The sequence below is a fragment of the Trachypithecus francoisi genome, unplaced genomic scaffold (genome assembly GCF_009764315.1).
Source record: "Trachypithecus francoisi isolate TF-2019V2 unplaced genomic scaffold, Tfra_2.0 Lachesis_group11, whole genome shotgun sequence".
Lineage (NCBI taxonomy): Eukaryota > Metazoa > Chordata > Mammalia > Primates > Cercopithecidae > Trachypithecus > Trachypithecus francoisi.
The window spans coordinates 31,350,193-31,422,056 of NW_022681456.1; the positions used below are offsets into that span (position 1 = coordinate 31,350,193).

The window sequence follows — 71,864 nt, forward strand, 5'->3', positions numbered from 1 at the left end:
TTGCTGGATTTCTGATTCCCTTTTCTCCTTCTTGTTGGATTTCTGATCTCTTCATCTCTGAATCTTGACTGACATAAACTTCTGATGCTAACGTTTGAGAATCTACGAAGATGAACCAATCGTGCCCACGTGGAAAACTACATGAATTAAGAAAGCATAAAGTTTAAATCGTAAGCATACTTTTATGAAGTCCAAATGGATCTGTAATCCCAGCACTTTGGGAGGCCAAGGCGGGCGATCATGAGATCAAGAGATCGAGACCATCCTGGCTAACACGGTGAAACCCCGTCTCTACTAAAATACAAAAAATTAGCCGGGCGTGGTGGCAGACGCCTGTAGTCCCAGCTACTCGAGAGGCTGAGGCAAGAGAATGGCGTGAATCCGGGAGGCGGAGGTTGCAGTGAGCCTAGATTGCACCACTGCACTCCAACCTGGGCAACAGGACGAGCCTCAAAAAAAAAAAAAAAAAATTAAAATAAAGAAATATTTCATTTCATTTAACTCTTTCAGCCATGAGGTCCAAGGAAATGCAAGTTCATGGAAATTAGAAATAATACCAAAATGTGAATAAGACCAGGTTTAGAGGTTGCATGGAATCTGCTGAATATGGTTGTCTGGAGTGATTTTTTGGCCTTCTCAGTTTGCCAAGACAGGTGTACATTTGGTCTAGCTCATGTAGCAATGTCTGTGGTAACTGTCCAGGTTGAAGATAGTTGTCATAGAATGGGGATGTCCAAACAACTGAAATGTTTACAGTACACAAAGAAAAACAGTCCACATTACCAGGCAATGCAGACTATTTGTTTATTAAGAAAGTAACTAGTAAAGCAGAGTAAATCCCATTCTATATTATAGCACTACAAACATCCTTAGTCATTCCTTCATTCCTTCATTCCTTCATTCATTCATTCATGCATTCAGTGAGTATTTCTTAAGCACCTACAGTGTACCAGGAGGCACTGTGTTCATTGTGGCATTACAAAGATAAAGATCAAGGCACATACTCTGCCCTCACGGAGCTCCCAATCTAATTGTGCAGAGAGATGTGAAAATGAAGCCTGAAAATCCATCGTGAGGAGTACTGAGAACAAAAGTCTGCTCGAAGTGAGGCAGAACCATGGATTCATTCCACCACAGGTCCCATGGGAAAGGTATGTGGCATTTCTCCTCCTCTTCAGAATAATGAATGCTTGACATGGCATTCATCACTGTCTTTCAGTTCCAGTGTTACAAAGGGGATCCCCAGCATTACAACGAGTCACAGTGAACCCAGAAATGATTAGCATGCTATTTATTTATTTATTTATTTGAGACAAGGTCTTGCTCTGTTGCCCAGACTGGAGTGCACTGACATGGCTCACTGCAGCCTCAACCTCCTGGGCTCAGGTGATTCTCCCACCTCAGCCTCCCAAGTAACTGGGACTCCAGGCACATGCCACCACACCTGGCCAATTTTTGTATTTTTGTTGCAGGGATTTTGCCATGTTTCCCAGTCTGGAATCAAAGTCCCAGGCTCAAGCGATCCTCCTGCCTGGGCCTCCCAAAGTGCTGGGATTACAGGTGTGAGCCACCACACCCAGCCAGCATTCTTAATGTTTGCTTACAAAGGTGTTTCTCTGTCAAACTCTTCCATTCACTTAAAGAAAACCATTTATGGTGCATCTTAAAGAAAGCATGCTTACGTTTGCCTTTTATTGCCAGATTTCTCTACTCAACCTTATGTAAGGGCCTACATGGCAGTGGTAGGGGTGTGGGACGTGTTCTAATAACATATGCGAACCACATAGAGGGGAGACAGCTTGCCATTGCAGAGGCACCTGACTGCCACTGAGCCTCACCCCATACTCACCCAACAAATCGTCAATGAGGAGCTACCCCCAACTCCTACACCCCCATGCCCTCTGAAGCTGTCTACATGGGCTGCTCTGCCCTTGGCATGTGCCCTTGAGGGCTGAACCCACTTGGCCACACATGGGTTTATGCTCTAGGGTCTTTGAAAGACAGAATTCCTGCTCTTCACCTTTCAGGCCTGAGCCGTAACATTTCAAGGGCTGCTTCCTCCTCTGGAATAATTTGCTTTTTATTGGTCATTCATGATTTGGGTGAAAAGATAGAGTCTGTAGTTCTTGCTTAATACAACAGGCTTGACTCATATTTCCTAGTGTTGAGGGACATCCAGTCACAGGCATGAAAGGGAGGAGCATACAAATAGCACCCTGCACCCAGAAGTTCTTCTTGGCTGCCCCTTTCTCCTTTCTCCTTTCTCCTTGTCTCGCTCTTGGGCCTTTATTCTCTTTGCCACATTTACTGGCATGAAATCAATTTGAGATGTGAATTTCAGTTCTGAGTCAGACTATATATCAAGTTGTGCCAAAAACAATACAGGGTGGCTTTCACCTGACTTACTAAAACCGTTCCACCTGTAATTACACCCACTATGAATGGCCAGTTAGCAGCAAGAGCAAAAGGTGCGGCCTCATGAGCAGGGAGAAACAAGGTGGGTGGCAGAATTTCAAAACCAAGGTCTTCATATTCACTTAGAGTTACTGTACATGGTGGTATAAAGGCCTCTCAGTTGAAGCACTTTGCTTAGTTCGGCTAAAAATCAGTATCTTAGTGTTAATGTATTAACTAAATTTTTATGATTTGGGTATATGATCTTTATAAATTGAATTTTATAAATGCTCTTATGATAAAAAATAGTATACAGTTCGTTCATTAAGAATAAAATTTACAAATGAATATCCCAATTTTACTTTATAACAAACGTACTGAACCTAAATTACTCATTTAATGTATTTCCATAAATTGCACACAAATAAAAAAAAGACAGAATCTGTACAAAAATAAGAGCTCTCCATTTTTTGTAACACCTTATTTTTTCTGTATATGAATTTGTTAATATAAAAAAACTACTTAGAAAATTATAAAAACATCACTACAGTGTCATAAGGCTGTACATTCTCTAGCAAACACATCTTTAGAAATAGTACAACTATTAGGAACTCTTAGCGAAATTCAAGTCCTGGATGTGCTGCAGACGCATCCCAATCATCAGGGCGGCCTCAAAACCCTGTCTGTCCTCTGTAGCACTTCTAGAAATGTCCTGCAACATTCACTGAGTGAGCTCAAATTCTTCTTTCTTCAAATATCACCATTGATTTCTGTGGATATCCTTAGGGTGACACTCTATTTTAAAAAATGAAAGAAAAAGGTTTAAAAGAAGTTAAACAATCGCAGCGTTGACGATGGCATTTCCAACAGCTTTGCACCACCTGAGGGATGATCTCACTATGGTTTGTGCTATTCTTGAGTCAGGTCCTAAACGATTTTCTTGGCTTTCTATATCCTTTGAGCTAATCATTCACTTGTCTCAAAATGTAAGATTTTTCCTGTGGACAAATCGGATGTAGTCCCATCTTCTATCTGCTTTGGGAATATTTTTTGAACAACTCACTTTTATTTTTTATTTATTCATTTATTTATTTATTTATTTTGAGACAGAGTCTCGCTCTTGTTGCCCAGGCTGGAGTACAATGGTATGATCTCGGCTCACCGCAACCTCCGCCTCCCGGGTTCAGGCAATTCTCCTGCCTCAGCCTCCTGAGTAGCTGGGATTACAGGCATGTGCCACCACTCCCAGCTAATTTTGTATTTTTAGTAGAGATGGGGTTTCTCCATGTTGGTCGGGCTGCTCTCGAACTCCTGACCTCAGGTGATCCGCCTGCCTAAGCCTCCCAAAGTGCTGGGATTACAGACATGAACCACCACATCTGGCATACTTTTATTTTTAAAAAAGATATTCTATTATTTGGAACTAGTAAGTGAGACCTCCTAAAAGAAAACAAGCAGGATACATGACTATTAACATCAAACAGCAGAGGACATATGAAAATCTCATTGGTGGGAGAGCTATTAAAGATGCCTCCCATTGGGAAGAAGCTAATACATGAAGTTGCACAATCCTTACATATTTTTGTCAAACACATTAAAGATAAAAAGAAAGTGCTCTTTTTAAAAATACAAAATGTCTTCTGCAAATGTTTACGAAGCCTAATTGTCAGCAATTTAAAACATTTGAATTGATAAAACACTTACCTGGAAATCTTGGATGAAAGTTAGGAAGTAGAAAATAAAACCAAAGGCCACTGTCCATTCACAGATCGCACTCACTACGTGATATATATAATCCTAATGCCAATAAAAAAGAAACAGAATTTAGCCTAAAAGACTCCCTTTAATGTACATACTGAAATACAATGAGGAGGTTCAACCAAAGGAAAAAGCTGTCCAGTGAGCATAAGTCAGAACTTTGAGGATATAAGGTAAGCACAACCACGTTACTAAGTGTCAGGGCACCTGCCCACTGAGAATGCGAAGGCAGATATTCCAAAGTTCTTTCTGGCTCCCACAAACTCTCGTTTTTTTTGTTTTTTTTTTTTTTTTTTTGAGACGGAGTCTCACTCTGTCGCCCGGGCTGGAGTGCAGTGGCCGGATCTCAGCTCACTGCAAGCTCCGCCTCCCAGGTTTACGCCATTCTCCTGCCTCAGCCTCCCGAGTAGCTGGGACTACAGGCGCCCGCCACCTCGCCCGGCTAGTTTTTTTTTTGTATTTTTAGTAGAGACGGGGTTTCACTGTATTAGCCAGGATGGTCTCGATCTCTTGACCTCATGATCCACCCGTCTCGGCCTCCCAAAGTGCTGGGATTACAGGCTTGAGCCACCGCGCCCGGCCTAAACTCTCGTTTTAAGATTAGTTTGTCATTTCAAAAGGCAGACTAAGGACTACAAAATGGCTGAGACTGGGAAGCAAATTTGGACTCAACAGAAGAAAGAACTTTCCATACAAGGCATGACTTGGTCTCCCTCCGCTGAGAATCCCTAAATGTAAGGGCCATGCTTGACAAGCACTCTCGCGGTTGCTCCAGAGAATGTGTGTACACATCTAGGTGAACCTGGCCAACTAGTCCCCTAGGTTTCGTGTTTCCCTGTTTATATAGAAATGATCATTCAGAAAATAGTTCTGCTTAACATCCTAAGGTAAATACAGCTACAAAGAAACTGCTAATAATGGACATCCACATGTTAACTGCATATCTTCTTGGAGTCAAGAATGAGAGAATGGAAGCCAAGGAGAATGGCTTCAATCAGATGGTCCAAACTCAGTTGCCTATGGAGGCCAGAAAATTAGCAATAATAAATAAAACTGGTGGTTGTGAAAAGAGAGGGAAGTTAGGGAGCCCACGCCTCATCAGCTCAATTCCATGGGAAAATAATACACTAGTGCTGCTTTCAAAGAGGTTTAAAAAAAAAACAAAACACTGTGTGTGTGTCTGTGTGTGATATCTCCTGATTTTTCAGTGCTGGAAACTAATTTTGAAACTCTGTTGCAGTGGCTCACACCTGTAATGTCAGGACTTGGGAAGACTGAGGCAGGAGGATCACTTGAGCCCAGGAGTTTGAAAACAGCCTGGGCAACATAACAAGACAAAAAATAATTAGCTGGGCGTGGTGGCCTATGCCTGCAGTCCCAGCTACTCGGGAGGCTGAACTGGGAGGATCACTTGAGCCTGGGGTATAGATGTTGCAGTGAACCATGATTGTGTCACTCTACTCCAACCTGGGTGACAGAGCGAGACTCTATCTCAAAAAAATAATAACAACAAAATAAAAATAAATAAAATGTTAAGTCAAAAATGCACGTCTGCATTCTGATGTTAGCTCACATGCCAGATGAGGCCTGGGGACTGTCAGTGTGCCCTCTCTGATTTCCTACATCGCTTTCTGCTCTGCTGAAATGAGGAGCTACCCCTAACTCCCTACACCCCCATGCCCTCCGAAGCTGTCTACATGGGCTGCTCTGCCCTTGGCACGTGCCCTTGAGGGCTGATCCCACTGCTGCTCTACCCCAAACTGCTGTAGGCTACAAGGGTGAGTAACGTGCTGGATCACAGGGCAGTTCCATGGTTGACAGTTGTTTTCTTTGATCCTGTTTTCATCCAGACAGATCTAGTGGAGGCAACACCAAGCCCTCCAAGCATCACTCTTCACTCTCCTTGTCATGGTCACATCCACCCACTGTTCTCATGCTAGGTCACAGCGAGGAGAACCTGACCAGCCTACAGTAGGAGGTAGAGAACAGAGGCTTCCTCCTTTTGGTACCAGTACCAGGGGACCTGCCCCATCCCGTATCATTCCTGAACAAGGAAGATGGCTTCTAAAAATAAAGGCAGAACTTTGGGGGGAATTTCTTAAGTGTGATATTAATGAAAGTACATGGAACCAAGAGTCCTGAATGCAGGCAAAGCCCTAATATCCTTGCTATGTGAAATGAGACAGTGATATTATAATTATCACCCCCCACCACCACCACCAAGTAAGTCACTGCACATAAATGCGCTGTGAAAGTTGTAAAGCACTACACAGAAGTCTGGGGCAGTACCTAAATGATTATTCAGTGAATTAATGTAAAGGGATTTTTTTTTTATTAGGAACAGAAGGGAATGCAAGAGTGGCACAGTCATTTATGGAGTGAATAGAAAACCATGTACTTTTCACATTCTTAAGATAGGAAGTGGAATATAACAGATTTTTAACTGCCTGGAAATAAACTTCGATAAGCCCTGCCCAGCAGCGGGTTTGTGGTAGAAGGTCTCCCCCGAGTGGCTGAAAAGTAAAGTACACCTGAGCTGCTCCGCTATGCGATCTCACTTTCGGAAAGAGGTTCTCACCAACGGAAAGAGGAACTGAACCCCCTTCGCATGATGGGGCTACATCATTCCCCACATATAAGAAAAAAACAAAAAACAAAAAAAAACCTGCCTTTTTCTAGGTCTAACCTATTGGCTAATTTGACCATTTTAAGGTTACATTTTAAAGAAGCTCTTTTTAAATCTTTTTCTTTTCTTTTCTTTTTTTTTTTTTTTCTTGAGATGGAGTCTCACTCTTGTTGCTCAGGCTGGAGAGCATTAGCATGATCTTGGCTCACTGCAACCTCCAACTCTCCAGCTCCTGGGCACAAGCGATTCTCCTGCCTCAGCCTCCCAAGTAGCTGGGACTACAGATGTGTGCCACCACAAATGTCTAATTTTTTTTTTTCTTTTTTTTTTAGTAGAGACAGGGTTTCACCATATTGGCCAGGCTAGTCTTGAACTCTGACCTCAAGTGATCCACCTGCTTCGGCCTCCCAAAGTGCTGGGATTACAGGCATAAGCCACCGTGACCAGCCAAGAAGCACTATTTGATCTCTTGTCTGGATCATTCTCTTCCTCACCATCTTCTGTCTCTCTCTTGTCTTGGCAGGCTTCCATCACCTGCCAGAGTTCTCCTTCTTTGGAAATCCTGCTGTCTCCTCTAGTCACCCTGGTGTTTCTCCTTTACCTCTTACCTCCAGTCCACAACAGGACTCAATAAACATTTGGTTGACAGCTGAATGAATGAACCATCCCTCTCACTATTTAACTTCTTGCCATTGGCTTCTAACCTTGGCGTTTTACTGAAACTAGTTTCTGACAAACATCACTGACTCCCTTATTGCCCAAATTGAGGGACTTCATTCCTAAAGGCTGTTCAGCTGCATATGTCACGGTTAGCCACTTCCTTTGCCTTTGAAAAATGTCCTTCCCGGCCGGGCGCGGTGGCTCAAGCCTGTAATCCCAGCACTTTGGGAGGCCGAGACGGGCGGATCACGAGGTCAGGAGATCGAGACCCTCCTGGCTAATACAGTGAAACCCCGTCTCTACTAAAAATACAAAAACTAGCCGGGCGAGGTGGCGGGCGCCTGTAGTCCCAGCTACTCGGGAGGCTGAGGCAGGAGAATGGCGTAAACCCGGGAGGCGGAGCTTGCAGTGAGCTGAGATCCGGCCACTGCACTCCAGCCTGGGCGACAGAGCGAGACTCCGCCTCAAAAAAAAAAAAAAAAAAAAAAAGAAAAATGTCCTTCCCTTAGTCTCTGGGATAGTATGTCCTCTCATTCCATCACTAGGATTAATTGCTATAAAAGCTTCTGCATTTCCACATTGTGCTGTCTGAAGTCCAGTTCAGCATTTTTTTATTCTTCAAAGTATTACATTTAGCCACTGACAACTGGCTGTTTGCCCCTCTGAACTATAAAATCCCTCAGGATCCTCTATCCCGTGGCCACCCTGCAATCTATAATCTTTCAGTCTTGTGTGTGGTAGGGACTCATCAATGAGGTCTACCATACAACACAAGTCTAGTTCTTCTCGCTGGTCCATGATCCTTTTACTTCTCCTTTGCTGGAGGTATTCTTCCGCCTGATCCTTGAGAGAAAGAATCTTCTGTTGGTCTCTCACTAACTCTCTTCTTTCCTGGGGCATCTTTGATTCTCCTATAAGGCATCTAGATGAACCCATACTATAGGTATCTAATAGAATGAGTTGATCTCAATGTCATACTTTTGGTTCCATGTGTTATGATGCTTGGTCCAAAAAGTCCTGGTCTACCCCACACTCTAACAACTCTACCCTACACTCTGACTACTCCCAGTCCCACCAGAAGTCTAGGACCACCTGGGCGTAAGCGATCCTTCCACCTCAGCTTCCCAAGTAGCTGGGACTACAGACGCCTGCCACAACGCCTGGCTAATTTTTATAGAGACAGGGTCTTACTGTGTTACCCTGACTGGTCTTGATCTCCTGGACTCAAGCAATCCTCCTGCCTCAGCCTCCCAAAGTGCTGGAATTACAGGCATGAACCACAGCGCCTGGCCTAGGCCCATGTTTCTAACCTTGATATCTCATGATATCCTCAGAGTCATCAATTCTAACCAAACTCATCCACTTCCACCTACTAAATTATTTATCCCTGTTAGAGGCCTTATCTCTGGTCAAGGGAATAAATTCTTTGGTTCACCTAAGATAAAAAATTAGAAGTCACCTTTGATTCATCATGCCACTTCATTCTTGCGTTGGTCATTTGCCAACACCCATCAGATTTCCCCTATTTGAAATGTGAACTAGTAGAACTGTCTTCTCCTTGCCTTCCTAATGCCAAGCTCTCCAAGCCATCCCAGGCCTTGCTTCTGTCTCACGCTCATCTGACAATACTCTTTCTATTTGCTTTACTGTTCAAAAGACTACAGGTCGGGTGTGGTGACTCACGCCTGTAATCCCAGCACTTTGGGAGACCAAGGCGGGGGGATCACGAGGGCAGAGATCGAGACCATCCTGGTTAACACATTTCATGAAACCTGGTCTCTACTAAAAATACAAAAACTAGCTGGGCCTGGTGGCGCGTGCCTGTAATCCCAGCTACTTGGGAGGCAAAGACAGGAGAACTGCTTGAACCCGAGAGGCAGAGGTTGCAGTGAGCCAAGATTACGCCATTGCACTCCAGCCTGGGCCACAAGGGTGAAACTCCGTCTCACAAAAAAAAAGTCTTCAAAATCTTACTCTGGTCACCTATGTCAAGTACAAGCCTCTCTGCCTGCCTCTTACAGCCACTACACCCTTACACAGTTATCCCTGGCTACAGCGATTTCTCACTCTATCCTGAAATGAACTATACACCACATGGGAGCTGGTATCGTCCTCTCTACTTAACATTTCACACTCCCTTTGGTCACCACACACCTTCATTCACACTGTCCCTCTACCCTCTTTTACTAAGGATAGATAATTGAAGTGTTTAAGAAAGAAATTAGAGGCCGGGCACGGTGGCTCAAGCCTGTAATCCCAGCACTTTGGGAGGCTGAGGCAGGCGGATCCCGGGGTCAGGAGATCGAGACCATCCTGGCTAACATGGTGAAACCCTGTCCCTACTAAAAATACAAAAAATTAGCTGGGGGTGGTGGCAGGCGCCTGTAGTCCCAGCTACTCGGGAGGCTTAGGCAGGAGAATGGTGTGAACCCGGGAGGCAAAGCTTGCAGTGAGCCGAGATTGTGCCACTGCACTCCAGCCTGGGTGGCAGAGCGAGAATCTGTCTCAAAAAAAAATAAAAAGAAAAAGAAAGAAAAGAAAGAAATTAGAGGGCTGGGTGCGGTGGGTCATGCCTATAATCCCAGCACTTTGGGAGGTCGAGGTGGGAGGATCACTTGAGGCCAGGAGCTCCAAACCAGCCTGGCCAACATGGGAAAAACCCTGTCTCTACTAAAAATACAAAAATTAGCCAGGCATAGTGGCACACGCCCGTGGTCCCAGCCCACCAGGAGGCTGAGGCACAAGAATCGCTTGAACCCAGGAGGCAAAGGTTGCAGTGAGATGAGATCACACCACTTCACTCCAGCCTGGGTGTCAGAGCTGTCTCAGAAAAAAACAAAACCAAAAATTAGCTGGGCCTGGTGGCGGGCGCCTGTAGTCCCACCTACTTGGGAGACTGAGGCAGGAGAATCGCTTGAGCCTGGGAGGCAGAGGTTGCAGTGAGCCAAGATTGCACCACTGCACTCCAGCCTGGGCAACACAGCAAGACTCTGTCTCAAAAAAAAAAAAAAAAAGAAGAAGAAGAAGAAAGAAATCAGGAACCCAAAATTTTGAATATAATTCCAGAAAGCATTTGGAATTACCCTGATAGCTAATTACTACATACTGCCAAATGATTGGACAGTAAATTGATTACATACCATGTTTACTTCACATTTTGCAACTTGTTCTAAAAAATGGCAGTGATTTCCCCTAGATCTAGCCTGGCCACAACCTCACACAACCACATCCAACAGCCACATTCACAACAACTTAAATGTTACCTTTTCTCTTGGATTCCACTCCAGCTTGGTTATGGAAATTAGTGAAGCACAGACAATCACTGAAAAAGGAAAGCAGTTAAGGAAACTACAGCACACAACAGTTCCTTTAATGTTAAGACTAGATTATTCTCCCAATAATATAATCATTATACAGTGTTAAAATGTTAATACCAACATTTCTATCATCAATTAAAATGTTAATACCAACATTTCTACCATCAAACCAGTTATATTAGCTTCTTATAAACTCAAACTTTAAATTCAATGATGAGAGTTAAATCACAACATGGAAATACCTTCGCAATAGTTTTCCAGTGTGTATAGTAAAATTTATTAAAATTTGAGGCTACATTTTGCACCACCCTGCATGTTTCTGGATCTTCCCACTTAAACTAGCTGTTTAAATTTGGTCAAAATGACTGACGCAGCAGTCCAAGATGGTTCTTTTTGAGTACTTCCCACTGAATAAAAATACTTTTTCCCTAAAATACTATTTTCCTTTTTTTTTTTTTTTTTTTTTGAGATGGAGTCTCACTCTGTCACCCAGGCTGGAGTACAATGGCGCAATCTCGGCTCACTGCAACCTTCGCCTCCCGGGTTCAAGCATTCTCCTGCCTCAGCCTCCTGAATTGTTAGGATTACAGGCACCCACTACCATGCCTGGCTAATTTTTTTGTATTTTTATTAGAGACGGTGTTTCACCATGTTGGTCGGGCTGGTCTTGAACTCCTGACCTCACGTGATCCGCCCGCCTCGGCCTCCCAAAGTGCTGGGATTACAGGCATGAGCCACTGTGCCCGGCCTAAAATAGTACTCCCAAGGTAACAGCTTTAAGGAAAATTTTAAATTCCAAAGTGCCAAGGCTCATATACAAAAATAAGGTACAGAAATTCAATTATCTTTAAAAAACAGACTTCCGTTGGTTAATTGAGTATAAGGTGAGCCCTTCCTTCCTGGCCCAAAGATCTGGCAAATCAAAGAGATTCGCCCATATCAGACCTCAGGGATGACTGACACACACCTATGGTCCAGCCTAATAATGCCAGGGGCTAAGGCTCCTATCCTCCACGGGCAATACTTTCTGCACAAAGGCAGTGATAACCATTTTGATTGAACTTAGAATGCAAAAGAGAAAGCTAGAGGGAAAGGGGATGCTCTAAAAAGTCTACAAAATATTAGAAATTCAAAGGGTTGAGCCAAGCAAAGTTTAGAGCCTCCTCTGAATTCAGAGTCAGCGTCATCTCTCTTAACTCCCACGCCGCGCAAATTGTGCAGAGTTTAACGCTTCTGATTCTCAAAATAAAAGAAGTAGAGAGCACAAAAGATTCTCTATCATTTCTTTATCTCACGTCTGTTTGTAATAATTTAAAAGCCTCTTAATTCTTTCGTTTATTTATTCTTAGTTCCATCTTCAGTGCACCAGGTACCATTCTGGTCTGGGGGTGGGAGGAGGGAAAACTTGGTCTTAGCTCTCAGAAACATCACAACTTTGTTGGAACAGACCCAGGGAATGTGCCAAGCTAGAGAGAAAAGAACTGGGTACAGCAATGACTCTAAGGGAAAATTATTAATTCAGAATGGAATGGGAGAAAGCCTTATTCAGTGAAACTTAATGTCAGTTATGAAGTTTAAGGAGCTCTCTAGAGCAGCACCATCCCACAGAAATATGTGTAATTTTAAATTTTCTAATATCCTTATTTATTTATTTATTTTTGAGATGGAGTCTCACTCTGTCGCTCAGGCTGGAGTACAGTGGCGTAATCTCAGCTCACCTGCAACCTCCACCTCCTGGGTTCAAGTGATTCTCCTGCCTCAGCCTCCCAAGTAGCTGGGATTACAGGTGCCTGCCACCATGCCTGGCTAGTTTCTCTATTTTTAGTAGAGATGGGGTTTCACTATGTTGGCCAGGCTGGTCTCGAACTCCTGACCTCAAATGATGCACACACCTCGGCCTCCCAAAATGCTGGGATTACAGGCATGAGCCACCATGCCTGGCCCCTAACTTAATTTTAATAATATATCTCATCTAACACAACATATAAAAGTATTGTCAATATAAGGTATACATAATATGTAAAACACATATATTGATAAGCAACATACATCTTATTTAACTCAATATATCAAATAATATCACTGATGATATCATTTCAATGTGTAATAATATAAAGAATTATTGAGATATTTTACTTTTTTTTCTTAGCAAATCCTTGAAATCAGGTATATGTTTTACACTTAGGACACATCTCAATCGGGATTAGCCACATTTCAAGTATGCAAAAGCCACACGTGGGTACCATGTTGAACCAACAGCTTTAGCAAGACAAAGTGGAGGAGGATAATCCAGCCAAGAAGAGACTGGGTAAGAACAGAGGACAAGAAACAGCCAAGCCTGAGGGAAAAGCCGTAAAAACAAGGATGAAGAAATAGGAGGTCTCAGATCATGGGTCTCATGCAGAGGAACCTGGACTTTATGCTGTTGGTGACTTCTGTGAAGGCTTTCAGAAGCTTTAGAAGCCAGGGGCAAGACAGATCATTCATCACGAAAGGTTTAGAAGCAGGATTCTAATGTCTGCCTCACTCGGTGCCTCGGTTTCTTCGGTAGTCAAATGAGGCTATTACACAGAAATACTGCAGTAAGAAGAAACCAGGACATTTTAAAGATGCTTTCAATTTTTTTTTTTTTTTTTTGGAGATGGAGTCTCACTCTGTCACCTGGACTGGAGTGCAGTGGTGCAATCTTGGCTCACTGTAACCTCCCACTCCCGGTTCAAGCAATTCTCCTTCCTCAGCCTCCCAAGTAGCTGGGACTACAGGCACATGCCACCATGCCTGGCTAATTTTTCTATCTTTCGTAGAGATGAAGTTTCACCATGTTGGCCAGGTTGGTCTCGAACTCCTGACCTCAAGTGATCCACCCACCTCGGCCTCCCAAAGTGCTGGGATGACAGGTGTGAGCCACCGTGCCCAACCTATTTAAAGATGCTGTAAATTCTTTGTAAGGAAATATAAATACCACGCTAATGTTTAAGACAGAAGATCTTTTTGTATGGATGAAGTCATTCAAGTTCATCTGAAATAGGGTCATAACCTGTCTCTGTGTGGGGCTGCTTCCTGTTGGCATGACTCATAATAAGAACTTCCTAGAGGCCAGGCGAAGTGGCTCACACCTGTAATCCCAGTACTTTGGGAGGCTGGGGCAGGTAGATCGCCTGAGCTCACGAGTTTGAGACCAGCCTGGCCAACATGGTGAAACCCCCGTCTCTACCAAAAATAGGAAAAGTAGCTGGGTGTGGTGGCAGGCACCTGTAATCCCAGCTACTAGGGAGACTGAGGCAGGAGAATAGCTTGAACCCGGGAGGTGGAGGTTGCAGTGCGCCAAGATTACAGTTGAGCCTGGGTGACAGAGCGAGACTGTCTCAGAAAAAAAAAAAAAAAAGAACTTCCTAGAAATGAGAATTATTAGTAAGTGAAACTCTGAGGCCTGAAATGCTTATTTTGCTAAAACTCTCTGACTTTGATATCTAGGGATCTGTTTCCAAAGTTGGAAACAAAGGAGGTTTTCCTGCATCAAGAAGCTTTGCTTCTAACACTACAACCACTATTATGAATTTTACAACTAACATAAGATAAAAAGTTGAAGGAGATATATTCAAAGAAAAAGTGTTCCTTTAATCTATAAGCAAGACAAGGAATTTGAGAAGAAACTATCTTAGGAACAAGGGTACATATTTTGTTGGTAAATTTCTCGGTACTAGGATTCGGCTACTCTGTGCTTAGAAATTTTGGAATTAAAAATGTCTTTCCTCAAGATGGAAAAAGCCCAAAATCATGCTTAGACTTCACATTTTGTAGTTTCTATTTTAGAAAAGAAACACAAAGCTTAATATTTAGAAGCAAGTGATGTGTTTTCACTCCATCTTGCCCACTTTATACCGTAACTCAACCCAGACTAACAAAATCCCCGCCGATAACATATTTCCGATTTTCCTACAATCTGACATTAGTCATCATCGTTCAATGACCCTGAAGCTTGCTCTGATATGACTACAGATGGTATTTCGAAAGATGGGGAATTCTGCAACTCTTTAAGACCATGGCTTTTTTTCTTTGTTAAGTACTTCATTAAAGAAAAGAAGGCCGGGCGCGGTGGCTCAAGCCTGTAATCCCAGCACTTTGGGAGGCCGAGACGGGCGGATCACGAGGTCAGGAGATCGAGACCATCCTGGCTAACACGGTGAAACCCCATCTCTACTAAAAATACAAAAACTAGCCGGCGAAGTGGCAGGCGCCTGTAGTCCCAGCTACTCGGGAGGCTGAGGCAGGAGAATGGCGTGAACCGGGAGGCGGAGCTTGCAGTGAGCTGAGATCCGGCCACTGCACTCCAGTCCGGGCGACAGAGCGAGACTCCGCCTCAAAAAAAAAAAAAAAAAAAAAAAAGAAAAGAAAAGAAAAAGGGAAAGAAAGAAAAAGCTTTCATTTCCTCTAAATCAGAATCTACAAGCATGCTAAATTTATATTTTAATTTCCTTTCAAATTGCTGAGTTAGAAAATAAAGTGGATTTCATTTTGAAAATGAAATTAGTGACTATAAAAAGTCTAAACATTTTAATTTACTCAGTAATAAGTGATCTAGAGGTTTTTAAAAATCTCTTCACATGAATGAGTAAATCAAACTGTCTTGCCACCTACATGCAGGGAGGGGGAAGAGTTTAGCCTTGAGGGACTTTGTGGGGCTATTACTTTGAGTACAATATCAATATTTGGTGTCTTTAGCCAAGCACTACAAAGAAAAATAAATATTTTCATATGGCTCATGAAACTGGCCCTGTGAGAAGGAAAGTAAACAGAAACTGAAGTGTTCCTACATTTTCCACCCTTCTTTCACACCATTCTTCCCCCCAAAGAGACTTTTGATCTAACTAGACAATGTTGAGACATTTTCTTAATGATCTGCACTTTTTTTTTTTTTTTTTTTGAGACAGAGTTTCGCTCCTGTTGCCCAGGCTGGAGTGCAATGGCGTGATCTCGGCTCACCTCAACCTCCGCCTCCCAGGTTCAAGGGATTCTCCTGCCTCTGCCTCCCAAGTAGCTGGGATTACAGGCATGCGCCACCATACCTGGCTAATTTTGTATTTTTAGTAGAGACAAGGTTTCTCCATGTTGGTCAGGCTGGTCTTGAACTCTCAACCTCAGGTGATCCACCCACCTCAGCTTCCCAAAGTGCTGAGATTACAGGCGTGAGCCACCGCACCCAGCTTGATCTATACTTTTATCCCAATTGTTTTTCTGAAAAATGTGGAAACTTGGTTGCTACCCTTTGCTTTTTTTTTTTTTTTTTTTTTTTGGTTGTGGGGAAGGGAAGTGTCAAACTTTGCTAAGACATTGTGACAAAGATCCTTTGCTTGGCCGAACTTCAGTCAAGCTCCTGAAACTTCTCCTAGGTAGGTCCATCTGTGCACTTCCTTGTAAGATCCAGTTTTAGCAAAGAACCCCTGGCTAAGTCAGTTTAGCAAGGAACCCCCACCCTGATATCTGATCACATTCAATATCTGATTAGGTTCTTCCTCCTCCACCCTTCCCAGGTGATGTCTGATCACATGGCCAGTACTCAACAAGAATCCTGTTAGGTTGGTTTAACCAGAATCCCCCTCATCTTGAGGTTTCCTTTTAGTACTTTTCCATCCACTGACCTCATCCTCCTCCTTGGCTATAAATTCGCACTTGCCAATGATGTATTCAGAGTCGAGCCCCATCTCTTTACCTCTCTGTCAGACCCCATTGCAGTGGTCCCTACAAAGTCTTCATCACCCTTCTTCAACAAGTGTCATTGAATGTTTTATTCCTTTAACAAGGCACAAATGTGAAAAAGGATACTGGGGACGACAGCTGCGCAAGAAACGGCAGAGATGGCCATCCGTATGTGGCATGTCGAGAGACTGTTCCACTGGGGACACGATTTGTAAGAGATGATGGACTGTAGGAGCGTGTACACGACACCACAGACAAAGGCCAAAAGGGCGCCCCCGTCATGAACCACTGGCACAGCTAACTCCTGGAGAAAAAGTCACAAATGTGCGTTACTCTGGGTGGGTTTGTCAACATCGAGCCGCGAGCACTCTCACTCTGGGCTGCTTTGAGCCGTTGGTCATCACAGATGCACCACTCCTTGGAAAATGTGGCTGTCTGACTACCAAAAGAAAAGCCTTCCAGGTCCTGAAATGAATGCCAAAAAGTTGGTTGTTCCACAGCGAGCCTGGGCTCATGGGACAAGGAAAGGAGGTCTGCCTTAAAGGTGGGAGGGTTGAATATGGTGGGCTTCGGGGTCTGGTACACCTGGATTAAAAGTCCTGACTCCACCATGAGGCTCTGTGACCTTACTGCAAAGCCTCGATTTCTGTAACTAAAAACAGGCATAATCATCTCCGTCTTGCGTGTTAGTAGTGAATATTATAGGATACATATCAGATACAATTTTCTTTGGTTGTTGTTGTTTTTTGTTTTGTTTTGTTTCTGAGACAGAGTTTCACTCTAGGTGCCCAGACTGGAACGCAGTGACACAAACTCGGCTCACTGCAACCTCTGCCACCCAGGTTCAAGTGATTCTCCTGCCTCAGCCTCCCAAGTAGCTAGGATTATAGGCACATGCCACCACACCCAGCTAATTTTTGTATTTTTAGTAGAGATGGGGTTTCGCCACGTTGGCCAGGCTGGTCTCAAACTCCTGACCTCATGATCCGCCCACCTCGGCCTCCCAAAGTGCTGGGATTACAGGTGTGAGCCACCGCACTCAGCTCTGCCTTTTTCGTTACAGAGATTTTTGTTTGATATAATCAGTAAACTTTGGTATGATATGATTGAAAAAAAAAATACATGACTCGTTCCATGATGGTACCAAGGGTGGTTTGTGGTTTTTAGGCTCCCTGCTTCCGATAATCTCTACTCATCCCTCCCAAGGCACCTCAAATGAACACACCATCTAAGTAAAACCGCTGCTTTCGTTATGCAGAGGCAGTTCTTTTTCTTCTTCTTTTTTTTCTTTTTCTGTTGAGACAGGGTCTCACTCTATTGCCTAGGCAGGAGTGCAGTGGCCTGATCATAACTCACTGCATCTGTGAATTCCTGAGCTTTAGGGATACTCCCACCTCAGCCTCGCAAGTAGCTGGGACTACAGGCACATGCCACCACGCCCAGTTCCAGCTAATTTTTTTTCCAAAGGCAGCTTCTAAACAAGTTCCGTGTCCCCACCATCCTGTAACCAGCCATTTCAACCAGAAGGCAGCCCCTATGCCAGTCTAGGCAGAAAGTCGGTGCAGACCCTGTACACACTCAGAATGCGCCTCACCTTCAGCTCCTTTCTCTCTTTTTTTTTTTTTTTTTTAAGACAGAGTCTTTCTCTGTCACCCAGGCTAGAGTGCAGTGGCAAGATCTCAGCTCATTGCAGCCTCCACCTCCTGGGTTCAAGCGATTCTCGTGCCCCAGCCTCCCAAGTTGTTGGGATTACAGGCATGCACTACCATGCTAAGCTAATTGTTCTGTTTTCGGTAGAGACGGGGTTTCTCCATGTTGGCCAGGCTAGTCTCAAACTTCTGACCTCAGGTGATCCACCCACCTCAGCCTTCCAAAGTGCTGGGATTGTAGGCATGAGCCACCACACCCGGCCTTGGCTCCTTTCAAGTGTGCACTGGGCACCAACCTTCCAGGCGAGGAACATTTAGAGGGAACCACCGGGTCTCAGCTTAAACTTGAAAATGCAAGCTTTGCAAAGGGCAAGTTAAACTGTTGTCCAGGAGAGCCTGATTTTGGCCACAGGCCACCCCTTGGCCTCAGGTCATGGTGAACATACTCTTCCCCCAGCTTCCCTCTGACCTAGGCCACCTGGGCTTCCCCAGCACCACAATGTTTGCCATCCAGACAGTTCAACCTCAAGCTGGAGCACAAATGAACTGATATTAAATTTGCATTCTCCACATAAGAAAGGGAGGTGCAGAAAAAAAAAAAAAGACATTTTAACTTATTTCTAAGGAAATATATTTCCTAGTATCAAACCTGGAAATAAGGGGAGAAATTCATTACATGATTTGTGTTATATTCAAATATGACTCCACTGACTCTTCTACACATCATATAGTTTCTGTATACCTAAGATACCTTGCATGGGCCAGGTACTGTGGCTCACGCCTGTAATCTCAACACTTTGGGAAGCCAAGGAAGGAGGATTGCTTGAGCTCAGGAATGTGAGACCAGCGTGGGCAACATAGCAAGTATTCATCTCCACTAAAATAAAAAAATCATGGCTGGGCATGATGGCTCACACCTGTAATCCCAGCACTTTGGGAGGCTGAGGCAGGTGGATTACAAGTTCAGGACTTTGAGACTAGCGTGGTCAACATGGTGAAACTCTGTCTCTACTAAAAATACAAAAATTAGCCAGGCGTGCTGGCGCATGCCTGTAATCCCAGCTACCAGGGAGACTGAGACAGAAGAATTACTGGACCCCAGGAGATGGAGACTGCAGCGAGCCAAGATTGCACCACTGAACTCCAGTCTGGGCGACAGTGTGAGACTCCATATCTAAATAAATAAATAAATAAATAAAATCAGATGGGCATGATGGTGCATGCCTGTAGTCTCAGCTACTTGGGAGGCTGAGGTGGGAGAATCACTTGAGCTTGGGAGACCAAGGGTGAAATGGGCTATGACAGCATCACTGCACTCTAGCCTCGGCAACCAAGTGAGACCGTGTCTCAAAAAATAATATAAAAATAAACAAAAGACTGGGCACAGTGACTTATGTCTGTAATCTCATCACTTCAGGAGGCCAAGGCAGGTGTATCACTGAGCTCAGGAGTTCAAGATCAACCTGGGCAATGTGGTGAAATACAAGAAAAATAAGTGAAAAAAAAGAAAAAAAGAGGCCGTCACAATCTACAAAAACTGTAAAAATTAGCTGGGCGTGATGGCATGAACCTTTAGTTTTAGCTACTCAGAAGGCTGAGGTGGGAGGATGCTTGAGCTCACAAGGCAGAGATTGCAGACGGCTGTGATCACACCACTGCACTCCAGCCTGAGCAACAGATCAAGACCCTGTCTCAAAAAATAAAAATAAATAAGATTCCTAGCATGGGCATATAGATTCAGGGAAGTTATATATGAAAAATAAAATACGACAGAGTACAGTGGCTTGTGCTTGTAATCCCAACACTTTGGGAGGCGGAGATGGGAAGATCACATGAGGCCAGGAGTTTAAGAACAGCCTCAGAAACATAGCAAGACCCCATCTCTACAAAAGTAAAAATAAAAATTAGCTGGGCACGGTGACACACCCATAGTCTCAGTTACTCAAGAGACTGAGACAGGAGGAGTTCAAGGTTTATTCTAAGCGTTCAAGGTTACAGTGAGCTATGATTGTGCTATTGCACTCCAGCTTAGGTGACAGAGCAAGATCCTTTCTCAATCAATCAATCAATCAATCAAAAAATCAGAGAAATGATTTTTAGATCAGACATGAATTTTCCATAAAGTTAAAACCCGGCACTCTTTCTGGATTGCTTTTCAGAAACTCTCTTGGTAATTTAAAAGGTAATAACACATAAAAAAAAGAATATATGAATACTGACAGGGTTAAACCTTGTAAAGTTTCTTTTCTAAAAAGGAAACTTTAAAAATTTTTATTTTTAATTGACAAATAATAATTGTTTATAGGCGAGGCGCAATGGCTCACACCTCTCAGCACTTTGGGAGGCCAAGGTGGGCGGATCACCTGAGGTCAGGAGTTCAAGACATGCCCGGCCAACATGGCGAAACACCATCTCAACTAAAAAATACAAAAATTAGCTGAGCATGGTGCCAGGTGCCTGTAATACCAGCTACTTGGGAGGCTGAAGCAGGGATATTTGCTTGAACTTGGGAGGCGGAGGCTGCAGTGAGCCAAGATCGCGCAGCTGCACTCCAGCCTGGGCAACAGAGCGAGACTCCATCTCAAAAAATAATAATAATTGTTCATATTTATGAGGCTTATAGGGGTGTGTGTGTGTGTGTGTGAGATTCCAGAGGCATGGTATCCCTTTGTTGCCCTATGTTGCCCAGACTAGTCTCAAACTCCTGGGCTAAAGCAATCCTCCTGCCTCGGCTTCCCTAAGTGCTGGGATTACAGGCATGAGCCACCACAACTGGCTGTAGATGTTTTGATGTATGCTTACACTGTGGAATGATTAAATCAAGGTAATTAACATATCAATCACCTCACATACTTTTTCTTTTTTTTGTGATGAGAACATTTAAAATCTACTGTTTTAGCAATTTTGAAATATACAATACATTATTATTAACTATAGTCACCATGTTGTACAATAATAGATCTCCAGAACTATTAATTCAGTCTGAAACTTGGTACCCTTTGACCAATACCTCCCCACTCCTCATCTTCCTCTTCACTCCTGTAACACCATTCTACTCTCTCCTTCTGTAAGTCTGATTTTCTTAGATTCCACATATAAGTGACAGCATTCGGTATTTGTCCCTCTGTGACTGGCTTATTTCACTGAGCATAAGGTTCTCCAGGTTCATCCACGTTGCCACAAATGACAGAATTTCAAAAAGAAAACTTTCTGAGGGAAAATAAAGTATTGACAGAAGTTAGTGAGGACACACCAAAAAGTAGCCATCTCACCCACCCATTTGGGAAAAAGATTATCTGTGAAATTCTCAAAAATGTGATTTATTGCAACTCAAAAATCATCATGGCTGGGTGCGGTGGCTCACGCCTGTAACCCCAACACTTTGGGAGGCCAAGGCAGGCAGATCACTTGAGGCCAGGAGTTCAAGACCAGCCTGGCCAACATGGTGAAACCCCATCTCTACTAAAAATACAAAAATCAGCCGGACATGGTGGTGGGTGCCTGTAATCCCAGCTACTCGGTAGGCTGAGGCATGAGAATCACTTGAACCCAGGGCGGACGTTGCAGTGAACCGAGATCACACCACTACACTCTAGCCTGGGCGACAGAGCGAGACTCTGTCTCTACAAAAAAAAAAAAAAAAAAAAAAAGTCACACTCTCTCTTGCCCTCACATCTCAAAATCTTCCTGAGTTGGCTCAAGTTGGTTTGCTCCTGGCATGACGAAAACAAATTACTGGATACCAAACAAGGAAGTTGTAAAGATACAGTTATCGGAACAATGACAAGTCAAACACTTTGCTCCTTGAGAAGTTAAGATTCTATTTCTGGTTTTTGTGAAGATTTAATCACATCATTGAAGGCTTAAGGAGAACCAAAAGTTGAAATTATTTAACCACCGAAGTTTTCTTCTTAAAGTCAGCCCTTACACAGTTTAAAAACTGACATCTGTATCTCTTATGATGTGGTTACTCAGAGGATAAAGTGATATATCTATACTAGCCCCCCAAACCATAACCACACTGTACTAGACAAATGATATAATTCTAGGTCTTCCTTTTTATATTTTGTGTGTGTGTGCTTCCTGGTGGTAGAACTATGTATCGTGTACTTGCTTTTTTTGTCACAGATATTTCTTCATGTTGGCACTGAGGATAGCTCTCACAGCCTCTAGCAAGGTGACTTCAATTCAAAGCCCACCTCTGCCATGCATTATTCATCTAATCTTGGGGAAGTATTAACCTCTCTCAGCCTCCATTTTACCATTGATAAATGGGGAAAATAATAGTGCCTATCTTACAAGGCGTTTATTATAATTGTCTGAGTTAAAATATGGAATATTTTCATAAACATGTGTCACAGGAAAATTTCAATAAATGTTTGTTGCTATGAAAAACAAAATGCATACTGTCATAAAAATGTAAGGAAATGTCACCGAGAGCCTTCTCTTTGAATACCAGAGCTTTGAACGGTAGAATTGGTAAACACATACAAATATTTTCACACCGTTAATAAAATCATCACAGTAGCTGAAGTAGCTCTCCCAGCACATCAAACCACATCAGTGAGAACATGGAGCAATGCAAAGCCCAAGGCCTCCTCTGAATCATGCACTCTCTCATAAATATGCAAATGTGCACCCCATTTCTCCCAAGTACCAAAACTCACTTTCAAATGCTTTTTTTTTTTTTTTTTTTTTGAGATGGAGTCTTGCTCTGTCAAGTGCAGTGGCACGATCTTGGCTCACTGCAACCTCCATCTCCCAGGTTCAAACGATTCTCCTGCCTCAGCCTCCTGAGTAGCTGGGATTACAGGCACGCACCACCACACCTGGCTAATTTTGTATTTTTAGTAGAAATGGGGTTTCACCATGTTGGTCAGGCTCATCTTGAATCCCTGACCTCATTATCAAACTCGGCTTCCCAAAGTGCTGGGATTACAGGTGTGAGTCACCACGCTTGGCCCTGACTTCCAAATGTTAAAGGTTTGTTTTTAAAAAGCAAACTAACCCACTTATTGTAAACTCATCAAGCATTTAATGGCTATAATGGCATAAATGTGGCTCTTGCATTTCTGCTACTCTCCTCAGACACATGCGCTCCACCACTCCTCCTAACTGAAAAAGCTCCAGGTTATACCTGAAAATTGGCGACAATGCCCATTCCGAAACATCCCACCAATCCAAGGACTAAAGACACCAAGTTAAAAACAGGAGTGCTGAAATAGCAGGTTTGATTTTGCTTCTCTACTATTTTATATCTTGTATACATCGTGGCTGCGCCTGAAAAAGAAGAGAACTTTGATGAATGTTCATAATTTGACTTCTTTAGGATGAAAAACAAAAGAGGCTTTGTATCACTTTTTAAAATGTACCAATTGCAAGTCTCCCCACTTTCCCATCCCTGTCCCTCCTGACTCCATCTTACTCTCTCCCCATCATGGACACACACACACACACACACACACATCTTGGCTGTTGTCCTTTGCATGTAAATGCTATTATAGTACATGTATTACTCTGTGACTTGCTTTTTCCACTTAACAATGTACCGTGGAGATCACGCAAGTACAAACAGATCTACTTCATTGTTTCCAGGGGTCTCATCACGGTCTATGGTATGAGATACTATATTTATTCCTCATTCTCCTAAGAATGAATTTTTACATTGTTTCCATGTTTTTCCTGCTACAAACAACACTCAATGACTATTCTTGTATATAAATCTTTGGGCACACTTTCAGGTGTTTCTGAAAGACCAGTTCCTAGAAGTAATATTACTGGGTCAAAAAAACATGCACAATAGAAACACCTCCAGGGCGCGGTGGCTCAGGCCTGTAATCCCAGCACTTTGGGAGGCCGAGACGGGCGGATCACGAGGTCAGGAGATCGAGACCATCCTGGCTAACACGGTGAAACCCTGTCTCTACTAAAAAATACAAAAAACTAGCCGGGCGAGGTGGCGGGCGCCTGTAGTCCCAACTACTCGGAAGGCTGAGGCAGGAGAATGGCGCAAACCCGGGAGGCGGAGCTTGCAGTGAGCTGAGATCCGGCCATTGCACTCCAGCCTGGGCGACAGAGCGAGATTCCGTCTCAAAAAGAAAAAAAAGAGAAAAAAAAAAGAAACACCTCCAAATTGCTCCAGCCCGTGAACGATTTAGACTCCCACCAGCAGAATTTGCGAGCAATTTTTTATGCCTTTGCCTTTTTAATTAGTCAATCTAATAAATGAAAATGCAACTTATTGGGTTCGTTTGCATTTCTCTGATCATTAGTGAGATTTAGCAACTTTCAGTATATCTACTGGTCATTTGCATTTCTTCTTCTGAGAAATGCATGTTTACAATTTTCTTCTTATTCTTCTCTCGTGCTTGTCGATTTCTAATTTGTAGTTACTTTTTACACATTATGTCCATTAGTCTATTATCTGCTATAAATATTGCAAATTTTCTTCTGCTCTGCTAGTTGTCTTTTAACGTTGTTTCTTGTATCTTTCATCATTTAGAAGTTTTAATTTTTAATCTACTCCTATCTGTCAATTCTTCTAGGTTTTGTATAAGTTTCTATTCCAAGGTTTAAAAAATATTCTCCTGTAATTTAATTATTGCATAGTTTTGCTTGTTTATTAAATTGCAATTGGTTTTTGTGTATGATGTGAGGAGGATAGTAAAGGTATGTTTTTCCAAATAGCTAGTAAATTAACCAAATACCATTTGTTGTAATTTGGCAATAAAATGTAGCCTCCATGAGAGCAGGGGCCTTGTCTGTTTTGTTTGCTGTTGTAACCTCAACACTAAGTCATAAACAAGCACAAACCCTATCATATAGTATGTACTTAGTAAATGTTGAATAAATGAATAGCTATCATAATTTTAGATGTGTATTCCCTTTAACTCAGCAAATGTATCTTATAGAAAAATTTACACAAATATGCAAAGATACATTTAAAAGATGTTCACTTCAACATTAGAATTACAAAATACCAGAAATAGCCTAAATGTTGGACAATAGGGAACTGATTAAATAAATGATAATACATCCTTGCGAAGGATATCATGCATGTGTGGAAAGGATAAAGTAATTGTGTATATATTTACATAGTATGATGGCCATAATGTATCCATTCCTGAATTTTTAAAAAGCAGGCTAAAAACTAATAACTTGTCATAATTTTTTTTTTTTTTTGAGACAGAGACCTGGGTGGGAGTACAGTGGCACAGTCATGGCTCACTGCAGCCTTGACCTCCTGGGCTCAGGCAATTCTCCCACTTTATCCCCCCAAGTAACTGGGACTACAGGCACACATCACCACACCCAACTAATTTCTTTTTTCTTTCTTTCTTCTCTTTTTTTTTTTTTTTTTTTGTTTTAACTTTTTGTAGAGACAAGATCTCACTACATTGCCCAGGCTGGTCTTGAACTCTTGGGCTCAACAGATCATCCTGCTTCAACCTCCCAAAATGCTAGAATTACAGGCATGAGCTCACATAGACTATTTTAAATGAATATACTTATGTCAGCTTCTGCTTTATTCAGAAGCAAAAGCTGTATTTATCACTTGCTGTGATAAAATAATCTCTCTGTTTTCCAAGTCTGGTTTCTTGTCAAGGATGGTGTAAGAGGGCACTGGGATTGATTGACTCCATATTGCTACTTCCCCTTGCTCACCTCCAAAACTTTAGGAGGACTACAAATGGTGATGCGGTGAAACTTTCCCGCTACCAAGTAGGATGAACAGATTTCAAAAATGCCAAGTCACTAAGTAGGGTTAGCATCACTGTCCCTTCCCACACTGTACCAGTAGAGAAGAACAGAAAGCGCTGGTTAAAAGATAGGCCCTTGGCAAACACTTGATTTTTCCATGGGGGGAGATTATAGAAGGACTAAGAGAAAAGCCCCACATCTAATATCCCACATCTAATATCTATATACTTGGATCACCTTATAGAAGACTGAGCTTTATTGTACAATAATTATAATTAATGTGCATTACATTAATTGGTTCATGACAAGGTTGTACCCTATCTACTGCATCTCAGGTACATCTGAGGAATTGAAAAGAAAAATCATACTAACTCTTACTCCACCTGTTCCCTTTCTCTAACAGGTAAGATAATGCCTTTGTCAATGGTCCACAAACTTTAGTGAGAATCCAAGTCCCCTAGAGTGCTTGTTTACAACACATCTTCAGGAACCCACACTCCCAAAGGTTCTGGTTGAGTAGCGTGGCCCAGGAACCTGCACTTTACCAGAGCTCCAGGTGATTTTTCATCAGCTTGCCTTCAGAATACACTTTGAGAAACTTAGCTTACGCATTGGGTGTCTTTGGCTTACATAAATGTCTTGACTATAAATCGACACTTTTAAAAACCAAATTGCACTTACAATCCATTCCAGAAGTTTGGTATTTAAAACCACCTATAGCAAATCCTGTTACAAATTACTCATTAAAGTATCGTTCTCTAATAAAGCCATAATTTTTATATCTTTTCACTTCAGTTTCTCAAAGTAGGACAAAAATCTATCTGTAAAGGTTGTGCTTTTAAAAAAATTATACACAGGGCCATGTGCAGTGGCTCACACCTGTAATTTCAGCACTTTGAGAGGCCAAGGCAGGTGGATCACTGAAGCCCAGGAGTTTGAGGCCAGCCTGGCAACATGGTGAAACCCCATCTCTACAAAAAAAATACGAAAAATTAGCTGGGTGTGGTGGTATGTGCCTATAGTACCAGCTACTCCGGAGGCTGAGGTGGGAGGATTGCTTGAGCCTGGGAGGTTGAGGCTGCAGCCAGCCGTGATCACACCACTGCACTCCAGCCTTGTCTCAGAAAAACTAAATAAAATAAAATAAAAATTATACACAAACTAAAAATGACATATCTGACTTCACTTGGAACTGTGAGTTTTTCAATTATTTGTAATAATTATTGTGTACTTACCAAGAAATGCAGAGAAGTTTATCATAAATCCAAAAATACCACTCTCTGGAGGTGTTGTTCCTGTGTCACTGGCAAAGAGAAGAAATGTCCAAATGATTAGAAAGCAATTCAGTCCAGACCTCTGGGAAGACATGTAATTGGCAAGTTTTATATTGTGTTTCTTTTAGGTGTTCAGTCACTTTGAATTCCAAAGATTTGGCCTGATTTTTTCCTAAAGTATTTTAATTTGGGCTCTGAAAAATCTAAAAGGTATTTTTATACCATGAGAGGTTCCATAGTAAAAAGTCAGGAAGTGTTTAAAATGAATGGTGTTGCCATTTTTCAAATGATCAAACCCACTAACCTTGGCATGTGTTCATTCTCAGTGAAGAATTGTGACTACTTTGAAAAAAAAATGATCTAAAATAATGTTTGAGGCCAGGCGCAGTGGCTCACACCTGTAATCCCAACACTTTGGGAGGTGGAGATGGGAGGATCACCTGAGGTCAGGAGTTCAAGACCAGCCTGGCCGACATGGTAAAACCCCCATCTCTGCTAAAAGTACAAAACTTAGCCCAGTGTGGTGGCAGGTGCCTGTTGTCCCAACTACTCGGGAGGCTGAGGAAGGAAAATCTCTTGAACCAGGGAGGCAGAGGTTACAGCGAGCCGAGATCATGCCACTGCATTCCAGCCTGGGCAACAGAGTGAGACTTGGTCTCAAAAAAATAAAATAAAATAAAAATAAAATCATGTTTGAAAATTCTAATATTGGCATGTTAAATACACTTAAACACATCACTTTATTTTCTAATAACTGAGAGTTTGTTATCTGCTGAAAATATTATGATAAAAAGCTGAGGCTGGGCCAGTGGCTCATGCCTATAATCCCAGGACTTTGGGAGTCCAAGGCTGGCAGATCACCTGAGGTCAGAAGTTTGAGACTAGCCTGACCAACATGGAGAAGCCCAGTCTCTACTAAAAATACAAAATTAGCCGGCCATGGTGGCACATGCCTGCAATCCCAGCTACTCAGGAGGCTGAGGCAGGAGAATCACTTGAACCCAGGAGGCGGAGGTTGCGGTGAGCCGAGATCACACCATTGCACTCCAGCCTGGGCAACAAGAGCGAAACTCTGTCTCAAAAAAACAAAAACAAACAAACAAAAAAACCCACAACAACCAAAAAAAACTGAATAATATTATTGATCCCTAGGAATACTTTATGGAAATAATAGGGTATCTAGGGTATATTAATTGTGGTAAATTATTTTAACATAAAAGGGTTTCTGTAAAACATTTTTCAGGTACAGTCTTTCAATTAATTAAATGAGTTGGAAAATATTGTTTGACATGTTCTTTTTTTTATTTTTTACAGACAGGGTTTCGCTAAGTTCCCCAGGCTGGTTTTGAAATCCTGAGCTCAAGCAATCGTCTCGCCTCAACCTCCCAAAGTGCTGGGATTACAGGTGCCAGCCACCATGTCCAGCCAACATGTTCTATTTTCTATTAGTGCCAAGCTTTAACTTTTTTCATTTTCAGGCTGCTCACTTTAAAACTGATGGCAAAAGAGCTCCCAACACGAAACAACTTGTACTTATTTCGAGTGTTTCTACATTTGTAAACAGCTCTGAAATCTAAGTATTGAAAAACTGATCACGTTGAAAATGATGCACTTGTAAGCGTTTGAAGAATTCCACAAGGAGCCTGTGTGTGTAGAAAGCAGGAACTTTTAAAGTTTTGCTAACACTTCACATTTAAACTAGAGTATAAAGAAGTTAATAGGGCTGGGCATAGTGGCTCACGTGTGTAATCCCAGCACTTCGGGAGGTTGAGGCGGGTGGGTCACATGTGATCAGGAGTTCGAGACCAGCCTGACCAACATGGTGAAACCCCGTCTCTACTAAAAAATACAAAAATTAGTTGAGCATGGTGGCGGGTGCCTGTAATCCCAGCTACTTAGAAGGCTGAGACAGGAGAATCACTTGAACCCAGGAGGCAGACGTTGCAGTGAGCCAAGACTGCGCCATTGCACTCCAGCCTGGGCAACAGAGCAAGATTCTGTCTCAAAAAAAAAAGAAAAAGAAGTTAATAGCCTCCCTTATGGTCGGGCAGGGAGGCTCACACCTGTAATCCCAGCACTATGGGAGGCTGAGGCGGGTGGATCACGAGGTCAGGAGTTCAAGACCAGCCTGGCCAACATGGTGAAATCCCATCTCTACTAAACATACAAAAAATTAGCCGGGCACAATGGCTGATACCTGTAATCCCAGCTACTCGGGAAGCTGAGGCAGGAGAATTGCTTGAACTCAGAGGGCGGAGGTTTCAGTGAGCCAAGATCGTGCCACTGCACTCCAGCCCTGGGTGACAGAGTAAGACTCCTTCCCCCCCCAAAAAAAAGCCTCCCTTACAGCAAATGCCTTTATTCCAAATTAATTCAATTTCAGTGTCACTGGTACTTGCAAGAACCTGAAGGGTTTAGGATTTAGGCCTGGTACAGTGGCTCACGTCTATAATTCCAGGACTTTGGGAGGCCAAGGCAGGAAGATCACTTTGACTCAGGAGTTCGAGACCAGCCTGGCCAACATGGTGAAACCCTGTCTCTACTAAAAATACAAACATTAGGTGGGCATGGCACAGGGTGCCTGTAATCCAAGCTACTCAGGAGACTGAGGCAGGAGAATTGCTTGAACCCAGGAGGTAGAGTTTGCAGTGAGCCAAGATCATGGCACTGCACTCCAGCCTGGGTGACAGAACAAGACTCCATCTCAAAAAAAAAAAAAAGAACCTGAAGGGTTTAGAATTTAGCATCACCACTTTTCCTACAATAACCATTTTTCACACTAAAGGAATGTTGAAGTGGAGGATACCCTTCTGAGCACAATGCTGAAAGGGAAGAGAGACAGGAATGGGAACCAGTAATGGGGAAAAAAGCAGAGACAGCTGATAACCTTGGGCAGCACTTTTGCCACACAATTAACTCTGCCAGGGAAATCAGGCCTCCCTGCCTTGGCTTGAGGGTATGAAAAAGCAGGTACCAGGTGACTCATCCTAGAGTTCTTGTTACACAGGTCTGAGAATAATTCTGAACCTCAGACAGCCACATGCCAGGCATAGGAGCAAACACAGAGGAGAAGCACTGAGAAGAAGGTCGTTTGCCTGTCTGTGGAGAAAGGGAAGGCAATGAAAGAATGAGGAGGACATTTATGAAGATAGGAAGGTGGGAATGAAGGTGCTCCAGATGCTCTGACAGAAGAGAAGACCAGACTTGGGGACTCTGTCTATTGATGGCAAATTAAGACTATGTCAAAGCCCAGGTATGGAGTCCACATGACATCAAACACGTGATCTGAAAACTCCAATTCCAGGGTCATGTTTTATTCTTGCTTAGCTGTACATTTAAAACCATATAGGTGGAGGCCAGGCATGGTAGCTCACACCTGTAATCCCAGCATTTTGGGAGGCCAAGGAGGATGGATCATTTGAGCTCAGGAGTTTGAAACCAGCCTGGGCAACATGGTGAAAACCTGTCTCTACAAAAAATAAAAAAATTGGCAGGCACAGTGGCTCATGCCTATAATCCCAGCACTTTGGGAGGCTGAGGCGAGTGGATCACTTGAGGATAGGAGTTCAAGACCAGCCTGGCCAACATGGTGAAACACCATCTCTACTAACGTATAAAAATTAGCCAGGCATAGTGGTATATACCTGTAATCCCACCTACTCGGGAGGCTGAGGCAGGAGAATCACTTGAATCTGGGAGGCGGAGGTTGCGGTGAGCCGAGATTGCACCATTGCACTCTAGCCTAGGCAACAGAATGAGACTCCATCTCAAAAATTAAAAAATAAAATAAAATAAAATAAATACAAAAATTAGCCAGGCATGGTGGCACCTACCTATAGTCCCAGCTACTCAGGAGGCTAAGGTGGGAAGATCGCTTGAGCCCAGTAGGCAGAGGTTGCAGTGAGCCAACATCATGCCACTGTCCTCCAGCCTGGGTGACAGAGTGAGACCTTGTCTCAAAAATAAATAGATAAATAAATAAAATTTTTTTTTAAAAAAACCATACAGGTGAAGGGAAGCTCAGAATATTTGGGACTAAGAAATAAATAAATAAATAAAACTATACAGGTGGAACCAAAAGCACTTTGCAAATCGCCATTGAATGAATATCAGTACTGGCAAAAAAATTAACCTAATCGATACCACTTACTGAGCATTGGCTATGTACCCACTAGGCACCATTAGGTGCTTACCATACGTCATTTCATTTCATCTTCACAACCCTGAGGGGGGTCTATATCAACCCCATTTTACAAAGTAGGAAACTGGGTATTAGAGAGGCTATGTAACTTGTTCAAGATCACAGGGCTACACAGAGGATTGCCTATCCCAATCCAGATGTTTAACTCCCTGACTTCCCAGCCTCTACTCTGCTTTAACAGCAGACAAGGAACTAAGCCGTTAGGAGAATGATCGGGGGCGGGGAGCAAACAGTAATGTAGATGCTGGTCAGTGTTTAACAGCCAGCTCTGGAGGGTGCCTGGTTTGTGGCATTTGCCAATTTCCGTGGTGAAAATACTCCCAACATGTTAACATTCAGGCTACCAAAAGAACCAAAACAAAAACAAAACAAAATACATGAATAAATAAAAATAAAATTTGGGCTACCAAAATGCAGGTCACTGAACACAGAGTTGGAAAAGAAACGCACAGTCCATGCTCAGGAGTAGACACCAGCTAGCTCCAGCACGCCATGGGAATGAAGCAGCACGGTGATGAGAAGGCATCATTATGCCTTTGTTGCAGACCAGAAAGATGTAAACTAGGCAAGATCTTAGAAACTCCTCAAACATTATAATTGTAAAACCTTTCTGCCAAATACCGCCACGGTAAATCTGATTATTTTTCAGGATGACCAAGTCTATAACACCCACCATCAATGCCTGAGTATCAATAGCCCACATTCCTACACCTTCGCACTACAACAGTACAACAGTGTTGACACAATAAAAATTCATAACTAGTTGTTTGATGAAACACCTATCTTTTCAAAGTTTCTTCTTTTAACTCCACAGATAGCTATAGAATTCACCCATTCATCAGCAAAATATTTGTTAGATACAATCTGAGTCACAAATTCCCAGATCTATCAGGTAACGACTATCAGTCTGTGATTTATTTCCACTAAGTGTAGAATTGAAAGAGGTGAGGAAACAAAACATAAAATAAAAATAATTTTAAAATTTTAAAAATTAAAAAAAAATTTCCACTAAGTGACAAAGCAGCACCAATTTACATTAGCTGAAATTTTGCTCAAGAATAGTTCATGAAAACTTTCCAAGAGGCAAATGAAAATGTGAACATTTCAAAACTTTTAAGAACAATGGTGTTTGCCCATTACCAGTTTAAAGATGAAAGAAGGCTGGGCGCACATTAGCTCATACCTGTAATCCCAGCACTCTGAGAGACTGAGGCAGGTGGATCACTTGTGGTCAGGGGCTCGACACCAGCCTGGCCAACATGGTGAAACCCCATCTCTACCAAAAATTAAAAAAAAAAAAAAAAAAATTAGCCAGGCATGGTGGGAGGCACCTGTAATCCCAGCTACTCAGGAGGCTGAGGCAGGAGAATCTCATGAAACAAGGAGGTGGAGGTTGCCGTGAGCCGAGATCGCGCCACTGCACTCCAGCCTGGGCGACACAGCAAGACTCTGTCTCAAAAAGAAAATAAAAAATAAAATAAAATAAAATAAAATAAAAATGAAAGAGCTCTTACCTCTCAATAAAAAATGTTCTTATAAGTCTTTCCATGTCTGATCTTACATATTAAGTAAATATTTTTTATTTTTGTTGTTTTGTTTTTCGCTTTTTTGGACAGCATACATAAGTACGTATTAAGTCACATCTTCTTCTGGTGATATTAGAATCCAGACGAGTATAACACTAAGAGGTAACCAAGAGACCCTGTGGGTAGCCTCTTTTTATTTTATTTTTTTTTTTTTAAGCTCAAGCTAAATGATTCCATCATGCAAGGGCAGAGGTAATAGTATTTGGTTGGCCTAACTGTGCCTGGGTGCCTGATTCAGCAAACTGGAGAATGAGTGAGAGGTGAAACCAGCTGGTTCTCAGGCTGGCAGCAGTAGTCTCTCTACCCAGCTCCTACCACATCATTCTGCACCACACAGTTTCAGCAATGTGGTGGGCCCTGCCCAGCTCCACCCACCACTTCATTTGCCTCCTTGCTAGTAAGGCACTTTCTGGAAACTGTAGGGAGGACAAGGCCAGCAAATTGTTCATTTGTCTGTGGTTCAGAAGCTGCTGTTATGTGTATACAGTTATTGCAGGGGTAGGTTGTGCCTAGGAAATCCGTTTATGTCCACATTTCCTGTATTTACATTTCTGCAAGTTAAGCAGACTGTGGAAAATTCCAAGTCGTTTGTGTAACATCCTACTTCAAACTAATTTATGATGTTAAGCTAGTGAATAATCACTTGATACTGAAAGGAATGAAAACGATACAAAGAAAACATGCTGGATAACAGAAGACTTTCCGAAGCTTGATCAAACGTTGTTCTCTAAGTTACTGGCTGCACAGGATATAAATACTCCAAGGCCTAGGCTTTGGAACTATGGTGTATTGGAGGAACTTAGATGCTAACAGAATGCAACATCATGTGTGTCTCCAACCTGAAATGTATTAGATTGTTCCAAACTCACAGACTAATTGCTTGGATGATTGATCGGGACTTAGAATCTAAAAAACCCATAATGCCCCAGTATAAAGAGACCATTATTTCCTTTATCTTTATAATATTCAAATATATTATTTAAAAAGGATAAGTATGGAATAGTCATACTACATTTTATTAGCTACTTTTAGTTATGAGAGCTAACTTTCTGGCAGCTTCACTTGGTGATGACTGTTTTAGAATTGGGGGAGGCACCCTTCAGCTATATCAACTATTCTGAAACTTAAAAAGAATTTCCTACCAACAAATACAAACACCTTGCTCTTTTCTCACTACCCACAAGCAATTCTGCCCTCTCTCCATCAGAGTTCCCTCTTGTTCACACATACAACACGTTTTTAAAGGATGTTTTGAAAAGACCGTAGAGAGGCAATCGTGGACCAGGGAGACCGTAAGGAAGCTATTTTAGCAGTTTGTACAGAGATGACAGTGGCTTAGCCCAGTATGGTGATAAAGAGGGAGATGAACGTGGTTTGATTTGGAAAGTTATTTGAGGGGAATCTCTAGAAACCATCCCCACATGGCTCCAGTGGCTACAAATACCAAAAAAAATAGGGCCAGGCTCGGTGGTTTTCACCTGTAATCCCAGCACTTTGGGAGGCCAAGGCGGGTAGATCACCTGAGGTCAGGAGTTCGAGACCAGCCTGGGCAACATGGTGAAACCCTGTCTCTACTTAAAAAACAAAAATTAGCCAGGCGTGGTGGCACACACCTATAATCTCAGCTACTCGGGTGGCTGAGGCAGGAGAATCGCTTGACCCAGGGAGGCAGAGGTTACAGCGAGCTGAGATCGTGCCACTGCATTCCAGCGTGGCCGACAGAGTGAGACTTCATCTCAAAAAATAAATAAAAATCAAAAAAAAAGAAAAAGAAAAAGAAAAAATTAGAAATGAACACTTCCTCAGCAACCACGTTCCGCCAGGCACATCTTCCTTGATCTTCATGTTAGAAGGAAAAGTACTCACTACTGGCATTTTTTTTTTTTTTTTCTTTTTGAGACAGAGTCTAACTCTTGTCACCCAGGCTGGAGTGTAGTGGCACAATCTCAGCTCACTGCAACCCCTGCCTCACGGGTTTAAGCAATTCTCATGCCTCAGCCTCCCAAGTAGCTAAGATTATAGGCGCCCACTACCACGCATGGCTAATTTTTGTATTTTTAGTAGAGACAAGGTTTCACCATGTTGGCAAGGCTGGTCTTAAACTCCTGACCTCAAGTGCTCCACCTCCCTTGGCTTCCCAAAGTGTAGGGATTACAGGCGTGAGCCACCGCACCCAGCTCACTATTGCCATCTTAAAGATGAGGAAACAGTCTTAGAAAACTAACTTGGTCACAGAGTAAACAAGGAAGCCAAGCTGTGCATCTAGAACTCTCCAATTTCCTTTTTTCCTTCCTTTCTTTTCTTTTCTCTTCTCTTCTCTCCTCTTTTCTTTTCTTTTCTGAGTGGAGTTTTAATAGGAAAAAGAAAGAGAAAGGAAAACAGCTCTCTCACGAGAGGGGACTTCCAAGAGGAAAGAACCCTAGAACTCTCTAATTTCGGAACTCTTCTCTGCTGTGCTATATTACATTTCTTTCAAGTTATTGTCATTTTCATGTGAGTTTACATGCTGTACATTTCAGTCAGGGGTGTATCAGCTATTTCTTCTGGAGCCAGCTATGGTATCCTTGGCTCACAATAACTCTTCAATGCATGTTCTTGATGGAATGAAAGGCAATTACCGTGAGCTGAAGATGACTATGAAACTTTTTTTTAAAATTGAGATTGAGGCTGGGCACAGTGGCTCACACTTGTAATCCCAGCACTATAAGAGGCTGAGGTGGGAGGATCTCTTGATCCCAGGAGTTCAAGACCAGCCCAGGCAATACAGTGAGACCCCATCTCTACAAAAAAAAAAAATTAGCCAAGCATGGTGGCATGTTCCTGTAGTCCTAGCTACTTGGGAGGCTGAGGTGGGAGGACCACTTGAGCCCGGAAGGCAGAGGCTGCAGTGAGCTGAAATCATGCCACTGCAATCCAGTCTGGGCAACAGAGCAAGACGCTACCCCCCGAACCAAAAAAAAAAAAAAATTGAGATGTTTGAAAGTTGTCAGCCCTGCATCAGTCAAGACTTTTGAGCAATACTCTAATGCCTTTTTAAAAGGAAACATAGAAGAAAAATATTCATAATTTTACTTAATTCAGTGAGAAAAGAATTTGTTGTACCCAAATGACAGAGAAAATTTAAATCAGAGGAGAAATTATATATTTACAGTAGACTCAGGCTGCAGAACACTGCATCCATCACCCTCAATTAATTTTGGGGCTGCAAAAGTTTGGGATCTTCACTTTTCTTATTATGCTTTTCTTAGAATTAACTAATTTCATGTGTTTGTGAAGTCAATATTCAATTATAAATGATCATCTCAAAAATAATACTTTTCGGCCAGGCACAGTGGCTCATGCCTGTAATCCTAGCATTTTGGGAGGCTGAGGTGGGTGGATCACCTAAGGTCAAGAGTTCAAGACCAGCCTGACCAACATGGTGAAACCTCGTCTTTACTAAAAAACACAAAAATTAGCTGGGCATGGTGGTAGATGCCTGTAATCCCTTCTACTTGGGAGGCTGAGCCAGGAGAATCACTTGAACCCAGGAGGAAGAGGCTCTAGTGAGTTGAGATCATACCATTGCACTACAGCCTGGGCAACAGAGCAAAAACTCTGTCTCAAAACAATAATAATAATACTTTTCTAGCTAAAGGTTTTAAATGGCATGCCTGCCTTTTCATCTTTGTGACACTATAGAAATATTATGAGGTTATAATCACTGCACTGTAAAAACTGGTATGTCATTACCATCATGTCAGAATATGTGATTTTATGCACACAGCCCTCATTAACTGAGTATTTTTTATTGTGATACCCATTGTTACGGCTGAACTGGAAAGCCAACATCACCATTGCCTGAAATTCTGTGTCGTCTCAGTAATCAAAAAAGTTGGTTTAAGCAAAAGTCATCAAAAATTAGGGCCAGGCACAGTGGCTCATGCCTGTAATCCCAGGACTTTGGGAGGCCGAGGCAGGCAGATCACTTGAGGTCAGGAGTTCGAGACCAGCCTGGCCAACATGATGAAAATAATACAAAAATTAGCCATGCGTGGTAGTGGGCGCCTGTAATCTCAGCTACTTGGGAGGCTGAGGCACGAGAATTGCTTAAACCCGTGAGGCACAGGTTGCAGTGAGCTGCGATTGTGCCACTACACTCCAGCCTGGATGACAAGAGTTAGACTCTGTCTCAAAAAAGAAAAAAAAAAGACGCCAGTAGTGAGTACTTTAAAAAGTCTTAAAAACTTGTATGAATGAATACATACCACAAACATTTTATTTTAACTTAAAGTGTATCAACGTATATTAATTTGCCCACCTGTGGATGTAGACCAATGCCATTACAAGAGTATGGATCCACTGTGTCTTCTTGGCATATAAATCACATCTACTCTGAATCATCTCATTTCCAATTTTGGTTTCTTTAAAGTGGAGGGAAGTCTTAAAAACACTTTTGAAGCAATTTGAATTCAGACTCCTTCCAGTTTTCCTTATACCAGTTTCCTAAATATTTATAGTTGTCAGATCAATTACTAAAAGGACTGCAAATTTTTTTTGGACAATTTGTCTCTTTTTAATCTTTCCAAAGCATTCAACCAGTTTTTTTTGTTGTTGTTGTTGTTTTAAGATGGAGTTTCACTCTTGTCGCCCCAGGCTGGAGTGCAATGGCACAATCTCAGCTTACTGCAACCTCTGCCTCCCAGATTCGAGCGACTCTCCTGCCTCAGCCTCCCGAGTAGCTGGGATTACAGGCGTGTGCCATCATGCCTGGCTAATTTTGTATTTTTAATAGAGATGGGGTTTCACCATGTTGGCCAGGTTGGTATTGAACTCCTGACCTCAAGTGATCCGCCCGCCTCAGCCTCCCAAAGCGCTGGGATTACAGGCATGAGCCACTGCGTCCGGCCCAAACAAATTTTTTTAGAAATTACAATTCTCTTTTTACCTACACAGATCATCAGTTAATATGTGTTGCGTTAAGTCACACAGTTACAATACAAAATACAACTGGCATGAACATAAATACAATATGGGAATAAACACAATTGGCATTTGATAAGAATACAAAGACATGGGTAAGAGAAGCAAGTACCCACAGAGCGGCCCTCACAGGAGGGAGTTTTGAGGGGTCATTGGCTTCAGTCAGTGCATTTTTCAAAGAATGAATTCATCAGTTAACCCAGTAAGCTGATTAAGTTGAGGCTACTAAATAAAAGAGCTTCTGATATTACATTCACATATAAAGCGATCATTTCTAAAATTAGCTCCCAACCAAACATCCTTTCCTATCCAGACCAATGTGGACGGCCCCCTTGATAATACTAATAGCAAGTACTTCTACATACTATGTTCTTCCACCAGACTGTTAATGAGTTTTCTGTGAGTTCATGTTAATAATGAAGTACGTGCAATTATTAACCAATAGAGAAGCCGAGAGATGTCAAGTAACCTGTCCAAAGTTCTACAGTTGGAACACATAATAGAGTCATACCCTAATCCAAGCTGTCTGTTCCAAAGTTGTTGCTCTTAATCATGCTATGTTCCCTCTCAGTATTATCATTAAATATTGTAAATAGTCAACAATGCAAGTCAAATCAACCACAAACTGGGACCACAAATCTTGTGAAACACAAGGATTTCATTTCTAATTGTGCTGGAAAACAGAACTGCAACCAAAGTCAATGAACAATGAGGTCCTGGCAGAATCAGTTAACAATTAAAGAAGAGGAAACTAACAAGGTTAATGAAACAGGACCATATGACACAAATTATCTTGTTCAACATTCAACCAATATTTACCAAGTGCCTGCAATGTGTCAGGCTCTGTCACAAATGCTATAGACAAACCCCAAATCTCTATCCTCATGGAGCGTATATTTTGTGTGAGACAGGCAATAAACAAGATCAATATCCTTACATACAGATTAAGAACGGCCACTGGGACCCTGGGCGTGGTGGCTCACGCCTGTAATCCCAGGAATTTTGGAGGCTGAGGCGGGCAGATCACTTGAGGCCAGGAGTTCGAGACCAGACTGGCCAACATGGTGAAATGCTGTCTCTACTAAAAATACAAAAAGTTAGCTGGACATGGTGGCAGGAGCCTGTAGTCCCGGCTACTCAGCAGGCTGACACAGGAGAATTGCTTGAACTGGGAGGCAGAGGTTGCAGTGAGCTGAGGTCATGCCACTGCTCTCCAGCCTGGGTGACAGAGCAAAGTTCTGTCTTAAAAAAAAAAAAAAAAGTCCATTGGGAAAATTGGAGTCTTCAGACATTTTTGCAAAAATGAACCTCTTCATATGCCCCTTCAAAAGCTAAAGGTAGTTAAATGGGAAACCTGGTATTAAACCATTCATAGGCAACCTGCTTCTGGGGCGGGGTTTCATAGTAGCAGAGCAGCTCCTTCCCTCGCTATGAGCTACTGAAAGTCAGCACTTGACATCAGCGTTTATAAAAAACAAAAACAGAAGGAAACTTTCTTTAAAAAGTTAAATGTGGGCCGGGCGCGGTGGCTCAAGCCTGTAATCCCAGCACTTTGGGGGGCCAAGGCGGGTGGATCACGAGGTCAGGAGATCGAGACCCTCCTGGCTAACCCGGTGAAACCCCGTCTCTACTAAAAATACAAAAAACTAGCCGGGCGAGGTGGCGGGCGCCTGTAGTCCCAGCTACTCGGAGGCTGAGGCGGGAGAATGGCGGGAACCCAGGAGGCAGAGCTTGCAGTGAGCCGAGATGGCGCCACTGCACTCCAGCCTGGGCGACACAGCGAAACTCCGTCTCAAAAAAAAAAAAAAAAAAAGTTAAATGTGAAATGAAAGACTTACTATAATATAATCATAAAACCATTTTTCTGTATTGGAAAAAGAATGTAAGGCTGGGCGCAGTGACTCACGCCTGTAATCCCAGCACTTTGGGAGGACAAGGCGGGAGTTCAAGACCAGCCTGACCAACATAGAGAAACCATGTCTCTACTGAAAATACAAAATTAGCTGGGGAGGACAGGCGCGGTGGCTCACGCCTGTAATCCCAACACTTTAGGAGGCCAAGGCAGGTGGAACACCTGAAGTCAGGAGTCCGAGCCTGGCCAACATGGTGAAACCCCGTCTCAACTAAAAATACAAAAATTAGCTGGGCATGGTGGCAGGTGCCTGTAATCCCAGCTACTTGGGGGGCTGAGGCAGGAGAATCGCTTGAACCTGGGAGGCAGAGGTTGCAGTGAGCCGAGATCACGCCATTGCACTCCAGCCTGGGGGATAAGAACGAGACTTCATCTCAAAAAAAAAAAAAAAAAATTAGCCAGGCATGGTGGCACATGCCTCTAATCACAGCTACTCGGGAGGCTGAGGTGGGAGAATAGCTTGAACCGGGAGGCAGGAGGTTGCAGTGAGTCGAGAGTGTGCCACTGCACTCCAGCCTGGGCAACAAAAGCGAAACTCCGCCTCAAAAAAAAAAAAAAAGAAGCATTTTCTCTATAAAGATATGTTATCTATAAAGATCAGCATCTGAAGAATTAACACATACTTGTCATAACCCAAAATTTGTGATTGTTATATAAATGTAAGTTAAACTCGTTATTTTCCTAATTGTTAGTATCATTTTTGAAGTTAAAGACCTGACCAAACTTCTTTTACTTCATTTACTCTGCAATTCTGTTCACCCTTTTAAAGTGGCTTGATTCTAGGTGACCCAGTTTTCTGTCATCAACTACTGAGCAGAGAGTGCGGGGTCATGAGGTAGAACAATGTGGGTGGCCAAAGGCCACAATCTATGCCACAAAACTGTATTCACACGGAAAGTGAGATGTGCTAATAAAGAGAAAAGCCAGGATCTAGAATTGGCAACACTGAAGAGTAAAGGATCACAGAATATCATGAGCAAGATATCATGGCAAGAGACACATGTCAAAAAAAAGATGGAAGACAGTGGTCTACCAGCTGGAAAAAGTTAATAAGTTGATAAGAAACTGTAACAAGTTAAGTGTGATTCGGCTTGAGAATGTGGGTGTGGGTGTGGCCTTGTGCAAATCTTTTTTTTTTTTTTTTTTTTTGAGACGGGGGTGTCGCTCTGTCATCCAAGCTGGAGTGCAGCAGTGTGATCACAGATCACTGCAGCCTCAGACTCTAGGCTCAAGTGATCCTCCCACCTCAGCCTCCTGAGTAGGCGGGACTATTGTAGAGACAGAGTTGCACCATATTGCCCATGGCTGGTCTCAAACTCCTGGACTCAAGTGATCAGCCCACTTCAGCCTCCCAAAGTGTGGGATTACAGGCATGAGGCACCGCACCCAAGTGCAAATTTAAACTAATTTTTTGAGGTTAGCTTTTATTTGTCCTTCCTTTTGATATGCTTTTGTTAATGGTTTCAAAATAAGAAATATCACTTTATGCTATTCTAACTTGTTATATCTCATGGTGGTTGGGCCCATGTTTTTAATTTTTTTTTTTTTTTTTTTTTTTTTTTTTTTTTGAGGAGTCTCGCTCTGTCACCAGGCTGGAGTGCAGTGGTGCAATCTCGACCCACTGCAACCTCCACCTCCCCAGTTCCGATTCTCCTGCCTCCCAAGTAGCTGGGACTACAGGCGCACACCACCATGCCCAGCTAATTTTTGTATTTTTAGTAGAGATAGGGTTTCACGATGTTGGCCAGAATGGTCGTGATATCCTGACTTCATGATATGCCCACTTTGGCCTCCCAAAGTGCTGGGATTATAGGCGTGAGTGAGCCACTGCGCCCAGCCTCATGTTTTTAATTTAATTTTCTGATAGGAAACCCATTCATTTGGCTAAAAAATAAAACAAAAAGGTATGGCTTATAATCATCCTTTCTCCTCATTTGCCAATGTCTCACTGACCTTGACCTACTCCTCCCTCCATCACACACAGGTAAACCACTTTTATTTGTTTCTTTATGCAAGCTAATGCAAATACATCTTATTTTGCTCCTCTTTTTTCTCCACTAATGAGAACATATGTTGTTCTGTATCTTGCTTTTTCCCATGTAACAATGTATCTTGGAGATTTTTCCATACAAGTGTATTGAAGTAAAAAGAATCTGCTAGGTACAGAGAGCTTTCACTTGAGGTGTCCTTTAATAAATAAACCACATTTATTTAGGCAATTCTCTACTGATGGTCATTTGTAGTTTCCAATCTTTTGTTATTCAAAGCAATGCCCTGAGTAACATTATAGAAATGCCATTCTTCACATGGGCATGTATACCTATAGGATAAATTTCCAAAAAAAAATGGCTGTTGCATCAAATGATGGGGGTGTGTGTGTGTATCTGTCATATCCATAGATATTGCCCAAGTCCCACCATGGAGACTGAAATCAGTTCACGTTCCTGTAAGCAATGTATGAAAGAGACTGTTTCCCCATATTCTCACCAGTCCCAGTATCAAACATTTGGGTTTCTGCTAACCCAGTAGATCACAACTGGCATCAGTGAGTTTTAATTTGAATATTCATTCCTATTCATAAAGTTGAATATCTTTTCATATGTCTAAGAACCATTTGCCAATTTATCCAATATGCTGAAGAATAACAATGTTACAAGCAGAAAACATCTGATAAGAAAGCTGATTGTAAATGTCATACTGGGGAGAGGTCCTCCTTATGGTTGTGGCTCTTATTTAAAGTGTTCAACTGTGCTAAAAACATCAGACCATCAGAATGGCTGAACAATGTTAGAATGTAAAAGGAAACTCATCCTGAGGACTTCCAAATCACCAGCCACCAAACTGAATGGCCATGTCAAGCTTTTCCTTACGGGATCTGCCCTGTCCTGGGGTAAAGAGTGAGTACCCAAGAAATACTCATTCAGCAAATACTGAGAGCTTTCATGGATCTTACAATCCAGTGAAGGGAGACAGAAAATAAACATAATGAATAAGTTAAATCACATGATTTGTTAGAAGGTGATAGGTGCTATGGTGAATAATAAGACTGGATATGGTGACCAGTAGTGGTCAGGTGCAATTTTTAAAAAAGGTGATCAGGGCAGGTCTCATCAAGATGATAACATTTGAACAAAGGAGGTAAGTGAAAAAGTCTGCAGGAAGGTAACATTTGAACAAAAGAGGTAAGTGAAAAATAGCTGCAGGAAGAACACCTGGCAGAGGGAACAGCCACCGCAAAGGCCTTGAGAAGGAGGGGTGCTTGATGTGTTAAGACACAAGGCCAATGTGGTTGAAGGGAAGTACAAAGGACAGGGGTAGAGGAGAGGAGGAGATGATGAGCTAAGAGAGATACTGTCAGCCTGGGATGGGGGTGCACACTTTTAATCCCAGGTACTCAGCTGAGGTCAGGTGATTGCTTGAGCCCTAGAGTTTAAGACCAGCCTGAGCAACATAGCAAGACCCCATCTCAAAAAAAAAAAAAAAAAAGGAGAGATAAGGTTGAATATTTCAGGGCCAGTAGATAAATGTAGAGTTACTTCCATCACTTCTCTATGTCTGGTTCTGTTTTTCTTTTTCTTTTTCTTTTTCTTTTAATGAGAAAGAGTCTCACTCAGTCAACCAGGCTGGAGTGCAGTGGCATAATCTCAGTTCACTGCAACCTCTACCTCCCAGTTTCAAGCGATTCTCATGCCTCAGCCTCCTGAGTAGCTGGGCTCACAGGCATCTGCCACCACGCTCAACTAACTTTTTGTATTTTTAGTAGAGACCGCGCCCGGCCTTCTTCTCTATGTGTGGTTCTTACCCACATCTTGTTGCTGCACCAAGGACTTGTTTTCTAGGAGCGGGCAGAGGCAATCCAGTGCTCCGGCTGCTCAGGTAAGCAGAGAACAAACAACCTAAAAGCCCCAGGCGCACATGGGCAATCAATACATATGTTTGTTTTGTGTTGGCTGAGAACTCCTGGCAACAAAGGGGCAATTCCATGCCTTTTTCTCCTGTAACTCTGCTTTTCCTGAAGGCTTCCTTGGTAAATTGTAAACCACTTCCTTGTAGGGTCTGTGATTTGAGCATCTTACAAGTGGTTCACCTTGTCAGCTTATTTTCCCATTTCTGAATGTCTCCCATTTCAAGTTCACCTTGGAGTGATATTAATCACAACTACATCAGACACCTTCATGAACATTCAAAACCTGCCTTTGACAGCCTGGCCAAGAATATCACACATGATCTGTCCTCAGTCTTCAGATCTGGGACAAACATGGCTACTGTTTTCTCAATAAGAAGCACTGCAGGCTAGGCGCGGTGGCTCACACCTGTAATCCCAACACTTTAGGAGGCTGAGGTAGGTGGATCATCTGAGGTCAGGAGTTCGAGACCAGCCTGGCCAACATGGTGAAACCCCGTCTCTGCTAAAAATACAAAAAAGTTAGCTGGGTGTGGTGGCAGGTGCCTGTAATCCCAGCTACTTGGGATGCTGAGTCAGGAGAATTTCTTGAACCAGGAGGTAGAGGTTGCAGTGAGCCAAGGTTGCACCGTTGCACTCCAGCCTGGGCGACAAAGCAAGACTGTCTTAGAAAAAAAAAAAAAAAAAAAAGGAAGCATTGCAGGACACAGCAAGATGCCATCTCTACAAATACAAAAAGAATTAAAAATAGGCGGCAGGGGGCGGTGGCTCACGCCTGTAATCCCAGCACTTTGGGAGGCCGAGACGGGCGGATCACAAGGTCAGGAGATCGAGACCATCCTGGCTAACACGGTGAAACCCCGTCTCTACTAAAAAATACAAAAGAAAAACTAGCCAGGCGAGGTTGTGGGCGCCTGTAGTCCCAGCTACTCGGGAGGCTGAGGCAGGAGAATAGCGGGAACCCAAGAGGCGGAGCTTGCAGTGAGCTGAGATCACGCCACTGCACTCCAGCCTGGGCGACAGAGCGAGCCTCCGTCTCAAAAAAAAAAAAAAAAAAAAAAAAAAAATTAGCTGGGCATGGTTGTACATGCCTCTCTACAGTCCCCAACTATTCAAGAGGCTGAGGTAGGAGGATCAATGGAGCCTAGGAGGTGGAGGATGCAGTGAGCTGTGATCCCACCACCTCACTACAGATTGGGCAACAGAGTGAGACTTTATCTGAAAAAACAAACAAACAAACAAAAGCAGCAGCACTGCAGGTAGAGTAATTCTTTACTTTTTTTTTTTTTTCCCTGAGACGGAGTCTCGCTCTGTCACCAGGCTAGAGTGCAGTGGCTCTGTCTCGGCTTACCGCAACCTCTGCCTCCCAGGTTCAATCAATTCTGCCCCAGCCTCCCGAGTAGCTGGGACACCATGTCCAGCTAATTTTTGTATTTTTAGTAGAGATGGGGTTTCACCATGTTGGCCACGATGGTCTCGATCTCTTGACCTCATGATCCGCCCACCTCGGCCTCCTAAAGTGCTGGGATTACAGGTGTGAGCCACCGCACCCAGCCAAGCAGCTCTTCACTTTTACACAAGTCTAGAAGGATCTATCCTGCTTCAGAAGCAAGATGATGGCACTTGGGCCTGAGATGTGCCATGAGAAACCAAGCCTAGGTTTCTTCCAAGCATAATACCAGATGGGAGGGCCAGGCGTGGTGGCTTACTCCTGTAATCCCAACACTCTGGGGGGCCAAAGCAGAGGGATTGTTTGAGCTCAAGAGTTTAAGACCAGCCTAGGCAATATAGTGAGACCTTGTATCTACTGAAAATAAAAAATAATAATAATAAATGGAAAAAAAACAAAAGGCCCGATGGGAACATCTTCTCAATATAAATAACATCTCTTCTTTCATAGGCAAAAACCACCACCATTACTTCAAATTTGCTTCTGTGCACTATTCTACCTATTGCTCTCTTCCCTGCATCTTTTAAATGCTAGTTCCCTGGGCATGGTGGCTCACACTTGTAATCCCAGCACTTTGGGAGGCCAAGGCAGGAGGATCACTTGAGGTCAGGAATTTGAGACCAGCCTGACCAACATAGTGAAACCCTGTCTCTACTAAAAATATAAAAAAATTAGGCCAGGTGTGGTGGTGCATGCCTGTAATCTCAGCTAGTCAGGAGGCTGAGGCAGGAGAATTGCTTGAACCAGGGAGGCAGAGGTTGCAGTGAGCCGAGATTGCGCCACTGCACTCCAGCCTAGGTGACAGAATGAGACTCTGTCTCAAAAAAATAAAAAATTTTTTTAAAAATGCTAGTCCCCTCCTGCTTGATCTTTGTTTCCCCTTTCTCCACACTCCCCACCCCACCCCAAAAAAAGAAAAAAAAAAAAACACAGAACATTGCTCACCAGACAGAATGGCTGCAGGGAAGAAGACACCCTACATTTTCTATCATAGCAGTAACAAACCTTGGGTGTCACCAACCTTATCATCTGTTCACCAACCAATGCATGTCCAGAGGAGTCACACTACTTAGATAAGAATGGATGGTTCTAACGTTTAAAGAATCCCGCCACTATGAGAAAGGCACTGAGCTGGAACCCACATAGGAGGATCAGATCATTGTCCCTGGCACTGAAGTGCCCCTCGGGAAAGGTAGAGGCCAAAGCACAGGAAAAGTGAATGGGTAAAATAATACAAAAGATGTCACAAGTTGTTGACAAGTTGAGGGCTTTGGGGTCACAGTGTCCAGAGGTGTCTGGTGCAGCTCCAGAGAATTTAAGCCAGACTTCCAAAGGACCTGGGGGCAACACAGTGTTGCTTTCTGCATGGCTGGGTGTGAATTCTGCTCCTACCATTAACTAGTGTGACATCAGTGTCACGTTGATGATATTTCATCAACTTTACACCACCGCTCCCTTGCAGGAAAAATGAGCCCAAACATCCACTTCAAGGGATGCTGGGATGCAGAAGTGAAAATAGTGGCTGTTTAGTATATCTATCTCTTGTAAAATACATGTCATCTATCAGGACCCATCTTGTTTCAAATATCGCCTGAGAACGTCCTGCTGAGATTCTGTCCCATACCCAGACTGAAAGTTCTACCGTCTATCCTGAACCTCTCCTTGCTGCCACCCTGTTCCACGCTCCGGGTACAGGCAAAAGCGCTCAGCGCCCCACCCACTGCCTCCCTAAACATCCCAGGCTGTCGGGAGCACCTCTCCTCCTGCTCACACCTCAGCCTGACCACACGACGCCCCCAACTGGGTCCGGACGCCTTCCCTCCCCATCAGCAGCCCTCCTTGTGATCCCTGTGCCTGCTCCTGGGGCCCTGGCGCCCACCCTGCCTCTCACCTGATGTAGGGGAGGAAGGGGTTGACGTGCCCGGAGAGCACAGCGACCACGTAGGAGATGATGAAGGCAGCTGACGACCAGGTCACCAAGAGGAAGGGGACGAAAGCCATTCCCCTCAGGAAGCACAGCATCGCGCCGCCGCCGCCAACTGAGTGCTGCGCCCAGCCAGGCCAGGTGCCGGGTTGCTCCGGGCTGCCTGGAGGCGGCGGCCGGGCGCGGACGGTCACGGACGGTGGGAGGGGAGGCTCCGCGACGGCCGGGGCAGGCCCAGCCCCGGAGGGAGGGGAAGCGCGAGGAGCGAAGCGAGGTGGCGGGCGGCGAGGCTGCCGGGCCAGAGTGGGTGGGGCGCGGGCGGCCCGGGCTTGTTGCGAAACGAGTGAAGTCACAAAGCTGCCCGGCAGGGTCGGAGGCGCGCGGCGACCTCCTAGCGGACGCGACGCCGGAGCCGCCGGAGGGGACGCGGGGGTCGGGTTCCTTTCGCTTTTGGTTCAGACACTCGGCTAGGGCTGGGTTGGGCGCGGGCGGGCGGCCTGGGGTCACTGGCTGGGACGCCCGCTCTGGTCTTCCCACCCTGGCCTTACCGCGCTGGTTCTTGCGCAACTCTGGAGAAAAGGATTTATTTCTCCCAACCCCTCCCTCCCGGGGGATTTCCGGAGTGCCGGGCCTCGCACCCCGAGGGCACCCTCTCCGAGGTCCCGCCGCCGGCGCTTCGCGGCAGAGGAGTGTCCACCGCGTGGTGACACCCACGCCATCCGGTCGCGCTACTGCTGCGGGGATCGGGCAGAAGTGTTCAGTGAGGCTCGCCAGGCCACGGGGCGCAGATGTGGCTCCCACCTCAATGGTGAACACCCGAAAACCCAGACAGGGTGGGAACGGGTTGGGTGGAGAGTAGGCGGGTGGGGTGCGGGGCGTGCGGGTGGGACTGCGCTCCCACGGAGCCAGGAGGCCCATTGTGCTGCTTTCCGGCAGAGCGGAGAATATTTCCTGGAAATAAGATTTCCTAGGCCGGGCACCGTGAATAGCCATCACTAGGAGGCATTCAAAAGCCATCACTCCTGGAATGCCATGTCTCTGGGAGGCCGAGGTGCGAGGATCACTTGAGCCCAAGAACTAGAGATCAGCCTAGGTAACATAGGGAAACCCCCATGCTACAAAAAAGAAAAGAAAAGAAAAAAAATTCCGGTTCCAGATACTCAGGAGACTGAGTTGGATCACTTGAACCTTGGGGGTCGAGGCTGCAGTGAGCCTTTTTATCACACCACTTCACTCAGCCTGGGTGACAGAGCAAGACCTTTTCTAAAAAAAAAAAAAATTCTCTTTCTCCCCTCAGGGTTCTGGAGTAGCCCAGACTTGGAGCCTTGGCCTAAGATGATTAATGGTGACTTGATACGTTTCAAACCCTGTGAAAGGGATTTGTGTTCTGGAGGCACTTATAAGCACATGATTTTGATAATTTAGGGAGTCTGAGCCCAACATTTGTGGCCGAAATTGTTGGGTCATTGGTGACCAAAGGTAATTTAATAGACCACATAATAGGTTCCTTTCAGTAATATACACATTTCATGGGTGCCATGCTAGGCTACAAAGATGAAATAGTAATAGTACCCTCAGGACTAGGACACTGATCGATCAAAATAACAAAATTAGACCGGACCTAGTGGCTCATGCCTGTAATCCTAGCACTTTGGGAGGCCAAGGTGGGTGGATCACCTGAGGTCAGGAGTTCAAGACCAGCCTGGCCAACATGGCGAAACCCCCGTCTCTACTAAAAATACAAAAGATTAGCTAGGCACCATGGCTCTCGCCTGTAATCCCAGCTACTCAGGAGGCTTCAGCAGGAGAATCGCTTGAACCTGGGAGGTGGAGGTTTTCTCAGTGAGCTGAGATCACACCACTGCACTTTAGCCTGGGTGACAGAGCGAGACTCTGTCTCAAAAATACAAAAAACAATAAAAACAAAATAACAAAATTATGTTATGTGGTCTATTAAATGGAGAGGAGAGGATTTTAAAAAGTAAAGTAGAGACATGCCCAGAGCTGAGGGCCAGGAGCCCGGGCTCAGATGAAGGACCAGGGAGATTTTTTGACAGATGACCTCAGACTTTTCAAAAGGAAATAATTATTAACCAGGCAAAGAAAAATGAGATTAGCATTCCAAGCCCAGAAAACAACTGGAGGAAATGCATACACAGACTACGAAAGCACTTAAATAAGTGTGAGGCAGCAAATGGAGAGAGGAACAAAGAGGCCAGGTCACCAAAGTCCTGCTGAGAATCTAGGATTATTTTTGGTATTAAGGAGAAACTAGGAACATGGGCAGACTAGTATTTCAAGAGATCACTGTGGCTGTGGAGTGAGTACCCACCATACAAAACAAAGCAGAACATTTAAAATAAGGCTTTTTAAAAATCACGAAAGCTGGCCAGGCATGGTAGCTCACAGTTCTATAATCCCAACGCTTTGGGAGGCCAAAGCCAGGACAATATAGTGAGACCCGCCCCCATATCTACAAAAAATTTAAACATTAGCTGGGTGTGGTGCATAACCTATGGTTCCAGCTACACAAGAGGCTTAGGTGGGAGGATCACTTAAGCCCGGAATTCAAGGCTGCAGTGAACTATGATCACACCACTGAACTCCAGCCTGGACCACAGATTGAGACTATTTCAAAAACAAATAAATAGAAATTTTTAAATGATCAGGTGCAGTGTAATCCCAGCACTTTGGGAGGTTGAGGCAGGCACATGACCTGAGGTCAGGAGTTCGAGACCAACCTCGCCAATATGGTGAAGCCCCGTCTCTACTGAAAATACAAAAATTAGCTGGGCATGGTGGTGCACGCCTATAATCCCAGCTATTCGGAAAGCTAAGGCATGAGAATTGCTTGAACCTGGGAGGCAGAGATTGCAGTTGAGCTGAGATTGCAGCCACTGAACTCCAGCCTGGTCAATACAGCGAGACCCTGTCTAAAAAAAAAAATGGCTGGGCTCTGTGGCTCACATCTGTAATTCCAGCACTTTGAGAGGGAAAGGCGGGCAGATCATGAGGTCAGGAGTTTAAGACCAACCTGGTCAACATGGTGAAACCCCGTCACTGCTAAAAAATACAAAAATTAGCCAGGCGTGGTGGTGGGCGCCTGTAATCCCAGCTACTCAGGAGGCTGAGGCAGGACAATTGCTTGAACCCGGGAGGCAGAGGTTGCAGTGGGCAGAGACCATGCCATTGCACTCCAGCCTGGGCGACAGAGACTCTGTCTTTAAATAAATAAATAAAATTTATTTTTTTTTTATTTTTATTTTTTTTTTTTTGAGACGGAGTCTCGCTCTGTCGCCCAGGCTGGAGTGCAGTGGCCGGATCTCAGCTCACTGCAAGCTCCGCCTCCCGGGTTTATGCCATTCTCTCGCCTCAGCCTCCCGAGTAGCTGGGACTACAGGCGCCCGCCATCTCGCCCGGCTAGTTTTTTGTATATTTTTAGTAGAGACGGGGTTTCACCGTGTTAGCCAGGATGGTCTCGATCTCCTGACCTCGTGATCCGCCCGTCTCGGCCCCCCAAAGTGCTGGGATTACAGGCTTGAGCCACCGCGCCCGGCCTATAAATAAAATTTAAACATAAAAAATAGGCCGGGCGCGGTGGCTCAAGCCTGTAATCCCAGCACTTTGGGAGGCCGAGATGGGCGGATCACGAGGTCAGGAGATCGAGACCATCCTGGCCAACACGGTGAAACCCCGTCTCTACTAAAAAATACAAGAAACTAGCCGGGTGAGGTGGCGGGCGCCTGTTGTCCCAGCTACTCGGGAGGCTGAGGCAGGAGAATGGCATAAACCCGGGAGGCGGAGCTTGCAGTGAGCTGAGATCCGGCCACTGCACTCCAGCCTGGGCCACAGAGCGAGACTCCGTCTCAAAAAAAAAAATAAAAATAAAAATCACAAAAGCTAGCAATCATGTTTCACTATAATCTCTACCTAGGTTTCTATGTTCTGAAAATCACTCTGTTCCTTCCCTTTTTTCCCTTCCTGCCCTGCTACTGATTCATCAGATTAAAAAAAAAAAAAAACCTCTCCCTAAGCAAAGACATTATAATATCAAAGAGAATTCACCTGATCATCTTACCCTTCTGCTGCTCATGTAATTCCCTGAATTAAGCAATTCAATTGGCCAATCACTTTTAACACAAATATAAGAATTGTCTGGCCGGGCGCGGTGGCTCACACCTGTAATCCCAGCACTTTGGGAGGCCGAGGCAAGTGGATCATGAGGTCAGGAGATCAAGACGATCCTGGCTAACACGGTGAAACCCTGTCTCTACTAAAAATGCAAAAAATTAGCCGGCGGTGGTGGCGGGCGCCCATAGTCCCAGCTACTCGGGAGGCTGAGGCAGGAGAATGGCCTGAACCCAGGAAGTAGAGCTTGCAGTGAGCTGAGATCACGCCACTGCACTCCAGCCTGGGCAACAAAGAGCAAAACTCAGTCTCAAAAAAAAAAGAGTTGTCTGACTAGAGAGCTAACAAGAATTTGTCACTTAAGATGAAAATGTATACACGAGAGCACAGTACCAATCTGAGGCAGAGGGAGTCATGGCAGGCCATGCGTTTAGAAAGTTCCTTCCACTCTTTGACCGAGTACTGGTTGAAGGGAGTGCTGCTGAAAGGGTAACCAAAGCAGGCATTATGCTTCCAGAAAAATCTCAAGGAAAAGTATTGCAAGCAAGAGTAGTCGCTGTTGGATCGAGTTCTAAAGGAAAGGGTGGAGAGATTCAACCAGTTAGCGTGAAAGTTGGAGATAAAGTTCTTCTCCCGGAATATGGAGGCACCAAACTAGTTCTATATGACGAGGATTATTTCCTATTTAGAGATGGTGACATTCTTGGAAAGTACATAGACTGAAATAAGTCGCTACTGAAATGCCATCAACGTGAAGCTGCCCATTCCACTGAAGTTCTAAAATCTTTCTTCATGTAAATAATTTCCGTATTTCTCTTTTGTAATAAACTAATGATAACGAACGACATCCAGTGTCTCCAAAATTGTTTCCTTGTACTGGTATAAACATTTCCAAATAAAAATATGTAAATGAGTGGAAAAAAGGGCATGTATACATGTATATTTAAAATAAATACACTATAAATGTAAAAGTTCTGGGTTTTTTTGTTTGTTTTTTGTTTTTTTTTTTCCTAGACAGAGTCTCACTCTGTCACCCAGGCAGTAGTGTGATCTTGGCTCTCTGCAACCTCTGCCTTCTGGGTTGAAGCAATCCTTGTGTCTCAGTCTCCCAAGTAGCTGGGACTACAGGCATGCACCACCATCCCCAGCTAATTTTGTTGTTGTTGTTGTTGTTTTGAGATGGAGTCTCACTCCTATTGTGCAGGCTGGAGTGCAGTGGCATGGTCTCTGCTCACTGCAACCTCCACCTCCCGGGTTCAAGCGATTCTCCTTCCTCAGCCTCCCGAGTAGCTGGGATTACAGGCATGCACCACCACACCCAGCTAATTTTTGTATTTTTAGTAGAGACAGGGTTTCGCCATGTTGGCCAGGCTGGTCTTGAATTGCTGGCTTCAAGTGATCCACCTGCTTCAGCCTCACAAAGTGCTGGGATTACAGGCGTGATCCCACTGCGCCTGGCCCTTGCCAGCACTTTGGGAGGTCAAGGCGAGTGGATCACCTGAGGTCAGGAGTTCAAGACCAGCCTGGATAACATGGTGAAACTCCATCTTTACTAAAAATAGAAAAATTAGCGGGGCATGGTGGTGTATGCATGTAATCTCAGCTACTCAGAGGCTAAGGCAGGAGAATCTCTTGAACCTGGGAGGAGGAGGTTGCAGTGAGCCAAGATCACACCACTGCACTCCAGCCTGGGTGACAGAGTGAGACTCTATTTCAAATAAATAAATGAATAAATAAAATAAAATATAAATAAGTAAATAAAATGCTACTCCAGTGAACACAAGATAACAAAGTAAAACAGCCTTATTGCTGATATGTAGAAACCTTTAGTCTTGTAGATGGAAGATCAAATCTGCCTCTACATTCCCTTAAGCCAAAGCCTAATCCAGAGCAAGGCTCTACCTCTTAGTTCTGTGAAGGCCAAAAGAGGTGAAGAAGCTATGGAAGAAAATTTCGAATCTAGCAGAGGTTGGTTCATGAGATTTAAGGAAGGAAGCCATCTCTGTAACATAAAAGTACAAGGTGAAGCATCAAGTGCTCATACAGAAGCAGCAAATTACCCAGAAGATCTAGCTAAGATCACTGATAAAGGTGACTACACTAAACAGCAGAAATTCAATGTAGATGAAACAGCCTTCTATTGGAAGAAGATGCCACCTAGGACTTTCACAGGCAGAGATAAGTCAATGCATGGCTTCGAAGCTTCCAAAGACAAGCTCTTTTAGGGCCTAATGCAACCAGTCAGGGACTAAGTTGTAGCCAATGCTCATTTACCCTTCTAAAAATCCTAGAGCCCTTAAGAATTATGCTGGCCAGGCACGGTGGCTCACGCCTGTAATCCCAGCACTTTAGAAGGCCAAGGCGGGCGGCACACAGTCAGGAGATCGAGACCATCCTGGCTAACATGGTGAAATCCTGTCTCTACTAAAAATAAAAAATTAGCCTGGCGTGGTGGCATGCACCTGTAGTCCCAGCTACTTGGGAGTCTGAGGCAGGAGAATCCCTTGAACCTGGGAGGCAGAGGTTGCAGTGAGCTAAGATCCCACCACTGCACTCCAGCCTGGGTGACAGAGCAAGACTCTGTCTCAAAAAAAAAAAACAAGCAACAAAGAATTATGCTAAATCTGCAATAACACCTGGATGACAGCACATCTGTTTATAGCATGATTTACTTAATATTTTAAGCCCATTTTTTAGACCTACTGCTCAGAAGATTTATTTCAAAATATTACTGCTCATTGACAATGCACCTAGTCATGCAAGAGCTCTGGTGGAGATGTACAAGGAAATTAATGTTGTTTTTATGCCTGCCAACACAACCATTCTGCAGCCCACGGATCAAGGAGTAATTTCAACTTTCTTTTTTCTTTTTAAGAAAGGATCTTGCTCTGACACTCAGGCTGGAGTGCAATGGTGTGATTGTGGCTCACTGCAACCTCTGCCTACCAGGCTCAAGCTATCCTCCTTTAGCCTCCTAAGTAGCTAGGACTACAGGCATGTGCCACCATGCCCAACTAATTTTTAAAAACTTTTTGTAGATATGGGGTTTCTCCATGTTGCCCACGCTGGCCTTGAACTCCTGAGCTCAAGCAGTCTTCCTGCCTCAAAGTGCTGGGATTACAGGTGTGAGCCACCATGCCCAGCCCCTAGCTTCCATAGATAGTGATTCCTCTGATGGATCTGGGCAAAGGATTCACCTTCTGGAAAGGATTCATCATTCTAGACTCCATTCAGAACATTGATGATTCATGGGAGGAGGTCAAAATATTAATATTAACGGGTGTTTGAAAGAACTTGATTCCAGCCTTCATGGATGGCTTTGAGGGGTTGAAGACGTCAGTGAAGAAAGTAACTCCTCCATTGTGGAAATAGCAAAATAACTAAAATTAGAAGTGGAGCCTGAAGATGTGACTGAATTGCAGCAATCTCACGATAAAAGGTAAACAGATAAGGAGTTACTTTTTTTTTTTTTTTTTTGAGATGGAGTCTCACTTGGTCACCCAGGCTGGAGTACAGTATTGTGATTTCAGCTCACCACAACCTCTGTCTCCCCGGTTCAAGCAATTCTCCTGCCTCAGCCTCCCGAGTAGCTGGGATTACAGGCACACGCCACTGCACCCAGCTAATTTTTATATTTTTAGTAGAGATGGGGTTTCTCCATGTTGGCCAGACTAGTCTTGAACTCCTGACCTCAGGTGATCTGCCTGCCCCGGCCTCCCAAAATGCTGGGATTACAGGTGTGAGCCATCGCGCCCGGCCATACTTACTTCTTACGGATGAACAAAAAAAATGGTTTCTTGAGGTGGAGTCTACTCCTGCTGAAGATGTTGTTAACATTGTTGAAATGACGACAAAGGATTTAAAATATTCCATAAACTTAATTGATAAAGAAGCAGTAGAGCTTGAGAGGATTAACTCCAATTTTTAAAGAAGTTGTGCTGTGGGTAAAATGCTGTCAGAGTTGCATGCTCCAGAGAAATCTTTTGTAGAAGGAACAATTTTCCCTGTCTTATTTTAAGAAATTTCCACAGCCACTGCACCCTTCAGCAACCACCACCCTGTTAAGTCAGCAGCCATCAACATCAAGGCAAGGCCCTCCAACAGCAAAAAGATTATGACTTGCTGAAGGCTCAGATGATGATGAGCAAATTTTTGCAATAAAGTATTTTTAAAAACACATATTTATCTGGTTTTTTTTTTCCATAGAGATGGAGACCTCACTATGTTGCCCAGCTGGTCTTGAACTCCTGGCCTCAAGCCATACTTCTGCCTCAGCCTCCCAAAGTGCCGGGATAACAGGCGTGAGCCACCATGGCCCGCCAGCAATAAAAGTTGTTTGTTTGTTTTTTAGACAGAGTCTCGCTGTGTCACCCAGGCTGGAGTGCAGTGGCACAACCTTGGCTCACTGCAACCTCTGCCTCCCGGGTTCAAGCGATTCTCCTGCCTCAGCCTCCTGAGTAGCTGGGACTACAGGTGTCCTCCACCATGCCTGGCTAATTTTTGTATTTTTAGTAGAGATGGGGTTTTATCATATTGGCCAGACTGGTCTCGAACTCCTGACCTTGTGATCCACCCGCCTTGGCCTCCCGAAGTGCTAGGATTACAGGCGTGAGCCACCTGCGCCCGGTCAATAAAGTTTTGTAAAAAATTATCTTTTAATTTATTTTTTTAAGGAGCCATGCTAATCTTCTCTGTATTGTTCCAATTTTAGTTTACGTGCTGCCAAAGCGAATACTTTTTTTTTTTTTTTTTTTTTTTTGAGTCAAGGTCTCTCTGTCACCCAGGCTGGAATGCAGTGGTACAATTATGGTTCACTACAGCCTTGACCTCATGGTCTCAAGCAATCCTCCCACCTCAGCCTCCCAAGTAGCTGGGACCACAGGTGTGCACGACCATACCTAGCTAATTTTTTGATTTTTTGTAGAGATAAGGTTTCACTATGTTGTCCAAGCGGGTCTCAAACTCCTGAGCTCAAGTGATCTTTCTTCCTTGGCCTCCCAAAGTGCTGGAATTACAGCCATGAGCCTCTGTGCCTGGCCATATTTTTAAATTAAGGTCTGTACGTAGTTTTTAAAGACATAATGCTGGCCGGGCGCGTTGGCTCAAGCCTGTAATCCCAGCACTTTGGGAGGCCCAGACGGGAGGATCATGAGGTCAGGAGATCGAGACTATCCTGGCTAACATGGTGAAACCACGTCTCTACTGAAAAATACAAAAAACTACAAAAAACTAGCCGGGCGAGGTGGCGGGCGCCTGTAGTCCCAGCTACTCAGGAGGCTGAGGCAGGAGAATGGCGTGACCCGGGAGGCGGAGCTTGCAGTGAGCTGAGATCCGGCCACTGCACTCCAGCTCAGGCTACAGAGCGAGACTCCGTCTCAAAAAAAAAAAGACATAATGCTATTGTGCACTTAATAGATTACAGTATAATGTAAATGTAAGTTCTATTTGCACTGGAGAACAAAAAAAAATCATGTGACTCTGAAACCGCCATTGCAAAATTATAACAGACAGTGAAAGAGATCTGACCTAACCAACTCCACCTTGCTTCTTTTTTTTTTTTTTTTTTTTTTTTTTTTTTTTTTTTTTTTTTTTGAGGCGGAGTCTCGCTCTGTCGCCCGGACTGGAGTGCAGTGGCCAGATCTCAGCTCACTGCAAGCTCCGCCTCCTGGGTTCCCGCCATTCTCCTGCCTCAGCCTCCCGAGTAGCTGGGACTACAGGCGCCCGCCACCTCGCCCGGCTAGTTTTTTTTTTGTATTTTTAGTAGAGACGGGGTTTCACCGTGTTAGCCAGGATGGTCTCGATCTCCTGACCTCGTGATTCGCCCGTCTCGGCCTCCCAAAGTGCTGGGATTACAGGCTTGAGCCACCGCGCCCGGCCTCCACCTTGCTTCTAACCTCCAAGCTGTCCTTGTTCATTCCTGGGCGTAGGCCGAACTAACTTTGGAAGGAACTTAGTTTATAGTCCTTAGTTTGAAACAAAGACAATAACAGCCCTTTCCCGAAATAAACCCCCTTCTTGCCTGGGGCCTACACTGCCTTTGTAGGACTAACAAATTACCCAAAAGATTAAAAATTATGGTTTAGGAGTCATGCAGTTGGAGGCTACAAGATTTGACCCTCCCTAAACTACTCCTAAGATCAATGGCTTGGCTGGGCGCCGGTGGCTCACACCTGTAATCCCAGCACTTTGGGAGGCTGAGGCAGGTGGATTACCTGAGGTCAGGAGTTCAAGACCAGCCTGACCAACATGGCAAAAACCCTGTCTCTACTAAAAATACAAAATTAGCTGGGGGTGGTGGCATATGCCTGTAATCGCAGCTACTCGGGAGGCGGAGGCAGGATAATCACTTGAACCTGGGAGGCAGAGGTTGCGGTGAGCTGAGATCATGCCCTGGGCTACAAGAGCGAAACTCCGTCTAAAAAAAGAGAGAGATCAATGTTTGAGATATTTTGTAGACCCTGCACTTGATGGATCAGCTGGCACCACCCAGACTGTAATAAAACTCCGGTCTCCTGTACAGCCGGCTCTGTCTAGGCACTTTCCACTCCTTGGAAAGTAAAGTTTATGATAGTAAGAAATGCAGAAGTCCTGGAAAACAATCTGGCTGGGTACATTTAGGATATATAAAAGTTATGCTTCTCCCCTTGGATTGATTTCCGACTTTGCCTCTGGCAAAGGAAGTAATGAAGAGAAATGATCTAGATGGAATATCTTTTGGTGAATGAAGTCATTCTGCCTTGGTGGCCAACATTTAATGAAAAGCTGTATGCTTCCTAATCTAAGTAATCCTCACCAGCACTCAAGTATTAGCCCCATTTTACAGGAGAGGAACTGAGGCTCAGGGTCGTGCAGCTAATGCATAGTGGTATGGAATTTGAATCCAGATCTGCGTGACTCCAAAGCCTGTAAACTTAACCATGGTGAGGAATGGCCTTGCTCTTCTAATTTCTTCAAACTTCAGAATTACTGAAAGAAACTCCTTAAAATATATATGTAGCTCTCTCTTATTTTTGCATTTTTGTGTATGTGTACGTATATATGCATGGATATATTGATACAATTTGAGGAAATTATACAATATTATATAACAACATAAACAATTCAGAAGCACTGGCAATTCCCTGCCAACAAGTCAACTTTCTCAATGTCTTATTTCCAGCAGGGTGTGGTGGCACTTGGCTATGTTCGTAGCTCCTCAGGAGGCTAGGGCAAGAGGGTTGCTTGAGCCCAGGAGTCTGAGGCTGCAGTGCTTATGATCCTGCCCCTGCTCTCCAGCCTGGGCAACAGAGTGGGACATTGTCTGTAAAAGAAAAAAGAAAGAGAGAGAAAAGAAAAAAGAAAAAAAAGAAGAAGAAGAACATCTTATTTCTGTTTGGTTCTTATTTATAGAAATAATCAAAATCAAATTGTAGTTACAATTCTTTTTTTTCTTTTTTTGAGACAGAGTCTCACACTGTCCCCCAGGCTGGAGTGCAGTGGCGCGATCTTGGCTCACTGCAACCTCTACCACCAGGGTTCAAGCGATTCTCCTCCCTCAGCCTCCCAAATAGCTGGGATTACAGGTGCCTGCCACCACACCTGGTTCATTTTTGTGGTTTTAGAGACGGGGTTTCACCATCTTGGTCAGGCTGGTCTTGAATTTCTAACCTTGTGATCTGCCCGCCTTGGCCTCCCAAAGTCCTGGGATTGCAGGCGTGAGCCACCGCACCCGGCCCAATTATTTATCTTGATTATTTTTATGTATCAAATATTAAGTTGTTCTGGTCTTTGAGTTATTGCTTTTAATGACTTCATATCAGCCCATTAAATTGCTGAACTATAATTTGCTTACTACCCCGAATGCTGAACATTTATGTTTTTCCAGATATTTCTTCCTTTTGAAACAACACTTAACAGACATTTCAACTTTTTCTGTATTTCTTTTCCTTTTCCATGGGAGAGATTGCTCTACAAAAGGGAAGTATGAGCATTTTAAAATTTTGGAAATATTCTAAATCATTTGAATGTATTGTATTGATTTCCTTGCCTCCAAGAACATGAATGTTAATTTCATCATATATCACTTATTTTCTGGCTTTTTCTTTTTTTGACAGAGTCTTGCTCTATCACCCAGGCTAGAGTGCAGTGGCCTGATCTTAGCTCACTGCAATCTCCACCTCTAGGGTTCAAGTGATTCTCCTGCCTCAGCCTCCTGAGTAGCTGGGATTACAGGTGCACACCAACATGCCTGGCTAATTTTTGTATTCTTAGTAGAGATGGGGTTTCACCATGTTCCCTAGTGCTGGTCTCAAACTCATGGGCTCAAGGGATCCACCTGCCTTGGCCTCCCAAAGTGTTGGGATTACAAGGGTGAGCCACTGTGCCTGGCCCAAACTCCCTTTTAAAGCTAGTAATCCCTTATTTCATTAGTTATAAAGATCACTAGTTACCCAGTGCAGCATGCATTTTCCCTTTCTCCTTAGTAGTAGAACACTGATTCAGCAGAGGCATATTCTGCCCCAAACAAAAGCATTATATTTCAGAAAAAAAATTTTTTTAAAAACCCAAACATTTAAAAAACAGAAAAAAAGCAACAAAAAAAGAAACAAAAAGACAAAACAAACACAAAAAAGGCATTAGATTTCTTGGTCTCCCTTGCAGCTACAGGTGGCTGTGTGACTTCGTTTTGGCCTGTCGTGTATAGTAAGATTTGTTATGCGATATTGTAAGAAGGTTGCTTCAGGGAAGCTGACTTGCAATGTGATGAAATGGCTGGATTCTAGCAGCCATATTGGAGTATGAAGTCACTGACCTGAAGAAGAAAAGCAATAAGTGAGAATAGTGAAGAAAAAGATGGGTGCTATGGTTCCTTGCTGACATGGAGCTGCTAGGGTAGCCTGGATTGCCTAGCTCTGAATGTCTTTTATGTGAAAGAGAAATTTCCATCTTGCTTAAGCCACTGTTATTTGGGGAGTTCTCTTTTACATGCAACCACAGTAACATTTTCTGTATTAATTGATTTATCACATTATCACATTCTCTTTATGATGTCTCTAAACCTCAGGTACCCAGTTGTACAGTGGGCCATATTCCTAGAAAACTGGATATAAATTCATTCTTCTAAACAATACCTTTTTTTTTTTTGAGACAGAGTCTTACTCTGTCTCACAGGCTAGGGTGCAGTGGTGTGATCAGAGATCACAGCAACTTCCATGTCCCAGGCAGGGACAGGGTCTTGCTATATTGCCCAAGTTGATCTGGAACTCCTGGGCTCAAGCAATCTTCCAGCCTAGACCTCCCAAAGTGCTGGGATTATAGGCATGAGCCACCGCACACAGCCTCATGTTTACTTTTTTTTTTTTTTGAGACAGAGTCTCGTTCTGTTGCCCAGGCTAGAGTGCAATGGCCCAATCTTGGGTCACTGCAACCTCTGCCTCCCAAGTTCAAGCAATTCTCATGCCTCAGCCTCCTGAGTAGCTGAGATTACACGCACATATCATCACAACCGGCTAATTTTTTTATTTTTAGTAGAGATGGGGCTTCGCCATGTTGGCCAGGCTGGTCTTGAACTCGTGACCTCAGGTGATCCACCCACTGCGGCCTCCCAAAGTACTGGGATTACAGGCACTTGCCACTGCACCCAGCCTAACAGTACCATCTTTGACATACTATCATGAACCCTCTTTAAATTACCTCACTGAGAGCGAGGCTGTAGTGAGCTATGATGGTGCCACTGCACTCCAGTACAGGCGACAGAGAGAGACTCTGTCTCAGAAAAAAAAAAAATTATCCCTTTTGTAAATCTGAATATGCATAGGGTGTATTTGTTTTAAGAGGCCTGCCTATTCCTTCTACCAGATCAGAACAATCTGACAAATTCAAACTGCAGTCCTTTTGTTCCTCTTAAAGGGTATTGTGTTCATCCTTGGAGTTCCCATTTTAAGACATCACATTAAGTCATCTTTGACTGAATCCTAGACATTGTATTTGGAAAATTATTTTTTAGAAATAATTTTAAAAATAATTTTAGGTCTTTTTTTTTTTTTTAGCGCTATTGGAGGTTATGATTTTAGGTCCTGAAGGATATTGCCTTCTCCAGAGGCACCTGGGACACTTGCTAGTCAGCAGCAACTCAACTCCATTTTAGAACCTGGGATTTTCTTTTTTTTTTTTTTTTTTTTTTTTGAGACAGAATCTCACTCTGTCACCCAGGCTGGAGTGCAGTGGCCGGATCTCAGCTCACTGCAAGCTCCGCCTCCCGGGTTCACACCATTCTCCTGCCTCAGCCTCCAGAGTAGCTGGGACTACAGGCGCCCGCCACCTTGCCCGGCTAGTTTTTTGTATTTTCTAGTAGAGACGGGGTTTCACCATGTTAGCCAGGATGGTCTCGATCTCCTGACCATGTGATCCTCCCATCTCGGCCTCCCAAAGTGCTGGGATTACAGGCTTGAGCCACCGCGCCCGGCCTAGAACCTGGGATTTTCTACACCACCTAGATATCTGGTTATTTCTTGTTCACCTTACTTTGGCCCCACAGCCCTGGCCTCCAAGGCTTATTCCTCTAGCCCCTACACCTATGAGTAGTTGAAAGTCCTGCTCTGTGGCCTCTCCCAACTAGCCCAGAGTTGGGCTCACTCCTCTGGATCTCTATGTACCAGGATCTTCTTATTTGGATAAATCTTTGATGCTTTTAAAAAAATGATTTCAGGGCCAGAAGCAGTGGTTCACGCTTGTAATCCCAGCACTTTGGGAGGCTGAGGCGGGCAGATCACCTGAGGTCGGGAGTTCAAGACCAGCCTGACCAACATGGAGAAACCCCATCTCTACTAAAAAATACAAAATTAGCCGGGTGTGGTGGTGTGTGGGGAAAAGAACGAGAGATCAGCTTGTTACCATGTCTATATAGAAGGAAGTAGACATAAAAGACTCCATTTAGTTCTGTATTTGAGATGCTGTTAATCTGTGACCTTACCTTCAACTTTGTCCTTGCAAGAGACATGTGCGAAGGTGATTTAAGGTTAAAAGGATTTTGGGCTGTGCAGAATGTGCTTTGTTAAACAAGTGCCTAAAGGCTGCTTGTGGTTAAAAGTCATCACCATTCTCTTAAATCTCAAGAAAGAGAAAAACATTTGTCTCCTGCCCCTCCCTGGGCAATGGAACATCTCCGGATAATACCCATTGTGTGCCTTGTTTACTGAGTGAGGAGAAACCGCCTTTAGGAATAAGGTGGGACTTGCTGGAGCAATACTGCTAAAAGGTTTATGGAGATGTCGCATACACATCTCAAGGCCCAGCATTTTCCTTTAAACTTATTCATATTACAAGGATTTTTTTATATGTCTTGCTGCCGATTTCCTCCCTACAATAATCCTATTGTCCAGCCACTCCCTTATCCTTTTAATGACTAAGATAATTCTCAATAAATACTAAGGGAACTCAGAGGCCAGTGCTGGCGTGGGTCCTCTGTAAGCTGAGCGCCGGTCCCCTGGGCCCCGCTTTTCTTTCTCTACACTTTGTCTCTGTGTTTTGTTCCTTTTCTCAAGTCTTTCGTTTCCACCTAACGAGAAACACCCACAAGTGTGGAGGGCCAGGCCACCCCTTCAGTGGTGCATGCCTGTAATCCCAGCTAATCAGGAGACTGAGACAGGAGAATCGCTTAAACCCAGGAGGCAGAGGTTTCAGTGAGCCGAGATTGCGCCATTGTACTCCAGCCTGGGCAACAGGAGCGAAACTCTGTCTCAAAAAAAGAAAAAAAAAAAAGATTTTAGGCTGGATGAGGGGCTTACACCTGTAATCCCAGCACTTCGGGAGGCCAAGGTGGGCAGATTGCTTGAGCTCAGGAGTTCGAGACCAGCCTGGACAACATGGCGAAACCCTGTCTTTACCAAAAATCCAAAAAAGAAAAAAAAAAAAAATTAGCTGAGCATGGTGGTGCACAGCTGTAGTCCCAGCTACTTGGGAAGCTGAGGTGGGAGGATTGCTTGAGCCTGGGAAGCAGAGTTTGCAGTCAGCCAAGATTGTGCCACTGCACTCCAGCCCGGGCAACAGAATGTCACCCTGTCTCAAATAAGATAAAAAAAAATAAAATAAAATAAAATAAATTTTTTTTTAAAAAAAGGAAAATAAATGAAAACAATTTTGTATTTCCCCATATTTTTCGGTTGTCTGACTTACTTCATCCACTGTTATTTGAAGCAGAATCTGGGGCATTGTATCAGGTTTATTTCTTTTATTATGATAGGAATACCAGCCTGGGCAACACAATGAAACTGTAACTGCCCAAGGGGTTCACTCGCCTGCTACCTAGACAGAGCTGATTCATCAAGACAGGGGAATTGCAATAGAGAAAGAGTAGTTCACACAGAGCCGGTTGTATGGGAGACCGGAGTTTTATTATTACTCATATCAGTCTCCCCAGCATTCGGGGAGTAGAGTTTTTAAAGATAACTTGGTGGGTTGGGGGAAGCCAGTGAACCAGGAGTGATGGTTGGTCTGTAATGGCAGCTTTATTATCTTAAGTAAAATAACTCAGAAACAGCAAGTCAAGTGCAAAATGTTCTCACTTGTAAGGGGGAGCTAAATAATGTGTACACATTAAGGTAGAGAGTGGAACAATAGACACTGGAGACTCAGAAGTGTGGGAGGAAGTGCATGAGGGATGAAAAATTACTTAATGAGTACAATGTACCCTATTCGGGTAATGGCTACACTAAGAGCCCAGATTTCACCACTATGGAATATATCCGTGTAACAAAATGGCACTTGTATCCTCTAAATTAATTTACAAAAAAAAAAATTAAATACCTTGTAAACCCCTAGCCAAATAAATAATAAAAACTTGCACTGGTAACTCTTTTTGTTTTTAAGACAGAGTCTTGCTGTGTCACCCAGGCTGGAATGCAGTGACGCCACCTTGGCTCACTGTAACCTCCGCCTCCTGGGTTCAAGCAATTCTCCTGTCTCAGCCTCCCCAAGTAGCTGGCTCCTGGATAATTTTGTATTTTTAGTAGAGATAGAGTTTTACCATATTGGCCAGGCTGGTCTCAAACTCCTGATCTTGTGATCCGCCCAACTCGGCCTCCCAGAGTGCTGGGATTACAGTGTGAGCCACCGCGCCAGGCCTTTTTTTTTTTTTTAATTTGAGACAGAGTCTCGCTCTATTGCCCAAGCTAGAGTGCACTGGCATAATCTCGGCTCACTGCAACCTCTGCCTCCCAGGTTCGAGTGATTCTCCGGCCTCAGTCTCCTGAGTAGCTGGGATTACAGGCACACGCCACCATGCCTGGCTAATTTTTATTTTTAGTAGAGACTGGGTTTCGCCATGTTGACCAGGCTGGTCTTGAACTCCTGACCTCAGGTGATCTGCTGACCTCGACTTCCCAAAGTACTGGGGTTACAGGCATGAGCCACCATGTCCAGCCTCATTTCTTTACTTCTATATGTTTTTATTCACAGGCAGTAAAAACCTCAATTATCTCTCCATTCAAAATGTTGGAATATCTCCTCTCTCTCTCTCTCGCTCTCTCTTTTTTTTTTTGAGACAGAATCTCGCTCTGTCACCCAGGCTGGAGTGCAGTGGCATGATCTCACCTCACTGCAACCTCTGCCTCCCAGGTTCAAGAGATTCTCCTGCCTCAGCCTCCTGAGTAGCTGGGGTTACAGTTGCCTGCCACCACACCCGGCTAATATTTGCATTTTTAGTAGAGATGGAGTTTTTACCATGTTGGCCAGGCTAGTCTCAAACTCCTGACCTCAGGTGGCCTGCCTGCCTCAGCCTCCCAAAGTGCTGGGATCACAGGCATGAGCCACCGCACCTGGCCAATCCCCTCTATGGACTAAAGCTGGGCATGTTGGCTCAAGCCAGGGGTTCAAGACCAACCTGGACAATATAGTGAAAACCCACCTCTACAAAAAATACAAAAAAAGTGGACAGGCATGGTGATCCACACCTGTAGTTCTGTAGTTCCAGCTACTTAGGAGCCTTAGGTGGGAGGATTACCTGAGCCCAGAGGCAGAGGTTGCAATAAGGTGTGCTCAAACCACTGCACTCCAGCCTAAGTGACAGAGTGAAACCCTGTCTGAAATAAATAAAATATAAAAATATAATAAAAAGGAGTGTGGGCTAAGTGACTTGCTTCTGAAGACTTGAGTATGGAAAGGGTAAAAAAGATCTTTGCAGGAGAATTCTGGTAGACACCAATTGAACAAGCTGATTAAAGTGAACATTGAAACCACCATTGCAAAATTATAACTGAGCAGACCTAACCAATTCCATTTTGCTTCCAGCCTCTAAACTGTCCTTGTTCATTCCTTGGCGTAGGCTGAACTACTTTTGGGAGGAAATTACTTTATAGTTTATGGTTTATAACAAAGATAAGCCGGGCGCGGTGGCTCACGCCTGTAATCCTAGCACTTCAGGAGGCTGAGGCGGGCGGATCACCTGAGGTCAGGAGTTGGAGACCAGCCTGACCAACATGGGGAAATGGGGTCTCTACTAAAAATACAAAATTAGCCAGGCGTGGTGATGGATGCCTGTAGTCCCCACTACTCGGGAAATTGAGGCAGAAGAATTGCTTGAACCTGGGAGGTGGAGGTTGCAGTGAGCTGAGACTACGCCATTGCACTCCAGCCTGGGCGACAGAGGGAGGCTCTGTCTCAAACAAACAAACAAACAAAAAACAACCACAAAAACAAAGATGATAATGATAACAGCCCTTTCCCAAAACAAACCCCCTTCTCCCCTGGGGACTAGACTGCCTTTGTAGGACGAACAAATTAGCCACAACATTAGAAATTATGGTTTAGGAATCATGCAGCTGGAAGCTATAAGATTCTGACCCTCCCTATACTGTTCCTAATGAAGCAGGATATTTCCCTGACCCTTTCATGGGACTTGCAACAGGTGTGCCTCGTTTACTTAGCCAGCCACTCTCAACTCCTTGCAGGAGGAAGCAGGAAAGCGAGCAAGGCAGGAATTGGAGTGCACAAACACGAATTGGCTGGCTGCTTCAGCACCAGTGGGATCAAACTCCACTCAAGCAGGCCCATTGTGTTCCACCCCTTGTGGGAGGGAGCACGCAGGTGAATGGGTACAGGAGCCAGAGTGAGTGCTTTTGGGCACCAGCAGTAGTGAACTTTGTGCAGGCCCCTCTGCTGCGTCCAGGCAGGGGTACAGCAACTTCCAAAGCCCCAGGGGGTGTGTTACAGTGCTCTTTCAGCTCTGCCATCCATGGGCAACTTTGTTAACAGCTCAGTGGACCCGCTGCCCCTTTGTGTAGGCGACTGCCCTCTGCTAGCAAAGGCAAAGGGCCAGTAGACAGCCTTTTGAATCCACACCTGTGGCTCCTGAGCTCTTGTCCAGAGTCCAGGAGAAACGAGGTCACACAAACTACCTGAAGGATGGTCATGCAGGGGATTTTATGACTAATTAAAGTGGCTTTCAGTGGGAAGGGGAGCTAAAAAAAAAAAAGATGGAGTGGGTAGGTAATCTTCCCCTGAAGTCAGCTGTCTCTGACTGGATTGTTCTCTGAAGTTTTGCCATCAAACTGTCCCTTTGAAGTCAAGTCACTTCTCTCCAACGACCAGCCATAGTCCCCAGTGTCCAGCTGCTTCTCCTTTCTGAAGGTGAGTCTGGGGTATTTATAGGCACGGGCTAGGGCAGGGCGGGGCCATAGGTGATTTAGGAAAAGGCAACATTCAAGCAGGAAAATGGGGATATAAGTTCTCACTTTGAGCCATGGCTCAGGCTTTTCAGCTTGAGGGTAGGGATTCGCCAGAGACCTGCCCCTGTCTGCCTAGAATTTCTCTGCCTCCTGCCTCTATCATTGTATCACTAAGATCAGTGCTTGAGATATTTTGCAGACCCTGCACTTGATGAATCAGCTGAACCACCCTAGATCGATAAACTGGCTCATCTGATCTTACGGCCCCCACCCAGGAACTGACTTAGCACAAAAGGACAGCTTCAGCTTCCCAAGATTTTATCTCTGACCCAACCAATCAGCACTCCTGACTCACTGACCTTCCCCACTCACCAAATTATTCTTAAAAATTCTGATCCCTTGCCAGGCGCAGTGGCTCATGCCTGTAATCCCAGCACTTTGGGAGGCCAAGGCGGGCGGATCACAAGGTCAGGAACTCTAGACCAGCCTGACCAACATGGTGAAACCCCATCTCTACTAAAACTACAAAAATTAGTTGGGTGTGGTGGCAGGCACCTGTAATCCCAGCTGCTTGGGAGGCTGAGTCAAGAGAATCACTCGAACCTGGGAGGCAGAGGTGGCAGTGAGCTGAGATCACGCCATTGCATTCTAGCCTGGGCAAGAATCAATGAATCAATGAATCAGGCAAGAATCATTCTAGCCTGAGAAACTCTGTCTCAAAAAAATAAAAAAAAACTCTGATCCCCAAATGCTCAGGGAGTCTGATCTGAGTAATAATACAATTCCTCCATCTCCCACACAGCTGATTCTGCATGAATTACTCTTTCTCTATTGCAATTCCCCTGTCTTGATAAATTGGCTCTGTCCAGGCAGTGGACAAGGTGAACCCGTTGGGGAATTACAAATTTGGGGGCTCATCTGGGATTGCCCTGTAACTACCTGCCTATGGTTCAGTAGCCCCCCTCCAGCAATGGATCCAGAGGCCAGCCCAAGCAGCCACCTAGTTCTCTTGGACTGGGGACTGACTCTGGTGCTCTCTACTGGCAGAACACTGTCGACCCCAAGAGCATGGATTTAATTGCAATAGAGAAATAGTCCTGGAGAGTCATTCCTTAACGGTAGCCCTATTATGCAGTGTCTGTCTGTAGCCCCATTGCAAGGTACTGTTTGCAGCTCCATCATAGGGTGTCTGTCTTGTTTGGCTCCTGGGAGGTCTCAGTTGGCTCTCCCTAACTAATAGGAAGAGTCCTGATTCTGGAGACTTCTCCTTGATGAGGAAGATTTCAGGGCGATTTCTCAGATGGAGAATAGGAGGTTAGTTTGGAAGGGATACTGTTGGAATTCTTGGTTAGTGATCTGATTTGGAAGGCCTTCTGTCCATCATATCTTTGTGTGTGTTTGTATATGTGGAAGGGATCTCGGAAGGAATTGCTGATGGAAGTCCAGCAGGCCTAACTCAGAGAACCCTTCTTATTTGTCTGGTCACATCTGGTGAGCCCTGAAGAAAGTTCAACAGGCCCATCTCTGGGTGTAATTCTCATAATTTTTGTGTGTGTGTGTGTGTGTATGTGAGACAGGGTCTCATTCTGTCACCCACGCTGGAGTGTAGTGGCATGATCTTAGCTAACAACAACCTCTGCCACCCAGGTTTAAGCAATCCTCAGCCTCTCAAGTAGCTGAAGCTACAGGCATGTGCCACCACACCCAGCTAATTTTTGTATTTTAGTAGAGATGGGGTTTCGCCATGCTGGTCAGGCTGGTCTTCAACTCCTGACCTCAGGGTTTTGCCATGTTAGCCAGGCTGGTCACAAACTTCCAACCTCAAGTGATCTGCCAGCCTCAACTTCCCAAAGTGCTAGGATTTCAGGCATTAGTCACTGCACCTGGCTAAGTCTCACAATTTGGAAGGCCAAGGTGAGAGCATCACTGGAGCTCAGAAGTTCGAGCCCATCCTGGGCAACATAGGGAGACAGTTGTATCTACAAAAAATTTAAAAATTTAGCCAAGTGTAATAGCTGGACCTGTGGTCCCAGCTACTTAGGAGTCTGAGGTAGGGGGATTTCTTGAACCCAGGGGGTTGAAGCTGCAGTTAGCCATGATCTCACCACTGCACTGCAGCCTGGGCAAGAAAGCAAGACCTTGTCTCAAAAACCAAAAATTGAATCTCATATAATTTCACACTTCATTAGTGTCTTAGTTTGGACAGCTATAACAAATTACCATAGAGAGGGTGGCTCCAATTACAATCATATATTTCTCACAGTTGTGGATGCTCGGAAGTCCAAGATCAAGGTGCTTGCAGATCCCATGTCTGGTAAACCCCAGCTTCCTGATTTGCATCCTTTTGCTGTGTCCTCCCAGGGTAGAGAGTATAAAGAGAGAGGAAGCCAGCACACTCCATCTTCTAATAAGGGCACCAATCCCATCATGAGGGCTCCACACTCATGAACTAATTACCTCCCAAAGCCTCCACCTTCTATTGGCATCCCATTGTGGTTTTCTTTTTCTTTTTCTTTTTTTTTGAGTCAGAGTCTGGCTCTGTCACCCAGGCTGGAGTGCAGTGGAGCGATCTCGGCTCACTGCAACCTCCGCCTCCTGCGTTCACACCATTCTCCTGCCTCAGCCTCCCGAGTAGCTGGGGCTACAGGCGTCCACCACCATGCCTGGCTAATTTTTTATATTTTTAGTAGAAACGGGGTTTCACCGTGTTCGCCAGGATGGTCTCAATCTCCTGACCTTGTGATCCACCCACCTCGGCCTCCCAAAGTGCTGGGATTACAGGCGTGAGCCACCGTGCCCGGCTTTTTTTTCTTTTCTTTTTTTTTTGAGATGGAGTCTTGCTCTGTCGCCCAGGCTGGAGTGCAATAGAGGGATCTCAGCTCATTGCAACCTCCACCTCCTGGGTTCAAGCAATTCTCCTGCCCCAGCCTCCCAAGTAGCTGAGACTACAGGTGTGTGGCACCATGCCCAGCTAATTTTTGTATTTTTAGTAGAGATGGGATTTCACTATGTTGGCCAGGCTGATCTCAAACTCTTGGAGTCAAGTGATCCACCTGCCTCGGCCTCCCAAAGTGTTGGGATTACAGGCATGAGCCACTGCAACTGACCCCATTGGGTTTATGGTTTCTTTTTTTTTTTTTTTTTTTTTTTGAGGCGGAGTCTCGCTCTGTCGCCCGGACTGGAGTGCAGTGGCCGGATCTCAGCTCACTGCAAGCTCCGCCTCCTAGGTTTACGCCATTCTCCTGCCTCAGCCTCCCGAGTAGCTGGGACTACAGGCGCCCACCACCTCGCCCGGCTAGTTTTTGTATTTTTAGTAGAGACGGGGTTTCACCGTGTTAGCCAGGATGGTCTCGATCTCCTGACCTCGTGATCCACCCTTCTCGGCCTCCCAAAGTGCTGGGATTACAGGCTTGAGCCACCGCGCCCGGCCAGTTTCAACAAATGATTTTGAAGGAGACACAAATATGTAGCTCATAACACTCAGTCACCTTATTGATACAGAATGCCTGGGGTCCCAGCTAAACCCACCCTAAGCCTGGCCCTAAGTGAAAACAGCTGGCCCCATTTTTCCACCCAAACACTGCCTTTTTGGCCTGCCCTGCCCCTATGCTGTGCCCACAAGGGACATTAGCTGGCAAAGCCAAAAAAAACAACAGCTAAGCGTGGGAGATACAAGCCGCTGAACGGCAAGCAGAGAAGCAGGAACTGAGCATTGTAGACTATGGATATACACGGCTAACTTCAGATAGTGTGGCTTCAAGGAAAGATCCCTTCTTCCCACACCACCCCCTTTCCATCTCCCATCCCACTGAGAGCCACATCCGTCAACCAATAAAATCCTCTGCATACACTACCCTTCAATCTGTTCATGTGACCTGATTCTTCCTGGACTCTGGACAAGAACCTGGGTGCCAAGAGGGCAGGGGCTTCAACACTGCACAGAGCCTGCTCCCACCAGAGAGGAGTGACTGGCTGGTTCCAGCATTCAATCCCTCTGGCTCCCACGCTCACTTGCTCACATGCTACCTGTCATGAGTAGTGACCAGTGGTGGGCTGAGTGAAAAGAGCCATTCCAGTTCCCACCCATAAAGGGTGTCAAAGTCAAAGTCAAGGAAGCAATCCCGTTTCACTATGACAACCATATTACTTTTCTTTCTCTTTTCTTTTTTTTTTTTTTTTTTTGAGATGGAGTCTGGCTCTGTCGCCCAGGCTGGAATGCAATGGCATGATCTCAGCTCACTGCAACCTCTGCCTCCCGGGTTCAAGAGCTTCTCCTGCCTTAGCCTCCTGAGTAGCTGGGATTACAGTCATATGCCACCACACCTGGCTAATTTTTGTATTTTTGGTAGAGACCAGCTTTCCCCATGTTGGTCAGGCTGGTCTGAAACTCCTGACCTGGTGACCCGCCCATCTCAGCCTCTCAAAGTGCTGGGACTACAGGCGTGAACCACTGCACCCAGTCTGACAACCATACTACTTTTCTAAGTTGTATTGTAGAAGCAGAAAATACATGTCCAGGCAGAAATGATGAGATGTTCACCTGGGATAAGAGATTTATGCTACTTTTCTACTGTGTAGTTTTTGCTGGGAAGGGGCTTCTCAGGCAGGGACTTCATTTCCTAGGCCTCTGAGAAAAGAAAAATAGCTCAGAGCAGCCTGTGGTATGGGAAGTATGCAAAATTCAGCAGGCCAGAGAGACATGAGTAGAGGACTTCAGCCATGCCCTGCCATGCCCAGGCCAGGGGACAATTGTTTAAAGAGATTTTGTTCCTGACAACTGCCTTACCCATTGTCTTTGAATTCCTGGAATTTGTGATACAAAGAACAATGTACAGCCAATCAATAGCTTATGTTATTTGAATATAAATTCTTGGGAAACAAGTTAGGAATTATGTTTTCTTTTTCTTTAAAAACCTACTTGGTTGGGGGCTGGGGAGTGGTTTCGGGATGACACAAGCACATTACAGTTATTGTGCACTTTATTTCTATTATTATTACATTGTAATATATAATAAAATGATTATACAACTCACCATAATGTAGAATCAGTGGGAGCCCTGAGCTTGTTTTCCTGTAACTA

The 71,864-nt window shown here is 44.3% G+C and overlaps 2 protein-coding genes and 1 pseudogene across 2 annotated transcripts; 1 reads left to right on the top strand and 2 right to left on the bottom strand.

Moving 5' to 3' along the window:
* Window positions 1-779: 779 nt before the first annotated feature.
* Window positions 780-47,550, bottom strand: DRAM1 (DNA damage regulated autophagy modulator 1). The gene is made up of 7 exons (XM_033220885.1): window positions 46,983-47,550; window positions 27,038-27,105; window positions 23,239-23,381; window positions 16,579-16,756; window positions 10,702-10,760; window positions 4,099-4,191; window positions 780-3,189 (listed from the first exon to the last, which is right to left on the bottom strand). Exons 1-7 carry the CDS (start codon window positions 47,111-47,113, stop codon window positions 3,145-3,147), a joined length of 717 nt encoding a protein of 238 aa, XP_033076776.1. The 5' UTR covers window positions 47,114-47,550; the 3' UTR covers window positions 780-3,144.
* A 3,850-nt stretch (window positions 47,551-51,400) lies between these two features.
* Window positions 51,401-52,064, top strand: LOC117090979 (10 kDa heat shock protein, mitochondrial-like). The gene has a single exon (XM_033223517.1). It carries the CDS (start codon window positions 51,558-51,560, stop codon window positions 51,864-51,866), a length of 309 nt encoding a protein of 102 aa, XP_033079408.1. The 5' UTR covers window positions 51,401-51,557; the 3' UTR covers window positions 51,867-52,064.
* A 3,721-nt stretch (window positions 52,065-55,785) lies between these two features.
* Window positions 55,786-55,878, bottom strand: LOC117091192 (annotated as a pseudogene).
* Window positions 55,879-71,864: the final 15,986 nt, after the last annotated feature.

Bases quoted from the DNA above. Each gene is read 5' to 3' on its own strand.
- LOC117090979 (XM_033223517.1), top strand. From the start codon at position 51,558: ATGGCAGGCCATGCGTTTAGAAAGTTCCTTCCACTCTTTGACCGAGTA.
- DRAM1 (XM_033220885.1), bottom strand. From the start codon at position 47,113: ATGCTGTGCTTCCTGAGGGGAATGGCTTTCGTCCCCTTCCTCTTGGTG. The intron at 27,106-46,982 runs GTGAGAGGCAGG...TCTCTTTGCCAG, and splicing joins CCCTTCCTCCCCTACATCAG to TGACACAGGAACAACACCTC. The intron at 10,761-16,578 runs GTATCCTTTTTC...TTCCTTTTTCAG, and splicing joins TTGCGCAGCTGTCGTCCCCA to TGATTGTCTGTGCTTCACTA.